The 72,089-nt window shown below is 43.9% G+C and overlaps 3 protein-coding genes across 3 annotated transcripts; 1 reads left to right on the top strand and 2 right to left on the bottom strand.

The window, feature by feature from the left end:
- Nucleotides 1-6,006: 6,006 nt before the first annotated feature.
- LOC132882794 (C-X-C motif chemokine 2-like) lies at nucleotides 6,007-7,449 on the bottom strand. The gene is made up of 4 exons (XM_060915907.1): nucleotides 6,793-7,449; nucleotides 6,450-6,567; nucleotides 6,274-6,360; nucleotides 6,007-6,176 (listed from the first exon to the last, which is right to left on the bottom strand). Exons 1-4 carry the CDS (start codon nucleotides 6,848-6,850, stop codon nucleotides 6,164-6,166), a joined length of 276 nt encoding a protein of 91 aa, XP_060771890.1. The 5' UTR covers nucleotides 6,851-7,449; the 3' UTR covers nucleotides 6,007-6,163.
- A 121-nt stretch (nucleotides 7,450-7,570) lies between these two features.
- LOC132882793 (zinc finger protein 445-like) lies at nucleotides 7,571-15,132 on the bottom strand. The gene is made up of 3 exons (XM_060915906.1): nucleotides 15,075-15,132; nucleotides 10,699-11,997; nucleotides 7,571-7,894 (listed from the first exon to the last, which is right to left on the bottom strand). Exon 2 carries the CDS (start codon nucleotides 11,751-11,753, stop codon nucleotides 10,869-10,871), a length of 885 nt encoding a protein of 294 aa, XP_060771889.1. The 5' UTR covers nucleotides 11,754-11,997; nucleotides 15,075-15,132; the 3' UTR covers nucleotides 7,571-7,894; nucleotides 10,699-10,868.
- Nucleotides 15,133-35,816: 20,684 nt separating this feature from the next.
- On the top strand, nucleotides 35,817-57,963 carry LOC132883339 (histone PARylation factor 1). Its single transcript, XM_060916823.1, has 8 exons — nucleotides 35,817-35,908; nucleotides 39,714-39,903; nucleotides 42,070-42,253; nucleotides 44,097-44,195; nucleotides 55,911-56,058; nucleotides 56,322-56,409; nucleotides 56,665-56,837; nucleotides 57,667-57,963. The coding sequence occupies exons 1-8, from the start codon at nucleotides 35,867-35,869 to the stop codon at nucleotides 57,799-57,801; spliced, it is 1,059 nt and encodes a 352-aa protein (XP_060772806.1). The 5' UTR covers nucleotides 35,817-35,866; the 3' UTR covers nucleotides 57,802-57,963.
- The last annotated feature ends 14,126 nt before the right edge of the window (nucleotides 57,964-72,089 follow it).

Raw genomic sequence — 72,089 nt, 5'->3', positions numbered from 1 at the left:
TTTATGAGCCCTGACTCGTTACAAGTTTGCATAGGTGGGCCTCAAAGCAGAAAAGGTTGAGAACCCCTAGTCTATCAGATATATTCCATTCAGCTATCATGATATTGAACAAGGCGAAGACGAGTTTGATAGCATGCTAGCTGAATGGAATATATCTGATAGACCACGAAAAAAAGCCAGCCAATATCTCATCTCCTCTCATTATCTCTAGCCGCTTTATCCTGTTCTACAGGGTCGCAGGCAAGCTGGAGCCTATCCCAGCTGACTACGGGCGAAAGGCGGGGTACACCCTGGACAAGTCGCCAGGTCATCACAGGGCTGACACATAGACACAGACAACCATTCACACTCACATTCACACCTACGGTCAATTTAGAGTCACCAGTTAACCTAACCTGCATGTCTTTGGACTGTGGGGGAAACCGGAGCACCCGGAGGAAACCCACGCGGACACGGGGAGAACATGCAAAGCCAGCCAATATGATTATTATTATTATTTATACACACTCTCCATATCAGCATTCTCAAAGGCCAACACTAGCTTACCTGCAACTCGGTGCTGTTAGCGTGGCAGTGCAGTTACCTTCCAGCTGGTGTGGATTTAAGAGAGGGGCAAACCCCCCCAAAAAACTTTTAGTATTGCAGATACCAAGATGTGGCCGCTCATCTCATCTCATTATCTGTAGCCGCTTTATCCTGTTCTACAGGGTCGCAGGCAAGCTGGAGCCTATCCCAGCTGACTATGGGCGAAAGGCGGGGTACACCCTGGACAAGTCGCCAGGTCATCACAGGGCTGACACATAGACACAGACAACCATTCACACTCACATCTACGGTCAATTTAGAGTCACCAGTTAACCTAACCTGCATGTCTTTGGACTGTGGGGGAAACCGGAGCACCCGGAGGAAACCCACGCGGACACGGGGAGAACATGCAAACTCCACACAGAAAGGCCCTCGCCGGCCACGGGGCTCGAACCCAGGACCTTCTTACTGTGAGGCGACAGCGCTAACCACTACACCACCGTGCCGAGATGTGGCCGCTGTTTATTGAATTAATAAGGTTAAAAACTACATAAACAAAATAAATTATGTTGGATTGAGCTGAAGAGTTTATGGTATAAATTTATATTTAATAGTAGGTCTGAGCTTAGGTTCATGGCAGCTGTCCAGCTACTACTCGTGTTCATTAATAGGGTATCCCTGTACTCACTATACGCTGTGTATGTACATGGCACATGCGCCGTTTTGGAGGTGAGCCTCACTTTGATTTTTACAACAGCGGCTGGATAGGTCTGTGAGAGATGTTGATTTTTGTAATGGCTCTGAAGAAAATCTGCTTGAAATCCATTGATGTCAGGTATGTGAGAGTGACAGATGTAAGCGCAGATATATTCACTAACCATAAACAGTGATATGCAGAGCGATGTAAATTAAATTGCATGGAACACACAACAGGCAAACAGTCCGAAGGAGCAGGCGAGGTTGTGATCGAGAAAACAGGCAGGAGGGCAAAACAAGATGCGGACAGAATATCAGGTGCAAAACAATGACAAGGTCAGGATACAAGAAACAAGAATCAAAAACCAGGAAGTCAACCAGAACTAGGAACAAGGAAACAAGGCTTAGTACACAGCAAAATCCCCAGTGTTGAATTAACACCCAGAGTGTTTATATAGGTCCAACTGGACACAAATGAACTCTGAAAGTGATCATTCAACACTGAGGAATTTGCTGTGTAGGCAAGGTCGAGAAAACAGGCAGGAGGTCAAAACAAGGTGTGGACAGAATATCAGAGGCAAAACAATGACAAGATCAGGATAGAAACTAGAATAAAAAAACAGTAAGTCAACCAGAACAAGGAAACAAGGCTTCGTATGCACACAAAACATGGCATAATACTTCGCGTCATCCTCTCCTTGGCGCAGTCCTTAAATAGTCCAAACATAGTTCATTGATTACTGACAGATGCGCCTTGTTGACGGTGCGCGTGCTGTAGCCCACTCGACATGCGCGCATCCTGAGGTGCGCCTTAAAGTGCATGTGCCAAGGCCACAGAACTGACAGCTGAGTCTTGGGAACTAAGGACTTGTTCACATGCAACTCACACAATCATTGTATAGTTATCTCAGTCTATTAGACTCAGGAGCTCAAATTGCAGTTACTGGCTTTGTATTATAGACATGCAACTCTTGCAGTCTTTGTTTATAGTTATCTCAGTATTCAGCTCTCTCTTAAGTGGCCACTTACATTCCCTCAGTTTATCTGGATATGTTCACTGTCGGGCGGCATGGTGGTGTAGTGGTTAGCGCTGTCGCCTCACAGCAAGAAGGTCCGGGTTCGAGCCCCGTGGCCGGCGAGGGCTTTTCTGTGCGGAGTTTGCATGTTCTGTCCGCGTGGGTTTCCTCCGGGTGCTCCGGTTTCCCCCACAGTCCAAAGACATGCAGGTTAGGTTAACTGGTGACTCTAAATTGACCGTAGGTGTGAATGGTTGTCTGTGTCTATGTGTCAGCCCTGAGATGACCTGGCAACTTGTCCAGAGTGTACCCTGCCTTTTGCCTATAGTCAGCTGGAATAGGCTCCAGCTTGCCTGCGACCCTGTAGAACAGGATAAAGCGGCTAGAGATAATGAGATGAGATGAGATATTCACTGTCTTATATGTACATTGAATGTCCTGAGCAGGAGCTCAGATTGCAGTTGCTAAAATGGTAATAATTTATTGATATAAGGTGTTTTGTGGTCAGTGTACTACACTGTAGTGTGTCATGTGGTAATGCATTATATGACAATGCAACTTTCATAAATATTGCTATATATCTGTTGTAATTATGTTCTACGCATATACCTGCAACTCTGACAATATCATTTTCAGTAACTAATAAAATTATTTTGAAAATTCCTATTTTTAAAATATATTTTTGATATGGTAATTTTCTTTAAGACATTTCATTTACAACATGTCTATGACAGCTCAAAATGCATCTCCAGGCATTTAAAAACTGAAGAGCTTCTGGGGGCCTCTGGCAGCCCCTGGATCCCTGGCCTTACTGGGTTCACCCTCCCCCCAATTTTCCTGGATTTGCCCCTGCATGTTCACGAAGGCCAATGCCAGTGCAGTCAAGCCGAATATTTTTTTTTAATGTGTAATTTACTTAGTTACTTTTAAAATCAACATCGACAACTACACACAACAGAGCGACCTAGCAGGCAAAATTCTCTCAAAATCTTCTGCTTTTTAATGAAGCAAACCTCGTGGCCATGTTTGTTTACAAATTGTCACAGTCACTTGCTAGCGTGGAAGTTTTACATGTCTGACACGTCTCTTTTCCAGTTTTTTGATGTCCGTTGCTATGTTTTTTTCTTGTAAATATGTGTGAAGACTATATAACAAAGGGCAGCACAGTGGTGTAGTGGTTAGCACTGTCGCCTCACAGCAAGAAGGTCTGGGTTCGAGCCTCGTGGCCGGCGAGGGCCTTTCTGTGCGGAGTTTGCATGTTCTGTCCGCGTCGGTTTCCTCCGGGTGCTCCGGTTTCCCCCAAAGACATGCAGGTTAGGTTAACTGGTGACTCTAAATTGACCGTAGGTGTGAATGTGAGTGTGAGCGGTTGTCTGTGTCTATGTGTCAGCCCTGTGATGACCTGGCGACTTGTCCAGGGTGTACCCCGCCTTTCGCCCATAGTCAGCTGGGATAGGCTCCAGCTTGCCTGCGACCCTGTAGAACAGGATAAAGTGGCTAGAGATGATGAGAATATATAATAAAGTTTTGGTAGCCTTTCGGGTGTTCAGCACGTCTTTGGTTTCAGTTTTTAGTTTATTTATTTAGTGCTTTATTATAGCATAGCTAATCCTAGCAGAAGCACTGGATTAGCCTTGTCTTCTCTCTTTCTCAGCAGACAAAGAAATTATTCTGTACACGTGCAGCAGAAATGTTTTGTCACTGGATATTAGCATGAGCTCTGACGTGTGATGTCATGTTGTCTTGACAATATGCAATATTGTAACAATATTGCATGCTCATTCTCCATTGGGGAGAGTGGTGTAATACATGGAGGATAAGCGATATGATAACAATATTGCATGCTATCAATAAACCCACTAGAAGGGAATAGAAAACGTAATTTTATTCCATGGAAAAAGTGGCCCGTATGTATAATTATCCCATGTGAAAAATGCTGTGGTGGGTGTGTGTGAAAGAAGAGTCTTGGGACAGAAATATTAGTTTCTTTGTCGTTAGCCTATGCTACTGATGAACACTACAGTGGCTGGAAGTTGAATTCACTGCCATGCTAACAGCACCAACTTGCGGGTAAGCTAGCATTGGCCTTTGAGAATGCTGACATGCTGATATGAAGTGTGTATGTATAATAATAATAATAATATTGGCTGGCTTCATATTATATCAGATATATTCCATTCACCTAGCATGCTATCGAACTCATCTTCAACTCGTTCAGTATCATGCTAACTGAATGGAATATACAGTATCCGATAGACCACTCAAAGCCAGCCAATATTATTTAATTATTATACAAACAAGACACTTTTTTGATGGAATAAAAACATGTATTCTATTCCCTTCTTGCAGGTTTCATTCATTTGGTTTGATAGCATACAATATTATTAGCATATCGCTTACCCTACGTGTATTACATCACTCTACCCAATGGAGAATAAGCATTGAATATGGTTTACGATATTGCATGGTTGTCAAGACAACATGATGTCACACATCAAAGATGTAAAACTTCTGTGCTAGTGAGCGACTGTGACAATTTGTAAACAAACATGGCCACCAGGTTTGCTTCGTTAAATACGGAAGATTTTGAGAGAATTTTGAAAGAAAAAGTTACGTTGAACACCTGAAAGTAATGTGTATGTATAATAATAATAATAATAATAATAATAATAATAATAATAATGGCTTTTTTGTGGTATATAAGATATATTCCATTCAGCTAGCATGATACTGAACGAGTCGAAGACTCGTTCAATATCATGCTAGCTGAATGGAATATATCCTATATACCATGCTAGCTGAATGGAATATATCCTATATACCATTCAATCCCAGCCAATATTATTTAAATATTGAAATAATAGATGTTTTCATTGAAATGTTTTTCTTTTTAAAAATCTAAATTTGCATAGCCAAAAAGTTAACCCATGCAGGAGTTTTTTATTCGGTAAAGGAATAGATCTGAAGGGTCCTCAGGTATAGAGTGTTTTGGTAAACTGGGATGTATGGATGCTGTCATGCCCCGCCCCACCCCACGTTCACTCGGGTTTGTTGACGGTGTAGTGGCTGGCTGCTTTATATCTCAGGGCTCCCTCATGTCTGCATTGCCTTCTGGCTCTGCCTTTTAGTTATTCTGTCATAGTTAGTCTTGCCGGAGTCCCTGCTTGCACTCAGTGCACACTCTATAATTTCTTTAACCATTATATTAAAATGGGATACCTAATGGGGGGAAGCCATGGCCTAATGGTTAAAGAAGCAGCATTGGGAACAAAAGGTCACTGGTTCAATCCCTTGGACTAGCAAGAATTGCTGAATTGCCGTTGAACAAAGCACCTAACCCCCAACTGCTCCCCAGGCTGCTCTGGGTTTGTTGTATGTCATTCTGGATAAGAACATCTGCTAAATTCCTGTAATGTTCTGTTTTCACCCCTAAGATACGTACACATTATTCCTGCTACCTGATGAGAATCAGTGAACCTGAAATTTTCATCATTTTACCATACAGTCCTGGAACTGAAGAAAGTGGTGTTACAACTGATCATAATGTCATTATAATAATGACAAATTGCTTACATATTGGATCATTATTCTATATTTTTTTAATTATTTTCTAGACTGTGGGATCATTGCAATGTGAAATGGCAGAAGATTCCGTATTTGGACTTTAGAATTATCTGCTATTTTATTTCAAACAGTTAAGATAATTAACTTGGACTCACATCACATTATTGCCCCTAGGAGATGCGAAAGAGTCATCAGACACAGAATGTATTTATTGTTCATTTTTATTAAAAAAAAGAAAGAAATAGAAAAATGACATAAATATTTAAATACATAAATAAATAGCGCAGATGAAGTCAGACACTTAAACATATATGCACACACAAATACACACAGACACTCTCAACATAGTGCAGGTTACATCTTCAGGGTGAACGGCTGCAAAAGAGAAAGCACACAGAAATTAACACAGTCCCTCAAATACCAACTGAAATGCTGGTGTAAATGAAAGTATGTGTCTGTGTGTATAACTTACTTTGCCATGATCTTCTCAATCACCTTCTTTACCCATTGTGCTTTAGTGTCTAGACAGATCTGCTGACGGCTGCCCTTCAACGTGGCTCTGATACACAGAGAGCGAGAGAGAGAGAGACAGAGATTAATGTTTATACTCAGTCATTAAGTTAGTAACGCATAGGTGAGGAGACTCACATGATTTCAGTGTGTGTGCAGTGTGGGTTCGGAGGGAAAAGTTCAACGTGCTCAATCAGTTTCCCAATACGGCGACTCTCAACTCCACTACAGCGACACCGTGGCTCAACACTCACTCCTGTAACACACACACACACCTCAGTAGCATCATAAACACTATCACAGTGTAAGCAATTCCAGACCACATCCCAAACCACCAAAGTGTGCATTAACTCCAGTGATATAGATATTGACGCTGCGAAGTAACAGAGTTTGAATGTAAGAATGTGTATGAATATAGACAGGTGTGTGTGTGTGTGTGTGTGTGTGTGTGTGTGTGTGTGTGTGTGTGTATTAGCCTTACCTACTGTCAGGGTGATGAAGACCAGGAGCATAAAAACAGACACCATCTTGCAGTTCATCCTTAAAAGCTCAACAATTTTATTGCTAATACTAATTCTAACACTTATGCTAAAACGTAGGCTTGTCCTCTGCGTTCTGTATCAGGTATGTGCAAGAGAATGTGTGAGAGTGTGTAAGGCTGGCGCGCAATTTTAAAGCCCTGTGTATATATGAGTCATTGTATGTTGCGCAACTCTGTGGTGGGGAAAGTTTGAGCTGACACAATGTTTTGTGGTCAGAGCAATGAAATAATCAACAGGAAATGTGATCTTATGCAAAGCGGAAAGTCAAGTCAGTTTATCGGTATCGCGCTTTTATCAACATTGTTGTAAAGCAGTGTAGCGCAGATAATGTGTGGGTGGAGCACAGAGGATGACAGGACAACGTTTAGATGCAGAGACGGCTTATTTATTTTCCCAAACTTTTCAGTCTAGCGGCGTAAGCCAAAACACACACACATAAACACACTCTGCATCCGCTCCCGGGTTGCGCTCCTTCCGCTCTCTCTCAGCCTCCTTAAATAGGGAGCGGTTTACTGGGAAAACACACACAAAACACAGGTTAATTATCGTCAGGTGTAGCGATTCTGCCACTCACCTTCCCTGGCTCCACCCTCCTGTCACAGACCGGCGCTTGACCACGCCCCCGCTGCCACATACCCCCACCGCCCGACTCAGGCCAGGCTCCCGTCCGGCCCGCAGCCGACTCCCCCACCCTTGACGGGAGAGGAAGTCCGCCACGACCATCTGCACCCCCGGCCTGTGGACCACCTTGAAGTTGAAGGGTTGGAGTGCCAGATACCAACGGGTGATCCGCGCGTTGGCATCCTTCATGCAGTGGAGCCACTGGAGGGGCGCGTGGTCCGAACAGAGGGTGAAAGAGCACCCCAGCAGGTAGTAACGGAGGGCGAGGACCGCCCACTTGATCGCCAGGCACTCTTTTTCAATTGTGCTGTAGTGCCCCTCACGCACTGACAGCTTCCGGCTGATGTATAGGACCGGGCGGTCCTCCCCCTCCACCCGCTGGGACAAAACGGCCCCCAGCTCTCTGTGCGACGCATCCGTCTGTAACAAAAAAGGGAGAGAGAAGTCAGGGGAGTGTAAAAGTGGCCCCCACACAGTGCAGCCTTTACCTCAGAGAAAGCCCGCTGGCACTGCTCCGTCCACTGGACCGGATCTGGCGCCCCCTTTTTAGTGAGGTCAGTCAGCAGGCTGGTGACGTCCGAATAATTAGGTATAAACCTACGATAGTAGCCAGCCAGCCCCAGGAACTGTCTCACCCCCTTTTTGGTCTTGGGCCTCGGGCAGGCCACAATCGCTGCTGTCTTATTAATTTGGGGACGCACCTGCCCGTTGCCCAAGTGGAAGCCCAGATACCGTACTTCCACCCGCCCAATCGCACACTTCTTCGGGTTGGCAGTGAGTCCCGCCCGCCTCAGCGACCTAAGGACGGCCCTCAGGTGTTGCAGGTGCCACTGCCAGTCATTACTATAAATGATGATGTCGTCTAGGTAAGCGGCCGCATAGGTGGTGTGCAGCCGGAGGACCCGGTCCATCAGCTGCTGAAACGTAGCGGGCGCCCCAAACAGCCCAAACGGAAGTGTGATGAACTGGTGTAAGCCGAACGGTGTGGAAAAGGTCGTTTTCTCTCGGGATAATGGAGTCAAGGGGATCTGCCAATATCCCTTCGTCAAATCCAGTGTCAAGTAAAAGCGAGCCGCGCCTAGTCAATCGAGCAGCTCATCAATACGAAGCATTGGGTACGCGTCGAATTTAGACACCGTGTTGACTTTTCTATAGTCCACACAGAACCGGACCGAGCCGTCGGCCTTGGGAACCAAGACCACCGGGCTGCTCCAGTCACTGTGGGACTCCTCGACGATGCCCATTTCGAGCATGGCCTGAAGTTCTTCCTGAACCACCTTTTTTTTGTGTTTGGGTAATCTATAAGGACGGCTATGCACTACCACCCCCAGGGGCGTCTCTATGTGGTGTTCTATGAGGTTAGTGTGACCGGGCAGGGGCGAGAACACATCCGAAAACTCGGCCTGCAACTGGGCGACCTCCGTGAGTTGGGTCAGGGAGAGGTGGTCTCCACAGGGGACCGGAGAGGTACGTGATGCCAATGACCCTTTTTGGACCTCCGGCCCCAGCTCCGCCTTCTCCAGAACTACCGACACCAATGCCACGGGGACCCCCTCATTCCAGAGTTTCAGCAGATTGAGGTGGTAGATCTGTAGTGCCCCCTCCCTGTCCGTTCGCCTAACCTCATAGTCGACGTCCCCGACTCGCCGTGTGACCTCAAAGGGTCCTTGCCACTTGGCGATTAATTTGGAGCTCGATGTGGGCAACAGGACGAGTACCTTATCTCCCGGAGTGAACTCTCTAAGGCGCGTGCCCTTGTTGTACAGGTGGGCTTGCCGTTCCTGGGCCTGCTGCAAATTCTCCTGAGTTAGGTGGGTGAGCGTGTGGAGTTTTGCGCGCAGATCCATAATGTACTGAATTTCGTTTTTGCTCTGTGAAGGTCCCTCCTCCCAATTTTCCCGCAGTACATCTAAGATGCCGCGCGGCTTACGCCCATATAATAATTCAAATGGGGAGAACCCCGTGGAGGCTTGGGGGACCTCTCGCACTGCAAACAACAAGGGTTTGAGCCACTTATCCCAGTTACGTGCATCCTCACTTACGAATTTTTTGATAATATTCTTGAGGGTGTGATTGAACCGTTCAACTAAATCATCCGTCTGTGGGTGATAAACGCTGGTGCGGATCTGCTTAATACCCAGTAGCCCATACAGTTCGCTCAGTGTTCGTGACATAAACGAGGTGCCTTGGTCAGTCAGAATCTCTTTCGGGATTCCAACCCAGGAGATGACGTGGAAGAGGGCCTCTGCAATACTGCGTGCTGAGATATTGCGAAGAGGCACCGCTTCCGGGTATCGCGTTGCATAGTCCACCAGAACCAATATAAAGCGGTACCCTCGTGTTGACCGATCTAATGGCCTGACGAGATCCATCCCAATTCTTTCGAACGGGGTCTCGATTAATGGTAGGGGGCGCAAGGGCACTTTTGGAATGGCCGCTGGATTTACTAACTGGCATTCGCGGCACGCCGTACACCACTTACGGACGTCACCGCGAATCCCCGGCCAATAGAATCGGGCCATTATCTGGGCAAGTGTCTTATCCTGCCTGAGGTGTCCAGCCATGGGATTAAAGTGAGCCGCCTGGAATACCAATTCCCGGCGGCTCTTTGGAATTAACAACTGGGTGACTCACTCTATCGTCTGAGTGTCCTGCGTCACTCGGTATAACCTATCCTTCAAAATGGAAAAATAGGGGAAGGACGGGGTGGCGTTCGGCTGGAGCGTTTGACCATCGATTACTCTCACTTGGTCAAACGCGTGTCGCAGAGTCTCGTCTCGCGATTGTTCCAGTGGGACATCTGCGAGGGATTCCCCAATAGAAAGAGGAGGGGCCGGCGGCTCCTCACTCTGTCGCGGAGATGACGTAGACGGCTCTGCGACTGCAGCTCCAGCCAAAGCGACACCGGGACCTTCCCCTGTCAACCGGCAGGACCCACTCTTTACTAGGCGTGCCATTAAACCCCGAAATCCCGGCCAATCAGTCCCCAAGATCAAAGAGTGGGTAAGGCGAGGATTAACTGCCGCCTTCACTATCGATTTTTCCCCTCTGAAATATATGTGGGCCGACACCAATGGGTAGCTGTGAATATCCCCATGCACACACAACACCTTCACCCCTTGTGCTCCCCCCAATGCCTCGTCTTGCACCAGGCTTTGGCGGATCGAGGTCTGATTGCAACCTGAATCCACCAACACCTGATATGTAGCCCCTTGTACACTTACCGGTATGCGATACGCTCCGGCCCGATCGAGGGCAGCCTCTGGCGCGTTGGGGATCCGCACCACTGCCCCCACCTCCATCGCTGCACACTGTTGCTGCAGGTGGCCCGGTTCCCCGCAGCGCCAGCAAACCGGCCCGGGCCTTCCCTCTGCAGCTGTGTTCTGGGGCTCACTCACCTGAGGGGGGGGAGAGACAGACACAGAAGGGAGAAATGGGAGGGCACCACGGGTGCAGCGGGCCGGCTGGGGTGGAGCCGGCCCCCGCCTCCGTGGTGGGGGAATGGGGCGAGGACGGGACAAGGGAGGAGGGGGGGAGAAAGAGAGAGAGAAGAGGAGAGAGAAGACGATGTCATCAGTTGTCCTGCCGCCGGAACAGCCGCCAAATGATCCTCCGCCAGTCCTACGGCCTGATCCAGCGACGCCGGGCGGTGGCACTGGACCCACTCCGCGGTTCCGGCTGGTAAGCGGGCGATGAACTGTTCCAGCGCCACCTGGTCGATGATTCCCTCGGCGTCGCGATCTTCGGCCCTCAGCCACCGCCAGCAGGCGTCCCAGAGCTGCTGGCCAAACGTGAATGGGCTGCCGACTTCCTCCATCCGCAGCGCACGGAAGCGCTGGCACTGCTGCTCCAGCGTGCGCCCCACGCGCTGGAGGACGGCCCAGCGAAGGTCGGCGTAGGCCAGCCGAAGGTCAGCGGGGAGCTGTAGTGCGGCCAGCTGCGCCTCTCCCATCAGGAGGGGGAGGAGGCGCGCCGCGTGCTGCTCCATCGGCCACCCCGAGGCTTCGGCGACCTGCTCAAACAAGGTGATGAAAGCCTCGGGGTCGTCCTGCGGGCCCATCTTGGTCAAGGTGAGGGGAGACCGGCCCGCGGCCGGGGCGCTGGTGGACCCCGCCGACGCGAGGAGATGCCGGAATGCCTCTCGATCTTCCTGCTGGGCCAGCACCAGGGCTTCGAAGCGGCGCTCCTGCTCCTTTTGGAGCATGACGAGTGCCTGGTGCTGGCTCTGCTGAGCCGTGGCGAGGGCGTGGACCAAGTCCGCGAACGGGGAGGATTCCATGGGGCTGCAGGACTGGTGCTCCACCTTTCCCGGGTTTCGGCACCACTGTAGTGCAGATAATGTGTGGGTGGAGCACAGAGGACGACAGGACAACGTTTAGATGCAGAGACGGCTTATTTATTTTCCCAAACTTTTCAGTCTAGCGGCGTAAGCCAAAACACACACACATAAACACACTCTGCATCCGCTCCCGGGTTGCGCTCCTTCCGCTCTCTGTCAGCCTCCTTAAATAGGGAGCGGTTTACTGGGAAAACACACACAAAACACAGGTTAATTACCGTCAGGTGTAGTGATTCTGCCACTCACCTTCCCTGGCTCCACCCTCCTGTCACAGACCGGCGCTTGACCACGCCCCCGCTGCCACAAGCAGGTTTAAAGAAAAATAAAAACTGTTCCTGACAACTGCAGTCCTAAAGTTATCATGGTGATTGTTGTCCTAAACCATTGTAGCAAAACTGTAATATGGGGCTGTCCTCCATAGGAACGATGTGATGAGAACCTCAGCCAGAAGTAGGGTACATCAGGATGGATCAGGCAGGTCGGGAGAGCTAGAGAGGTCAGCATCACTGGTGTCTCAGGATCAAAATGTAACTCGGGGGGACGACACAGGTTTTTAGGTCTGCTTGTTGTCACATAATGGTTATGAAGAGTGTACTTGTGTGCTGAGTGCAAGCAGGGACTCCAGCAAGACAAACTATAACAGCATAACTAAAAGGGAGAGCCAGAAGGCAACATGGCCATGAGGGAGCCCTGGGACATAAAACAGCAGCCATTCCACCATCAACAAACCCGAGTGAATGTGTGAGAACTGGGAGGCACAGCATCCAAACATCCCAGTTTACCAAAACACTCCATGCCTGAGGACCCTCCAGATCTACTCCTTTACCTAATAAAAACTATTAACAAAAAGCTTGGCTAAACAGATATGTTTTCAGCCTAGACTTAAACACTGAGACTGTGTCTGAGTCCCAAACACTACTTGGAAGGCTGTTCCATAACTATGGGGCTTTGTAAGAAAAGACTCTGCCCCCTGATGTAGTCTTCACTTTAACAAATACTCTGCACCTTTTAATCTAAGTAATAATGGTACTTAAAATTTTGTGAACCCTTTAGAATTTTCTATATTTCTGCATAAATATGACCTAAAGCATCATCAGATTTTCACACAAGTCCTAAAAGTAGATAAAGAGAACCCAGTTAAACAAATGAGACACAAATATTATACTTGGTAATTTAATTATTGAGGAAAATCATCCAATATTACATATCTGTGAGTGGCAAAAGTATGTGAACCTCTAGGATCAGCAGTTAATTTGAAGGTGAAATTAGAGTCAAGTGTTTTCAATCAGTGGGTTGACAATCAGGTGTGAGTGGGCACCCTGTTTTATTTAAAGAACAGGGATCTATCAAAGTCTGATCTTCACAACACATGTTTGTGGAAGTGTATCATGGCATGAACAAAAGAGATTTCTGAGGACCTCAGAAAAAGCATTGTTGATGCTCATCAGGCTGGAAAAGGCTACAAAACCATCTCTAAAGAGTTTGGACTCCACCAATCCACAGTCAGACAAATTGTGTACAAATGGAGGAAATTCAAGGCCATTGTTACCCTCCCCAGGAGTGGTCGACCAACAAAGATCACTCCAAGAGCAAGGCATGTAATAGTTGGCGAGATCACAAAGGACCCCAGGGTAATTTCTAAGCAACTGAAGGTCTCTCTCACATTGGCTAATGTTAATGTTCATGTCCACCATCAGGAGAACACTGAACAACAGTGGTGTGCATGGCAGGGTTGCAAGGAGAAAGCCACTGCTCTCCAAAAAGAACATTGCTGCTCATCTGCAGTTTGCTAAAGATCACGTGGACAAGCCAGAAGGCTATTGGAAAAATGTTTTGTGGATGGATGAGACCAAAATAGAACTTTTTGGTTTAAATGAGAAGCATTATGTTTGGAGAAAGGAAAACACTGCATTCTAGCATAAGAACCGTATCCCATCTGTGAAACATGGTGGTGGAAGTATCATGGTTGGGCCTGTTTTGCTGCATCTGGGCCAGGACGACTTGCCATCATTGAGGGAACAATGAATTCTGAATTATACCAGCGAATTCTAAAGGAAAATGTCAGGACATCTGTCCATGAACTGAATCTCAAGAGAAGGTGAGTCATGCAGCAAGACAATGACCCTAAGCATGCAAGTCGTTCTACCAAAGAATGGTTAAAGAAGAATAAAGGTAATGTTTTGGAATGGCCAAGTCAAAGTCCTGACCTTAATCCAATCGAAATGTTGTGGAAGGACCTGAAGCGAGCAGTTCATGTGAGGACACCCACCAACATCCCAGAGTTGAAGCTGTTCTGCACAGAGGAATGGGCTAAAATTCCTCCAAGCCGGTGTGCAGGACTGATCAACAGTTACCGGAAACATTTAGTTGCAGTTATTGCTGCACAAGGGGGTCACACCAGATACTGAAATCAAAGGTTCACATACTTTTGCCACTCACAAATATGCAATATTGGATCATTTTCTTCAATAAATAAATGACCAAGTATAATATTTTTGTCTCATTTGTTTAACTGGGTTCTCTTTATCTACTTTTAGGACTTGTGTGAAAATCTGATGATGTTTTAGGTCATATATATGGAATATATATAGAAAATTCTAAAGGGTTCACAAACTTTCAAGCACCACTGTAGGTGTGACGGGTCATAAAGGTCCAGAAATTTGCTCAGGTACTGTGACCTGAGACCATTCAGCACTTTAAAGGTCAATAGTGGTATTTTATAATGAATGGGAAATTTGATTGGGAGCTAATGCAGTGTGGATAAGAGAGGGGTGATGTGGTCATTTCTTCTACTTCTAGTAAGGACTCTTGCTGCTGCATTTTGGACTAACTGGAGCTTGTTTATGCATTAAGGCATTACAATAATCCAACCTAGAGGTAACAAAGGCACAAACTAGATTTTCTGCATCATGTAGTGACATTATATTTCTTATCTTCGCAATATTTCTGAGCTGAAAGAACGCTATACTTGTAATGTTATCGATACGAGTTTCAAATGAAAGGCTGAAGTCAATGATCACCTTTTACTGCTGCACATGAAGAAACAGAAAGGCCATCCAGAGTTACTGTGTGATCAGATAACCTACTTCTAGCTGCTTTATGGTCATTCCTTTGTTTTGATATTTAACCTTAGTTTTTTTCCAAGTTTCAACTCACTTCCTAAACACTCATACTTAATCACTCACATTACACAACGTCACTCTGTGTGTGTGTGTGTGTGTGTGTGTGTGTGTGTGTGTGTGTGTGTGTGTGTGTGACTACCTCATGAAGCTGCAGAAGATAATGCCAATAGTGTGCAAAGCTGTCATTAAGGTAAACCATGGCTACTTTAAAGAAAATAAGAAACATATTTTGTTTTTTAATACTTTTTTGTTTATCACATAATTCCATCTGTGTTCTTTCATAATTTTGATGGTTTTCAATATTGTTCTACAGTGTAGGAAATAGTCAAAATACAGAAAAACCGAACAGGTGTGCCCAAACTTTTGACTGTTACTGTATTTCCTCACCACACCCTGAAATTCCAGTCATGGGAAAAAGAAAGTACACCCTCTTCCAGTTACGTGGTTTTACCAATCAAGACATAACAAAAAAATCATCTGATCCTTATCACGTCCTAAAATTATGCAAATCTAACCTCAGGTGTAAAGCAACACACAACAGATTCCAATGTGTCATTATTTATTTAACAAAAACTAAGTGAAAATGCAGAATCCATGTGTGAAAAAGTAAGTACACCCCATGATTCAATAGCTTGTAGAGCCACCTTTTGCAGCAATAACTTGAAGCAATCGTTTTCTGTATGATTTTATCAGTCTCTCACATCAATGTGGAGGAATTTTGGCCCACACTTCTTTACAACATTGCTTCAGTTCATTCATGTTTGAGGGCATTTCTTTATGCACAGCTCTCTTAAGGTCCCGACACAGCATTTCAATTGGGTTGAGGTCTGGACTTTGACTTGGCCATTCCAACACTTTGATTCTTTTCTTTTTCAGCCATCCTGCTGTAGATTTGTTGGTGCGCTTGGGATCATTGTCCTGTTGCATGACCCAATTGCAGCGAAGCTTTAGCTGTTGGACAGATGGCCTCATATTTGCCTCTAGAATACTTTGGTATACAGAGGAGTTCATTGTTGACTCAGTGATTGCAAGGTGCTCAGGCCCTGTGGCTGCAAAACAAGCCCAAATCATCACCCCTCCACCACCGTGCTTGATGGTTGATATGAGGTGTTTGTGCTGATAATGCTGTGTTTGGTTTTCGTCAAGCATGGCGCTGTGCATTATGGCCAAACATTTCCACTTTGGTCTCATCTGTCCAAAGGACATTGTTCCAGAAGGCTTGTGGCTTGTTCAGATGCATCTTTGCAAACCTAAGCTGTGCTGCCATGTTCTTTTTAGATAGAAGAGGTTTTCTTCTGGCAACCCTTCCAAACAAGCCATACTTGTGCAGTCTTTTTCTAATTGCAATGTCATGAACTTTAACATTTAACATGCTAATTGTGGCCTGTAGAGTCCTAGATGTAGTTCTTGGGTTTTTTGCTATTTCTCTGAGCATTGCACGGTCTGACCTTGGAGTAAATTTGCTGGGATGTCCACTCCTGGGAAGATTGGCAACTGTCTTGAATGTTTTCCACTTCTGAATAATCTTTCTCACAGTAGAATGATGGATTTCAAATTGTTTGGAAATGGCCTTATAACCCTTCCCAGACTGATGTGCAGCAACAATTGCTTCTCGAAGATCATTCCTGATGTCTTTTCTCCTTGGCATTGTGTTAACATACACCTAAGGCTACATCCACACGACAACGGCAACGAGATTTTTTTTTTAAATATCGCGTCCACATGGGCAACGGATCAGTAAAATATCAGGTTATGGCAACGCAACGCTTGCTGAAAATGATGCAATACACATGCCACACCTCTACGTGTGCTGTAAGATGGTCCCATCGGAGACACCAGAACAATAGAAGAAGTAGACGCATGCACATAAACCCCTTCTTCTGTAGCATTAGCCACATAAAGTTTTGATTATTAGTCAGTAGCATAAAATAGTATCTATTGTCTAAGACACTTATTTATATTTCATATTAAAACGTCTATGTAAATTAATACATAGAAAGCCTGGCCAGGCGCTGAACGTTCTTCTGCCTTCACTTTAAGAGAAATTCAGGGCGAGCATGAGCCTAGGTTCTTCCCTGTCACTGTCACACGTGCACACCTTCTCACTCCCTGTCCTATGGCTATAGTCCCTTTAAATCACGTGCTCGTTTTTTGAATGGAGACACGGAAAGAGGAATGAACGGAGGTAGATGGAGAGAGAGAGGAATGAATGGGGGTAGATGGAAGCTGGTACGCCAACATTCTGAGATCCTCCAGAATTCTTTAATGGTCCGGAATAAATTGAATGCTACACGTTGATGGATTACTTTGTTCTTCTACACCCTTTTTGAGGAATGTATTGTTGGACTTAAACCAACATCTGAAGAGGTGAGATCGCTCCTTTTTTTCCCTATTTTTGCTGGCGGGATTGTCATGTAGTTGTGACGTCATCATAAACAAATCCGTTCTACTCATCCAGACGACTTCACAACGGCGCCGTTGCCAGATTTTTCCACTCTGGAACCCGTTCTCAAAAGATTTTGTTTTGGGGCACCCAAAACACCGGTGCCGTGTGGACGCCAGGCTGAAACGATAAACAATTTTATCAGATTCACCTGAATCCGTTGCCGTGTGGACAGGGCCTAAGTGCTCCAGACCAGCAAACTGCCAAAACTTCTGCTTTTTAAGAGGTGGACACACTTGCTGATGATCAATTAATCAAATTCATTTGATCAGTAACACCTGGCTGCTAATTGCTTTCATAATTTCTTTGGAAATAGTAAGGATGTACTTAATTTTTCACACACTGCTACTGCATTTTTGACTTACTTTGTGTTAAATAAATAATGACAGGGTGAATATGTCATGTGTTATTGGTCATCTGAGGTTGTATTTGCCTAATTTTAAGTCCTGGTAAGGACCAGATGATTTTTTTATTATGTCCTGACACTTAAAACCTAGACTTGAAAGAGGGTGTACTTTCTTTTTCACATGACTGTAAATCCTATTTATGCCACTGCAGGAGTACAGCATGCATGACACTCACCATGTGCGCGCACGCGCGCACACACACACACACACACACACACACACACACACACACACACACACACACACAGGAGTGTACATAAATGCTTGTGCAAACACAGAATTTACACACATCAGTAATACTGTATAAACACATGCACACACTATGCTTATATATGACTGTTACATGCCTGTTCTTGCATCTGTTCCAGTCTGAATATGACTAGTGTGCACTCCATGCAGGAAGTGCATAACACACACACGCACGCACACATACACGTTATGTAATGTGAGTGATTAAGTATGAGTGTTTAGCAAGTGAGTTGGAACTTGGAAAAAAACTAAGGTCAAATATCAAAACAAAGGAATGAAATTCCCATAGTGCAGTTACATATCTGAGATTCACATACACCCAACTATGTGTGTGTGTGTGTGTGTGTGTGTGTGTGTGTGTGTGTGTGTGCGCATTTCAGCCAAACCACAAACATGCCCAAAATCCAAATGTTGCAACACAACACACACACACACTGTATTCACAGACATGTCTATATTCATACACATGACTCAGCTTATGAGAGACAGGTGAGAGACACAGGTAAAAGATACAGGTGTACAAGACAGGTGAAAGACACAGGTATGAGACACAGGCGAGAGATGCAGGTGAGAGACCTAAAATCTTGCATTGAGAAATGTTCTTTTTGAATTAACTAACAATTCTCTCACGAATTTTGGCACAAAGTTATGAGCCACACCCCATCCTTACTTACAAAGACTGAACTTTTGGTGTTGCTCATTTTATACCCAATCATTTCACTAGTTAACCTGCTTATTGTGGAATCTTCCAAATTGGTGTTACTTGAATATCCTATAAACTTTTCAGTCTGATTTTGCCTCTGTCTCAACTTTTTTTGAGTGTTGCAGGCATCAAATACTAACTTTTTTTTATATATACAAAATACAATTAAGTTGGTCAGTAAAACTATTGAAAATATTTTCTTTGTACTTTTCTCAGTTAAATAAGAATTCACATGGATTAACAAATCACATATTTTTGTTTTTATTGCATTTTGGAAAATATCCCAACTTTTCTGGAAATGGGGTTGTAAAAACTGTCCAACAGTGGCAGTATTGAAAGGAAGATAAATAAATAAATAAATAAATGAAAACAAGTAAACTCTAAAGGTGCAAAGTGACAGGAGGACCAGGGTTATAAACAGAACTATACAGTAGAAAGTTCAGAGTTCTTGCTATCAGTAATGTGCAATAATAATAAAAAAAAATAAAATTAAGATGAATCAAATGGGCGGCACGGTGGTGTAGTGGTTTGCACTGTCGCCTCACAGCAAGAAGGTCCTGGGTTCGAGCCCCGGGGCCGGCGAGGGCCTTTCTGTGTGGAGTTTGCATGTTCTCCCCGTGTCCGCATGGGTTTCCTCCGGGTGCTCCGGTTTCCCCCACAGTCCAAAGACATGCAGGTTAGGTTAACTGGTGACTCTAAATTGACCGTAGGTGTGAATGTGAGTGTGAATGGTTGTCTGTGTCTATGTGTCAGCCCTGTGATGACCTGGCGACTTGTCCAGGGTGTACCCCGCCTTTCGCCCGTAGTCAGCTGGGATAGGCTCCAGCTTGCCTGCGACCCTGTAGAAGGATAAAGCGGCTAGAGATAATGAGATGAGATGAATCAATATAAAATTGTACAAAATATGACAGTAAACAAAATAAGCTCTGACAGCACCTCCACCATAGCCTCAAAAGTGTCCTGTTTGTAGCCAATTATGGAGCCAGCCTTCTTAATCAGTTTTTTGAGTCTGTTGGTGTCACTGGCTCCAATGCTGCTCCCCCAAGAAACCACAGTAAAAAAAAAAAAAAAATCACACGGGCCACGACAGATTTATAAAAGATCTCCAACATCTTGCTGCACGCATTGAAGGATCTCAGCTTCCTCAGAAGGTAGAGCCTGCTCATCCCCTTCTTGTATACAGCTTCAGTGTTGGATTTCCGGTCTAGTCTGTTGTTTATGGTAACAGTCAGGTACTTGTAGTCCTCCACCACCTCCATATCCTCTCCCAGAATGCACAGTGGTTGTGAAGCCATCCTCTTCTTCCTGAAGTCAATCACCATCTCTCTGGTCTTGTTGACATTCAGCTGCAGGTGATTCTGTCCAGCCCACTCCACAAAGTTGTCTACCAGAGCTCTGTCCTCCCCCTCCTGTTCCTCACTTATACATCCAACAACAGCCGAGTCTTCAGAAAATTTCTGCTGATGGCATGACCCAGATTTGTACTGAAAGTCAGCGATATACAAGGTGAAAAGGAAAGGAGACAGCACGCTCCCCTGTGGAGCTCCTATAAAACTAACCACCACGTCAGACAGAACACTACCCAGATGGACAAACTGTGGCCTGCCTGTCAGATAATCAGTAATCCAGGAGACAAGGGAGGTGTCGACACTCATCACCCACAGCTTCTCCCCCAGTAGCAGTGGCTGAATGTATCATCAGCTGATGGAGGAATGTAAACAGTGATGACAATGGTGGATGTGAATTCCCAAAGCAGATAAGGATGCATCCCCACAGCAAGTAGTTCAGTGTCTGGGTTACAGAGACATTCCTTCACATGCACATGTCTGGGATTGCACCACCTCTCACTCACATACAGTGCAATCCCTCCTCCTTTCTTCTTACCACTGCTAGTTAATGTCCCTGTCTGCCCAAACAGTCCTGAAGCCAAGTACCACCACACTGTGGTCTAGGATATGCGTGTGCAGCCATGTCTCAGTGAAACACTGCACTCATGGTATTCCCACTGGGTCTTAATCAGCGCTGTAAACTTGTCCATCTTATTCCTGAGAGACCTCATATTCTCCGTGATAATCATTGGAACAGCAGGTCTGTATCTCCTTTTCTTCACTTTCAGCTGAGCTCCAGCTCTGCAACCCTGGTGTCTCCTCCACAGGTCCCCTGGGACCTCAGGCCTTGCTCCAGGTAGCAGCACAGGTTTACCCAGCACAATCAGCTGGTCGCATGTGTAAACAATGCCCTCACCATTGTGTCTGTGACCCTTTGTCACCAGGAGCAACAAAAATACCACAAAAACTGAGACAAAAATTCTAAAACAGAAAGTAGCCATTGTCTCACAGTATCTGTGATAAGTGGCTGTAAGGATCAGACACAAATACAGACAGAAGTAAAGAAAAAACAACTAAAAAAAAACCACGCACGAGAGCTGCTGTAACAGGCTGCCACCTACAGTGGGGCAAAAAAGTATTTAGTCAGTCACCTATAGATAGTTTTCACATGACGTCACAGAGTCGGGGATTCCCTGGTGGCGGCCATCTTGTAGGGCAAGCTTACCGTACGGGTCACTGAGCACACATTGTAACACGCGAGTTACATTTATTTATATATTATTTACATTTATAGTTACATTATTAGGCGGCACGGTGGTGTAGTGGTTAGCGCTGTCGCCTCACAGCAAGAAGGTCCGGGTTCGAGCCCTGTGGCCGGCGAGGGTCTTTCTGTGCGGAGTTTGCCTGTTCTCCCCGTGTCCGTGTGGGTTTCCTCCGGGTGCTCCGGTTTCCCCCACAGTCCAAAGACATGCAGGTTAGGTTAACTGGTGACTCTAAATTGACCGTAGGTGTGAATGTGAGTGTGAATGGTTGTCTGTGTCTATGTGTCAGCCCTGTGATGACCTGGCGACTTGTCCAGGGTGTACCCCGCCTTTCGCCCGTAGTCAGCTGGGATAGGCTCCAGCTTGCCTGCGACCCTGTAGAACAGGATAAAGCGGCTAGAGATAATGAGATGAGTTACATTATTACTATTTAAAGCTAGCAATGGTGCACACCTGTTGTATTCACGGCTGTCGTAATAGGTCAGATGATGACGTCAAGTGGAGCTTTTATGGAATTCCCACTGTACGGGAGCACGAAGGCGAGCAAACAAAGAAACTAAGCATACACAGGAGAAATCTATGGCTTGCAAGAATCAACCACAAGGATTATCAGCCTTCCAAACACAGCAAAGTCTGCTCCGATCATTTTATAAGTGGTAAGTTGTTTAAATAAACAATCAATTGTGTAACAAGCCTACATACCAGTTAATTATATTACAAAGTTTATACTGACATGGTACTGTAATACCACTAATGGATGTAAAATTTGTCTTAAATCAACTCGATATTATACACACATATATTTATATGCAGTGTTGAGAGCTCTAAAACTCCAATGTGTACATACCTTGGCTGTAATTAGGACATGGCTCTCACTTGTTTTTGGTGGACTTCACGGACTTCACGGAGTGGTTAGCGCTGTCACCTCACAGCAAGAAGGTCCGGGTTCGAGCCCCGTGGCTGGCGAGGGCCTTTCTATGCAGAGTTTGCATGTTCACTCCATGTCCGCGTGGGTTTCCTCCGGGTGCTCCGGTTTCCCCCACAGTCCAAAGACATGCAGGTTAGGTTAACTGGTGACTCTAAATTGACCGTAGGTGTGAATGTGAGTGTGAATGGTTGTCTGCGTCTATGTGTCAGCCCTGTGATGACCTGGCGACTTGTCCAGGGTGTACCCCGCCTTTCGCCTGTAGTCAGCTGGGATAGGCTCCAGCTTGCCTGCGACCCTGTAGAAGGATAAAGCGGCTAGAGATAATGAGATGATCTTTATTTTAGAAAACTGACTATATAACTTAATAAATTCGTCCGAGATAACGTAGCCGGTAGTGGCGATGGTCCGTTTTGTTTGCCCTGCAAGATGGCGGCTGGGGGGGGCGTGCCCCGGAATGCCGTGACGTCAGTGAAAACTATCTATTGTGCAAGTTCTCCCATTTAAAAAGATGAGAGAGGCCTGTAATTTTCACAGGGATGAGAATGGAAAATATTTAAAAAGTCTGAAAAAACCAGGGCGGGGCCCATGGCCCAGGGGGGCGGGGCCCATGGCCCGGGGGGCGGGGCCCAGGGGTTCCAGGCGCTAATGATTTTTGGCTATTTTTTATTTATTTTTTTTTTTAACCCAAAACCATTAATTTTATCAGCAAAAAGTTGCAATGTATTTAGAAATAAATTCCCCTTCTTGGTGGACTCCCAGGTGAAAATGATTAATATGGTACAAGAGACTTGTTTTTAATCAATTCACATTTGATGATTTCAAAAAATCAATGCACCTTTTAATATAAACGAGCTCTACAGTATTATATTTCTGCATTTTTGCTATTCATGTCTTTGAATACTCTAATCCTTTAAAATGAAGTACAAACCAGAAAAAAGTTCTGTCATATAATTCTCTTAAGCTTTCTTCTGATGTTATCATGGTAGCAGGAGGTCTTGCATATTAAGCAGGCAATATTCAACATCACTTATCACTTCCCTTTCAACTGTTGTGTGTACTAACGAGGTTTTATCTGGACAGGATGTTGTGTAATGTAATGCATATACCATATGGTCAATTTGAAGATCGAGATGGTGATTTTGAGTTAAAGAACAGGCATATACAATGGGCATTACAAATTGGAAAAAAATTTTTAAATCAAAAACTATAAGTTCATCTCGGCCTAAAAAAATGTGGGCAGATGCTCCCACGCGGCACATGCCAGCAATTCCCCCCCCCCCCATGAAATGAGCAATAAGTAGGAGAGTTATACATGGTATCATACCTAAAATTTTATCAGAAATATAGATATGATACTATGATTCTCCCCAACATGCTACATTAGACAAGCTAACTTCATTTATAAAAAGATACACACTTATATATGACGTGTATTTGATATACATGATGTATATTCATACATTGTTACTTTACGGAAATCTTCAATAAGTTTGGTCTTTTCATGACAGCCTGTTGTTGACCTAAATATAATGCACATGAAATGACACTCCTCACGTCAACATGTCCTTTACAATCATTTAAGCCACCATGGGCAATGCTGAAACCACTGCTGCAAACAGTACATCACGCGAAACTGTCATTATTTTCTACCCTTATTAGACAGGGAGATTCTTTTGTGTAATCTGAGGTGAAGTGGGGTTTGTACTTTGGTTTTTGGGGGCGCGCGCTCTCTCTCTCCTATGCCGGTCCTGTTGGCTGCACTTGACTCAACTAAAAACTTCGGTCCTCGAGAAAAGGGATAAAAGCCCGCCCACACTGAAAGCTGATTGGCTTATTTTGCTGAGTAACCCAATCAGGATGCTCTTTGTCTGGCATGCGCTACATGAACAGGCACACAGGCAGTGTTGCCACATTGGGTGGTTTTAAATGCATTTTGGCGGGTTTTGAACATATTTTGGGATGGAAAACGTCAGCAATATCTGGCAACACTGCACACAGTCTCCCTTGCGCGCGCACATTCTAAGATGCGTGATGCAGACCTTAATGTTGCGCGCGCACGCTCTTGCTTGTTTCTATCAATATGCAGGAGACTCCTGGAAGTTCTGGGAGACTTGGGATGTCTGCGTTATAAGGTGACCACAGATCATTAATCATCCCCCCCGAAAATTTCTCAACAGATTTACATCGATCTCAAAAACGATCATTTTGGTCTGAAAAAGTCGGAAATCCGCCGATCGGCGAAAAATTCTCATCCCTGTTTTCATCATAGGTATACCTCAACTATGAGAGACAAAATGAGAAAAAAAAATCCAGAAAATCACATTGTCTGATTTTTAAAGAATTTATTTGCATATTATGGTGGAAAATAAGTATTTGGTCAATAACAAAAGTTCATCTCGATACTTTTGTTATATACCCTTTGTTGGCAATGACAGAGGTCAAATGTTTTCTGTAAGCCTTCACAAGGTTTTCACACACTGTTGCTGGTATTTTGGCCCATTCCTCCATGCAGATCTCCTCTAGAGCAGTGATGTTTTGGGGCTGTTGCTGGGCAACACAGACTTTCAACTCCCTCCAAAGATTTTCTCTGGGGTTGAGATCTGGGGACTGGCTAGCCCACTCCAGGACCTTGAAATGCTTCTTACGAAGTCACTCCTTCATTGCCCGGGTGGTGTGTTTGGGATCATTGTCATGCTGAAAGACCCAGCCACATTTCATCTTCAATGCCCTTGCTGATGGAAGGAGGTTTTCACTCAAAATCTCACGATACATGGCCCCATTCGTTCTTTCCTTTACACGGATCCGTCGTCCTGGTCCCTTTGCAGAAAAACAGCCCCAAAGCATGATGTTTCCACCCCCATGCTTCACAGTAGGTATGGTGTTCTTTGGATGCAACTCAGCATTCTTTCTCCTCCAAACACGACAAGTTGAGTTTTTACCAAAAAGTTCTATTTTGGTTTCATCTGACCATATGACATTCTCCCAGTCCTCTTCTGGATCATCCAAATGCTCTCTAGCAAGCTTCAGATGGGCCTGGACATGTACTGGCTTAAGCAGGGGGACACATCTGGCACTGCGGAATTTGAGTCCCTGGCGGCGTAGTGTGTTACTGATGGTAGCCTTTGTTACTTTGGTCCCAGCTCTCTGTAGGTCATTCACTAGGTCCCCCCATGTGGTTCTGGGATTTTTGCTCACCATTCTTGTGATCATTTTGACCCCACGGGGTGAGATCTTGCGTGGAGCCCCAGATCAAGGGAGATCATCAGTGGTCTTGTATGTCTTCCATTTTCTAATAATTGCTCCCACAGTTGATTTCTTCACACCAAGCTGCTTACCTATTGCAGATTCAGTCTTCCCAGCCTGGTGCAGGTCTACAAATTTTGTTTCTGGTGTCTTTTGACAGCTCTTTGGTCTTGGCCATAGTGGAGTTTGGAGTGTGACTGTTTGAGGTTGTGGACAGGTGTCTTTTATACTGATAACGAGTTCAAACAGGTGCCATTAATACAGGTAACGAGTGGAGGACAGAGGAGCCTCTTAAAGAAGTTGTTACAGGTATGTGAGAGCCAGAAATCTTGCTTGTTTGTAGGTGACCAAATACTTATTTTACTGAGGAATTTACCAATTAATTCATTAAAAATCCTACAATGTGATTTCCTGGATTATTTGCCCCCCATTCTGTCTCTCATAGTTGAAGTGTACCTATGATGAAAATTACAGGCCTCTCTCATCTTTTTAAGTGGGAGAACTTGCACAATTGGTGGCTGACTAAATACTTTTTTGCCCCACTGTAGCATGGTGCCATTTTAGATGTGAAATGTAACTAAATATTTACTCACTACACTGGTGTAGTGGTTAACACCGCCGCCTCACAGCAAGAAGGTCCTGGGTTCGAGCCCAGCGGCCGGTGAGGGCCTTTCTGTGTGGAGTTTGCATGTTCTCCCTGTGTCTGCGTGGGTTTCTTCCGGGTGCTCTGGTTTCCCCCACAGTCCAAAGACATGCAGGTTAGGTTAATTGGTGGCTCTAAATTGACCGTGAGTGTGAATGGTTGTTTGTCTCTATGTGTCAGCCCTGCAATAATCTGGCGACTTGTCCAGGGTATACCCTGCCTCTCACCCATAGTTAGCTAGGATAGGCTCCAGCTTGCCTGTGACCCTGTAGAACAGGATAAGCGGCTACAGATCATGGACGGATGGGTTCCCACAGGACAGTGACACTACAAACATATGATTTTCTTATAGAAAAATATGCATTACTGTAGATTAAACTACACAACAGTATATAAAGTAGTGAAAATGAGCTCAACCTTAAACATCTACAGCAATAAAATGTAGCATACACATTAATACAGCACTAATATTAATCCAAAAACATCATATATAATAATAAAACATTTTTCTGTAGAATGAATATTTCTACTGTTGATACTGTAAGTACATTTTGCTGATTAAAAATTACATACGTTTACTTAAATAAGGTTTTGTAAAAGTCTTTAAGTAAGACTTTTACTTGTGTATTTTCACAGTGTGATATGAGTATTTTTACTTAAGTAAAGGATCTGAATACTTCTTCCACCAGTGCCTCTAAATGACTTTTCAGAGAGAATTGCTGAAATGATCCAGATGATGTATTGATTCTCTCATTATCTTCCATTGTTCTGTCGAATATCTGTTTGTGAACAGCAGGACTTTTTTGGTCTGAAAGACCATTCACCAAAAACAGTTCAGGTCTAACTCTAAGTGATGTTTGAGTGTTTAATCTTACTTGGATTCAGTAGAATTGTGTTTAAAAGCTGTTGCAATCATAAAGACTGCCCTGTTGCTCATCCCAGGACTCTTATTCCATAAATCTCTATAAATCCTGAACATCCTGTAAACACACTCAGTACTGTGTGTTTTTACACGTCTACGCCTGTTGCTGTAATGATTTATAATCACAGTATCACCCAGAAGAGGATGGGTTCCCTTTTCAGCCTGGTTCCTCTCAAGGTTTCTTCCCCATTCTGTTTCATGATGTTTCGCTTTGACACTGCACCTCTGGCTTGTTCATTAGGATCTAAATATAAATCCAGATTTCTGTAAAGCAGCACTGTGACAATTTCCATAAAACAATACACACAAAGAATAGATCAGATCTTTGCAGTGTATGTGATGGTGGCATTGTTGAGATTAAATGGCTGAATGGAAAAGCTCTCCGTTTCTTCTTCTTTTGGCTGCTCCCATTACGGGTCGCCACAGTGGATCATCATCTCATCTCATTATCTCTAGCCGCTTTATCCTGTTCTACAGGGTCGCAGGCAAGCTGGAGCCTATCCCAGCTGACTACGGGCGAAAGGCAGGGTACACCCTGGACAAGTCGCCAGGTCATCACAGGGCTGACACCTAGACACAGACAACCACTCACACTCACATTCACACCTACGGTCAATTTAGAGTCACCAGTTAACCTAACCTGCATGTCTTTGGACTGTGGGGGAAACCGGAGCGCCCGGAGGAGACCCATGCGGGCACGGGGAGAACATGCAAACTCCACACAGAAAGGCCCTCGCCGGCCACGGGGCTCGAACCCGGACCTTCTTGCTGTGAGGCGACAGCGCTAACCACTACACCACCGTGCCACCGTGGATCATCATGATCTGCATATTTGATTCGGCGTAGGTTTTACACTGGATGCCCTTCCTGACACAACCATCCCCAATCTATCTAGGCTTGGGACCGGCACTAAGTATGCACTGGCTTGTGCAACCCCAGTGGCTGGGTATATTACCTAATCCGCATGTCTTTGGACTGTGGGAAGAAGCCAGAGCACCTGGAGGAAACCCACACAGACACTTCACACAGAAAGACCCCTGCTGGCTGTGAGGGCCGAACCCAGAACCTTCTCGTGTGAAATGACAGTGACAACCACTGCATCACCATGCTGCCCAGAAAAGTACTCTGTTTAACACAGACAATTTCTTACTGTTGAAAAAAAAGAAAAAAAAGGAACAGAATTTTAAAAGGAAAACCCATCAATATCATTTCCATAAATGCAAGCATTCGACACAACCAGTGTGTCATGTGTTTTACATGCGCGTGCACACACACACACACACACACACACACACACACACACACACACACACACATATATGATATACTTATTAGTAATCAGTGTGGAATTTAACATTTATGTCACATTATGACGGAAATTAGGGAGCAGGAATTTCCCCAAACCCCAAACTGAGGATTGCATTAATCACAAGACTGATGTGTTCATAATCATGCCAGTATTATGACATCTTCAAAGATTCAAAGATTTTTTATTGTCAATTCACTATACAGTGCTCAGCATAAATGAGTGCACCCCCTTTGAAAAGTAATATTTTAAACAATATCTCAATGAACACAATTTCCAAAATGTTGACAAGACAAAGTTTAATATAACATCTGTTTAACTTATAACGTGAAAGTAAGGTTAATAATATAACTTAGATTACACATTTTTCAGTTTTACTCAAATTAGGGTGGTGCAAAAATGAGTACACCCCACTGAAAGTCTCTGGAGCAAAGCTAAATTGTAGACTACAAATGTCTAATTTAACAAGAATACAATCACAGGTGAGTCTAATTAGTCATTACACAGGTGTCCAGCAGACAGTTGACTATAAAAGGGTGTTACTTAATGAAAACCCCTTCCCATTTCATGCTGTCAGCAATGGCACCACATGGAAGAGAAATGACACAAGACCTGAGAAAGAAAATAATTTCTTTACACCACAAAGGTGAAGGCTACAAGAAGATCAGCAAAGCTTTACTTATCAGTCAGAATACTGTAGCAAAAGTGGTACAAAAATTTAAGAAAGATGGAACTGCAACCATCTCACAGAGACGTCCAGGTCGTCCACGGAAGTTAGCACCTCGACAGGAGCGTCTTCTGATGAGAAGAAAATCGGCATGCAAGTTCACTGCAGTTATCTAAAGAAGTAGAAAGCCAAACTGGGGTGACTATTTCCTGTGACACAATACAGCGTACACTGCAGAGGAATGGCATGCATGGATGCCGTCCACAAAAGAAGCCTCTCCTAAAGCCCAGGCACAAAAAAGCCCGCCTAGAGTTTGCCAGGACCCATGTTCACAAAGATGAAGACTACTGGGACTCTATACTCTGGAGTGATGAGACCAAGATAAATGTTTTTGGAACTGATGGCTTCAAAACTGTATGGCATCGCAAAGGTGAGGAATACAAAGAAAAATGCATGGTGCCTACAGTGAAACATGGTGGTGGCAGTGTCCTTATGTGGGGCTGCATGAGTGCTGCTGGTGTCGGGGAGCTGCATTTCATTGATGGCATCATGAATTCACAGATGTATTGCTCTATACTGAAAGAGAAGATGCTACCATCACTCCATGCCCTTGGCCGTCCTGCACTTTTCCAACATGACAATGATCCTAAACACACATCTAAGGCCACTGCTGGATTTCTGAAGAAGAACAGGGTGAAAGTGATTCAGTGGCCAAGTATGTCTCCTGATCTGAACCCAATCGAACACCTATGGGGAATTCTGAAGGGACAAGTTGAGCATCACTCTCCATCCAGCATCCAGTCACTAAAAGAGGTCATTGTTGAAGAATGGAAAAAGATTGATGTTGCAAAATCGCCAACTTGTTCATTCCATGCCTAGAAGACTTGGTGCTGTCATTAAAAATCATGGAGGCCATACGAAGTACTAGATGTAGTAGTTTTTGTTGTGGGGTGTACTCATTTTTGCACCACCCTAATTTGAGTAAAACTGAAAAATGTGTAATCTAAGTTATATTATTAACCTTACTTTCACATTATAAGTTAAACAGATGTTATATTCAACTTTGTCTCATCAACATTTTGGAAATTGTGTTCGTTGAGCTATTGTTTAAAATGTTACTTTTCAAAGGGGGTGCACTCATTTACGCTGAGCACTGTATATCCAGGACATATAGGAGAATCGAAATGCCGTTTCTCTCTCACCTTACTTGTAAAAACAGATAAAGATTACAAAAAAATTATATTAAGAAAAACAATATATATAAATATTTATAAATATAGATAATATAGATAAAAATGCACTCTAAAATAAAACTATGTACAAAATAGCAGTGGTGTAAACACACTATCAAAAAACATAATAAAAACAAATGTTAAATTTTCTAAAACAATCAACTGACATTTAAAGGAAACTATTAATTTACTTTATTAATCTACCAATTTATCTCAATCTTCCCCAACCAATCAGTCTATGAGGAAACATACTGAATAAAACCCTGATTATTTTCATGATCTATACAATTAAATTGAAATTGTTTTAGTTGGATGGCACACAAATTTGTTATTTAATCATTCAATGCACGATCAAGCATCAACTGATCATATTAATACCATTGCCATAAATATCTTTATGACAGTTCCACTGAAAATGATTAAAATAACATGATAACTAAAAACAGATTTACTCTTCTTTTCTAAAGATGCAGGAATGGTGATGATGCCATTTATGAAATTTATTTTTAGAACAATTACTGAACAATGTTATTTGACATGAATCAGCTGTACTGTATGTGTGTTATGATAATGACTAATGACTGAAATGCCGCTCTCCCAGCTGATGCCTCTGGGTGCAAGCCTTTAGTGTTTCAGTAATTGATTCCAAATCCCAAAATATATCAATCACTATAGAGATCTGTAAATATGTTTAAAAAAAAAAGAAAAGCTGATGGTGCTCAAAGACAAAGGAGATGGAAACATGCCTCTGTCCTTAGCAGAGATCTCATCTCATTATCTCTAGCTGCTTTATCCTGTTCTACAGGGTCGCAGGAGCCTATCCCAGCTGACTACGGGCGAAAGGCGGGGTACACCCTGGACAAGTCTCCAGGTCATCACAGGGCTGACACATAGACACAGACAACCATTCACACTCACATTCACACCTACGGTCAATTTAGAGTCACCAGTTAACCTAACCTGCATGTCTTTGGACTGTGGGGGAAACCGGAGCACCCGGAGGAAACCCACGCGCACACGGGGAGAACATGCAAACTCTGCACAGAAAGGCCCTCGCCAGCCATGGGGCTCGAACCCGGACCTTCTTGCTGTGAGGCGACAGCGCTAACCACTACACCACCACGCCACCCTTAGCAGAGATAATTCTGTGAAAGTTTTATTTAAATCTCTGAATTGTTCGTGTTAGTCCTTCTTTTTTCCTATTGATAGAAATAATAATCTGTCAAAATGAACGGTCTTCAATTATGACCTTCAAAGGCTCACAAAAATGTTGATGCATCCCAGCCAGAATTTCACACACTCACGATGGGCGGGTATCAATACTTCCAATCCTGATGTTTCACTTTTGTGAATCTATCCACATGTTTAAAAAAAATCAATAACAGGCACTCATTATTTTCTTGGATTTTTCCAAATTTTTCTTCCTAATTTAGATATGGCCAATTCCCATGCACCAGACAGGTCAGGGTTAGGTTTCTCCTGTCACAAGACAGCGACTAATCAGGGAAGGCAAAGGTCATCACATACTTCCTCTGAGGCACGTGTGCCGGCTGACCACATCTTTACAAACTGCTGCTCATGCAATATTAGAGGGTGGCGTAACACACTCGGGGGGACGACACACTATTTGCCCATTTGTGTTTGCATGAGGAGGCGGCACAGTGCTGTAGTGGTTAGCATTGTCACCTCACAGCAAGAAGGTTCTGGGTTTGAGCCCAGTGGTTGACGACGGCCTTTCTGTGTGGAGTTTGCATGTTCTCCCTGTCTGCGTGGGTTTCCTCCGGGTGCTCCGGTTTCCCCCACAGTCCAAAGACATGCAGTTAGGCTAATCGGTGGCTCTAAATTGACCGTAGGTGTGAATGTGAGTGTGAATGGTTGTCTGTGTCTATGTGTCAGCCCTGTGATGACCTGGCGACTTGTCCAGGGTGTACCCCGCCTTTCGCCCATAGTCAGCTGGGATAGGCTCCAGCTTGCCCAGGACCCTGCACAGGATAAGTGGTTATGGATAATGTATGTATGGATGTTTGCAAGAGCTCAAACTCTGTTGTGCCACTCGGGAGCCCCAGGCACACAAAGGAAGCAGATTCTGCCAGTTAGTCAGCCGCACAATGCCAGAAAGGAAATCCTTGTCATTGAATATTCTTGAACCTGTATATAGCTCCAAACAGTTGACTGTAAATAAACATTTGTGAGACATTACTGAACCTGTTTTATAATCACTGTTATTAAAAATTAAAACAAAATAGAGAAGTCTGATCTTTTATAATTTTTCTTATGAATGCCAAAGCTTTGAAGTACAACTTTTGATGTCTGTATTTACCAGTTTTCACTGTAGGAATCACAAAGATTTCCTGTTTTTGTGCAAATAAGAAGACTTAACGTCTCAGTGTCTCATCATCGGGATACTAGCCTGAGTATCACTGGATGTCAGATTGAAAAGACACTCAGGGGTATCACCCACCCGAGCTGCCACCATGTGGTAACACCAGAGAACTGAACTGCATTCTGGTCCCATTTCCGGTGTGTTTCCAGTGCTCTGTTGTATGAGAGGGAAAATCCCATGATTCCTGTTTAGCGTGTATTATTATTACTGTTTTGTTTTAGTATTTAGCAAAAATAAGCCTTGGCTTCAGCCTATTCCTTTTTCGGTTACAGAGTTTGTTAAATTTTTTTGTGTGAAAATGTTTAGTGCAAGCATGTATAATAATTCTTTGTCAGCTGAGTGCACAAAATGTAAGTTTTGTACTGTAGATTGTAACCGAAATAAACCATTCATTCATTCATTCATTCATTTAAACTTCTAAATACTTTTCAGACAAAAACATAAAAGAATAGACATGATTTTATGAAACACGCACACAAATTAAAAAAAAAAAAAAAAAAATAAAAATATATATATATATATATATATATATATATATATATATATATGTTATTTACCAGCTGGGAGGTCTGTATGGTGAAATACCGTGACCGAGGTCTTGAAAGTACTGAGCGAGGCCCTCTGGGTCGAGGTCAGTATTTAAGGCCGAGGTCACGGTATTTCACCATACGGACCGACCTTAAGCTGGTAAATAATATATTTATTTTTTTCTTTACCAAATTCTAACAGAAAACGAGAGCGCCCGAAAGGGAAAACCGAGCCGAGCCGCCGTTTTGAATCCTCATTCACGGCCGTAATGCAAATGGCTTCCTCCTCGGTATACAAGTGCACTTCCATGGGAGCGCAGGTGGCCAAGTGGTTAGAGCGCTTGACCGCTAAGCGAACGGTCCCTGGTTCGAGCCTCGGCTCGACGGGGATCTGGGGCTCGCTCCCTGTCCACCCAGCAGTGAATGGGGACCTGGTGGAAACACTGGGGAAGTTAAAGGCGGCGAGGAAAGGAACTGGCCACCCTACCTCACTATGCCGATGGCCCAGGACAAGTGCGCTCTCTAACAGGCACTCCCCCAATGTACGAATCGTATATGGGACTCCCCTTTGCTGCACTTCCATGGCAGGAAAAAAAAAAAAAACTACATTTTGCTGCCTATGTAGTCCCCTATTTATACAAATAGGAGTCATTCAGGATTCAGCCATGTTTTTGCTCAGCGTTAGCAAATTACAGGTTTTTAGCTTTCTCCTGAAATGTTTTCTTTTATTTCTTCTTCCTCAGGGTAGTAAAACTCACTTTCGCTGTGAACACTGTCGTTATCGCTATCCATGCTGTAAAATTAATGCTATTCTCCTGAGAAATGCTGGCAAAAATTTACAAGATTTTTGATAATCTTATAAATAAATCTTATAAAAAAAGATAAATGTTGACAAAAAATGCTACTATGTTTGCTGTTGTGAACGAGCAAATCGCCAGAGGTCCATAACCGGGGTCCGTACCGTAAGATATGGACCCGCTCGCCAGCCAATCAGAGCGCAGGATTTGGACCGTAAAAAAAAAAATGTTATTTACCAGCTGGGAGGTCCGTATGGTGAAATACCGTGACTGAGGTCTTGAAAGTACTGAGCGAGGCCCTCTGGGTCGAGGTCAGTATTCAAGGCCGAGGTCACGGTATTTCACCATACGGACCGACCTTAAGCTGGTAAATAATATATTTATTTTTTCTTTACCAAATTCTAACAGAAAACGAGAGCGCCCAAAAGGGAAAACCGAGCCGAGCCACCATTTTGAATCCTCATTCACAGCTGTAATGCAAATGGCTTCCTCCTTGGTATACAAGTTCACTTCCATGGCAGGAAAAAAAAAAACTACATTTTGCCGCCTATGTAGTCCCCTATTTATACAAATAGGAGTCATTCAGGATTCAGCCATGTTTTTGCTCAGCGTTAGCAAATTACAGGTTTTTAGCTTTCTCCTGAAATGTTTTCTTTTATTTCTTTTTCCTCAGGGTAGTAAAACTCGCTTTCGCTGTGAACACTGTCGTTATCGCTATCCATGCTGTAAAATTAATGCTATTCTCCTGAGAAATGCTGGCAAAAATTTATAAGATTTTTGATAATATTATAAATCTTATAAAAAAAGATAAATGTTGACAAAAAATGCTACTATGTTTGTTGTTGTGAACGAGCGAATCGCTAGAGGTCCATAACCGGGGTCCGTACCGTAGGATATGGACCCGCTCGCCAGCCAATCAGAGCGCAGGATTTGGACCGTAAAAAAAAAAAAATGTTATTTACCAGCTGGGAGGTCCGTATGGTGAAATACCATGCCCGAGGCCTTGAAAGTACTGAGCGAGGCCCTCTGGGTCGAGGTCAGTATTTAAGGCCGAGGTCACGGTATTTCACCATACGGACCGACCTTAAGCTGGTAAATAATATATTTATTTTTTTCTTTACCAAATTCTAACAGAAAACGAGAGCGCTCGAAAGGGAAAACCGAGCTGAGCCGCCATTTTGAATCCTCATTCACAGCTGTAATGCAAATGGCTTCCTCCTCGGTATACAAGTGCCCTTCCATGGCAGGAAAAAAAAAAACTACATTTTGCCGCCAATGTAGTCCCCTATTTATACAAATAGGAGTCATTCAGGATTCAGTCATGTTTTTGCTCAGCGTTAGCAAGTTACAGGTTTTCAGCTTTCTCCTGAAATGTTTTCTTTTATTTCTTCTTCCTCAGGGTAGTAAAACTCGCTTTCGCTGTGAACACTGTCGTTATCGCTATCCATGCTGTAAAATTAATGCTATTCTCCTGAGAAATGCTGGCAAAAATTTACAAGATTTTTGATAATATTATAAATCTTATAAAAAAAGATAAATGTTGACAAAAAATGCTACTATGTTTGTTGTTGTTGTGAACGAGCGAATCGCCAGAGGTCTGTAACCGGGGTCTGTCCGGATATGGACCCGCTCGCCAGCCAATCAGAGCGCAGGATTTGGACAGCGAAAAAAATAAAGAAATATATTTTAAAGGAAGATAAAACAATAAACTGTATTTTGAAACTAAATGTTTATCATGGCTGTATTATTTTTCATTGCTCCATATTTTTTAAGTCATCATGCCGAACTAAACGGAACCGGAAATAGATCTGATCTGCACTCTGCTATTGGCTGATAGCACTGTTTACGTCATGACGTCAGTCAAGGCTGTGTAGAGAGAAAGACCAGAAACATGGCGGGACGCGGGAAAAGAAAATCCAAATCTGCAGCACAGGTGAATAAAAAGCATAGAGTTTCTGCATATTAATGACTTTTACCAGTTTAATGAAAAAAAAAAACCACAAGTATGAGTTTCCGGTAAAGAATAGCGTATTAGCTAAGTTACTGTTCTCCACTTCCGGTTTGTTAATAACGATATAATCGTTTCTCTGATTAACTCTCAGCCTAAACACATTTAATTGCTGTTTTTATGGAAATATTTATTCAGCACTTATTCCAGTAACGATTTGTGAACCGTTGATTTTTGAGAAACGGCAATTTTAATGAATTGGTTCAATAATATGAATGAATGGAGTTTCAATGTCTCCTAAAGAGACTTTGTGACTCTTTGACACTCGAGCTGAAGAGTTCATGAATATTAATAGATTTTTGCATTTATAATGAAGGTAAAGTTATAGATAATTGTTCCAGCGACACGCTGAGGACTTTGATGAGACAGTCAGAGAGTTGTAATGATCCTGGGTCAGGTCTGTGTGATGTCACACATTTCACAATTAAAGAGGAACTGAAGGCCAATTTTTTATCATCAAAATTCTATTTATCTCATTTTATTAAATATAGGAATGCATTTCTGACAGCTATTTTGTCATTGCTATAGCAAGTTACGAGGGTTTGAAACATGCTCTGTACAGTGCTCAGCGTAAATGAGTACAGCCCCTTTGAAAAGTAACATCTCATCTCATTATCTCTAGCCGCTTTATCCTGTTCTACAGGGTCGCAGGCAAGCTGGAGCCTATCCCAGCTGACTACGGGCGAAAGGCGGGGTACACCCTGGACAAGTCGCCAGGTCATCACAGGGCTGACACATAGACACAGACAACCATTCACACTCACATTCACACCTATGGTCAATTTAGAGCCACCAGTTAACCTAACCTGCATGTCTTTGGACTGTGGGGGAAACCGGAGCACCCGGAGGAAACCCACGTGGACACGGGGAAAACATGCAAACTCCACACAGAAAGGCCCTCGCCGGCCACGGGGCTCGAACCTGGACCTTCTTGCTGTGAGGCGACAGCGCTAACCACTACACCACTGTGCCGTCCCTGAAAAGTAACATTTTAAACAATGAACACACACAATTTCCAAAATGTTTAATATAACATCTGTTTAACTTATAACGTGAAAGTAAGGTTAATAATATAACTTGGATTACACATTTTTCAGTTTTACTCAAATTAGGGTGGTGCAAAAATGAGTACACCCCACAACAAAAACTACTACATCTAGTACTTTGTATGGCCGCCATGATTTTTAATGACAGCACCAAGTCTTCTAGGCATGGAATGAACAAGCTGGCGACATTTTGCAATATCAATCTTTTTCCATTCTTTAACAATGACCTCTTTTAGTGACTGGACACTGGATGGAGAGTGATGCTCAACTTGTCTCTTCAGAATTCCCCAAAGAAAATAATTTCTTTACACCACAAAGGTGAAGGCTACAAGAAGATCAGCAAAGCTTTACTTATCAGTCAGAATACTGTAGCAAAAGTGGTACAAAAATTTAAGAAAGATGGAACTGCAACCATCTCACAGAGACGTCCAGGTCGTCCACGGAAGTTAGCACCTCGACAGGAGCGTCTTCTGATGAGAAGAAAATCGGCATGCAAGTTCACTGCAGTTATCTAAAGAAGTAGAAAGCCAAACTGGGGTGACTATTTCCCGTGAAACAATACGGCGTACACTGCAGAGGAATGGCATGCATGGATGCCGTCCACAAAAGAAGCCTCTCCTAAAGCCCAGGCACAAAAAAGCCCGCCTAGAGTTTGCCAGGGCCCATGCTGACAAAGATGAAGACTACTGGGACTCTATACTCTGGAGTGATGAGACCAAGATGAATGTTTTTGGAACTGATGGCTTCAAAACTGTATGGCATCGCAAAGGTGAGGAATACAAAGAAAAATGCATGGTGCCTACAGTGAAACATGGTGGTGGCAGTGTCCTTATGTGGGGCTGCATGAGTGCTGCTGGTGTCGGGGAGCTGCATTTCATTGATGGCATCATGAATTCACAGACGTATTGCTCTGTACTGACAGAGAAGATACTACCATCGCTCCGTGCCCTTGGTTGTCCTGCACTTTTCCAACATGACAATGATCCTAAACACACATCTAAGGCCACTGTTGGATTTCTGAAGAAGAACAGGGTGAAAGTGATTCAGTGGCCAAGTATGTCTCCTGATCTGAACCCAATTGAACACCTATGGGGAATTCTGAAGAGACAAGTTGAGCATCACTCTCCATCCAGCATCCAGTCACTAAAAGAGGTCGTTGTTGAAGAATGGAAAAAGATTGATGTTGCAAAATGTCACCAACTTGTTCATTCCATGCCTAGAAGACTTGGTGCTGTCATTAAAAATCATGGAGGCCATACAAAGTACTAGATGTAGTAGTTTTTGTTGTGGGGTGCACTCATTTTTGCACCACCCTAATTTGAGTAAAACTGAAAAATGTGTAATCTAAGTTATATTATTAACCTTACTTTTTCCTGTTATAAGTTAAACACGTTATGTTAAACTTTGTCTTTTCAACATTTTGGAAATTGTGTTCATTGAGATATTGTTTAAAGTTTTACTTTTCAAAGGGGGTGTACTCATTTACGCTGAGCACTGTAATATTTCAGTCCATATGTCAAAGCAATGGCTGTAAACGAGATTTGCTGAGACCTGTGCGAGACTTCATAGGACAGAAGTAAAACGTACAGCGGAACTCAAAGTGACCAACATCTGCCAACGTTGTCAAAAGACGCATGCGCCCTCCTTCGAATGCTGACTTAATCAAGCCGAAAGATTTCCCTGTGTCCGAAATCGCTCCCTACTCACTGTATAGTGAGGACGCCATTTTGTAGTGCTGTCCGAAACCTTAGTGAGGATTATTTCCACCCTTTATAGTGCACTCAGAGTATCTCGCAATGCATCACGAAAAGTAGTGTACAACCGATGGTCACTAACCAAAGCAATATATCCTATCACGCTTTGCGGTCGCGCTGAAAGAAATCAAATTAAAAGTCTCAAATTTGATTTAATAAAAGGCAGCGGCAAAGAAGAAAGTATTCAGCCTTGATTTTAAAAAAAAACTGAAATATGCAGGTACTTTGTATTGATTAATGTGGGAAATGTGCTCAGTATAATATGTATATATCACAAAAATACATGCATGTATTTTATTATTTTGAAAACCCATCAGCCACCTGATCTGGCACAGTTTAATTGTGCGACAGTAATGACGTAAATACCAGCGTGATGGGCTAGTGTCCGAAAGCGTGGGGTTTTTTTTTGTTTTTTTTTTTCATTTAACCAGTGGTTCGAAGTCATATGGAATAATCTCCATCACTGATGAAGCTGGCAAATCTCGAATTTAATCTAAATTGGAACGATATGGCGATCTGGCCGCTGTGTAAACAGTTTTCAAAGTGGCTGCGCTGACGCTTCACGTTTGAAGTCTCGCAAAGATCGTGCGGATAAGCGACGCCTGTCGTGGACCATACGAACTACATTCAACATGGCTAAAGGCCGATAAGTGTAATATAATATGCCAATACGAGTCATGATAAAACTGAAAACATGATTGAATAACGTTAATTAAGAAATAAAGCAAGTTTAAAAATGACTTCAGTTCCCCTTTAAAAACATGGTTAATGTCCTGATTCAAGTGGCATCGAAAAACATCTCTGAACAAGGAGTGTGTTAAATCCTGTAGTATGCATTCAGTGCTCCGTTCAGGAGGACGATCCTTAAGTAGGAAGCATGCACGGTGATGTATTTAATCTTCATATGCACACTTGTCACTGTTGAACCAGGAGAGCAGACAGAACAAACGGGCGCGGCCTGAGGAGGTGGAGCCAGAGGTGGGGTCTAATCAGAAGGTGGAACCATCAGTATCTGAACAGGTGAGAGAGGAGGTGGAATATTTGTACAGTCTGCGTATGCCACTCGACTTCTACCACTTCTGGGATTTCTGCAGCCGACTGCACCCGGAAAACCCACAAGGTAAAGCACGCGTGCAGGGGAGGGGTATGCAGTGAGGGGGCAGTGAGATTTGAATAATGGTAGAAATTACAACTCGCAGACACTGCAGCATCACTAACTTCACAAATAATTCATGAAAAAAATCCATATTTAAACTTTCACTCATTTCCCACTGAGGCCACCCATTTTTTATCTTTAGGTTCACCGATTTTTTCAACATTTTTGATGTCGGTAAAAATAAAAATGTGTCCTTGTCCAATTTTTTTTTTTTTTTGCATGGCAAAATTTCAATGTCGGATTAAGATGATAAAATAATTTAAATTCAAGAGACACACTTTACATACATACATACATACACACACACACACACACACACATTATATGTATTTATATATATATATATATATATATATATATATATATATATATATATATATATATATATATATAAAATACATATATATGTGTGGGTGTATTAATTAATTAATTAATTAATTAATTAATTATTTATTTATATATATATATATATATATATATATATATATATATATAAGTGTGTGTGTGTTCTTGTGTACAAGTTTATAACACGGACCAGCATTCCAGTACTTACTTCTCTGAAGGTACACTACCGTTCAAAAGTTTGGGGTCACTTTGAAATGTCCTTATTTTTGAAAGAAAAGCACTGTTCTTTTCAATGAAGATCACTTTAAACTAATTAGAAATGCACTCTATACATTGCTAATGTGGTAAATGACTATTCTAGCTGCAAATGTCTGGTTTTTGGTGCAATATCTCCATAGGTGTATAGAGGCCCATTTCCAGCAACTCTCACTCCAGTGTTCTAATGGTACAATGTGTTTGCTCATTGCCTCAGAAGGCTAATGGATGATTAGAAAACCCTTGTACAATCATGTTAGCACAGCTGAAAACAGTTGAGCTCTTTAGAGAAGCTATAAAACTGACCTTCCTTTGAGCAGATTGAGTTTCTGGAGCATCACATTTGTGGGGTCGAATAAATGCTCAAAATGGCCAGAAAAATGTCTTGACTATATTTTCTATTCGTTTTACAACTTATGGTGGGAAATAAAAGTGTGACTTTTCATGGAAAACACAAAATTGTCTGGGTGACCCCAAACTTTTGAACGGTAGTGTATGTGGTCATATGACCGTTGAGCTCTCATGAGCACATCGAAGGCTGATACGTTCGTGCTACTTGATTCGATAGGACTCTCTGCGGCACCATCCTCTTCTAATTCCACAATCAGATACTTTCAGCCAAAATCGCGAACTAACGTTATGGCAGGCATATTCGGCATCGCGCTCGTTACATCACCACCTCCTTTCTGAGAACCAAAGATCGTTTTGATCTTTTCATTGTTTACTTTCAGCGCTCGAGAGACGAAATTGCCCACATTTTGGTTAGCGAGACAGTGAAAAGACTTTTCTTCACCACACTTTATGCTTGCGTACAGTTGAGGCGATAGCTCAGAATCCATGCTGACAGCGTCAGCCACGGTCAGCACGAGGTTGACACTGTCGTAAAGCGGCCGTAAATACCATAAAAACATTCAAGTGAATACTCAATGTCGTAAATAGTTTAGTTTTCGGACTCGGCTGAAGTAGATATGTATGACACACATTGTCGTTTGTATTTGTGATTCTAATACTTTTTACTTAAAGAAATATGACCTAGTACCAGGGATACAGTGCTGTTACAAGAAAAATGTGTGACTTTTTTTTTTTTACATTTCTTTTTGTACGTTTTGGCGGTTAAAATAAAAATACGCACAGACTTTTTTTTATTTTTCTAGTGGTAGTATTTAACTGCCGTCGGCGGATCCGTGATCCGAAAAATCTAAAATGAGTCGCCTGATGTGCTTGAGAGAAAGAAAGTGGCTTTGTGCTGTTTGCTAGGATGAGGGTGAGCATTTTAAGAGGCAGCACATACATATGTAGCCAGCATTTCACAAAAACTGATTAGTCGGAAACACCTGGAACATGGCGCTTTTCACTCTGACTGTGAAAGGACACATCAGCCTTCTGTTGTCTGGGGAAATGTTTTGACAATCTCAGAAAAGCTCGCAATGTGTATGGGACAAAGTCAGAGAAGCCAGCTAGTTTCTTTATTCTAACACAAACATGTGAAACATGTTTTAGCTCTCTGTGTGTGTGTGTCTGTGTGTGTAGATGCCCTGCAGGACTCTGTAGGTGTGCGGTTAGTCGGGCCGTTTGATATTGTGTGTGGCAAACACACTCAAGTGTCCTCAACACCCAGCTTCCACCTGCACTGGAGACATTACTATGACCCACCTGAGTTTCAGACCGTCCTCCAGGGGGACACACACACTCACCTGCACCTGGGATACTACAGGTATGCACAAACACGCACCTGGGATACTACAGGTACACTCGCGCACATTCCTGCACGTCTGTCTTTGTGGGGACTCTTGTTATATAATACATTCCCTTGCCCCAACCTTAAAGCAGATACGCAGAGCCATGGCCTCACTTTTCGTTTATAAAATGCCTTGAGACCTCAAGAATGGCACAGGAATAGTTTTAAGCGTTAACAATAAATCTGATATAGTAATTTTTACGATTAAAGTGATTTCATATAGGTAGCGGTCTGAGTGAATGACCTTGACGTCCGTGACATCACCGCAGGAAGGCTATCGGTCTCATCGCCATTTCCGCTATACTAAAACACAGAGCTGAATGCAACGCCGATCCTCCATTTTGAGCTCATTTATCACCATGCCACGTAGATGTGTTGCTGCACCCGCCAGCAACACGGCAGAAGGTGGATTTACGTTGCATTCATGGCCCAAGAATGTTCAAACTGCAAAGCTTTGGACGCATTTTGCGAGAAGTTCACAGGCACATTGGGCGCCAACGAAATGGTCCCTCCTCTGCACATTTTACTGAAGACTCGTACGAGACCTCTGACCTGTTGAGGAACGTTGGCGAAAAGTCCGTATTGAAAGAGGGTGCAGTACCAACAATTAAATAAAACTACAAGAAAAGGAAAGTAAGTTCAGTTGCACCAGTTCTCCCAGAGTGTGAGCCGAGGATTGTTGCTAAAACCTGGGACGGAACGGGACGTGACATGATCGCTCGAGCAGTGACCTCCCTGCGGTTGTTGCTAAAACCAGTGATGTCCCATCCCAGGTTTTAGTAATTGCCTGAGCCGAGCAGTAATGGCGGAGTACTCAGTATGGAGAAAATGGAGAATGAGTGGACCATTCGTCTGATTTCTCCGCTGAATATGCTTGCCTCAGCAGCAGTATCTCGCCCTTACATGGAAGAAGCGAATGAATGGAGAACTGAACGAACAACCGAAAGTCAGATTGTTTCAAAACAGTCGGCCACAAGGTCGGCCTTCAAGAAGCGAGAACACAGACGAGTAAGCTCCAACTCTCATTTGGATATAAAACAACAAAAACAACACATTGTTTACCTGCATTTAGATTAATACATGTAACTTGTATTGTGTATATAAGTTACCGGTATAAGATTATTTAATTTGCTTCAGAATGTGATTTTATTTAATTAGCCTTTTACGTTTTATCAGTGAAAATGCATGCATGTACATGTATGTTGCATAAGTTATAACACCTATCCTGTTTTAATGAGAGTCAACCCACAATCAATGAAGTCAAATCAGTCTTAGTTGAGCAAGTCGGTAACGCTATTTCTTACTTTCACCATAAATTTTTATTTATATGACTTTGGTCTATAGCTGTCAAAGGCCTCGGCCTTAAAACCGGTTACCGTTGTGACGTCACGCACTCAGGGCTGGCTGGCTCAGCGTGGCAGCTCGAATGCCAACTTTGCAGTCAATTTTAACTCTCAAAAAAATATATATATTCCCATTTATGCAGCATACAAGAGTCAAGGATGGAGATACTATCCACTCAGAAATTTACTTAAAAATAAAGGTTCTGCGTATCTGCTTTAACCATCATAACTAAATGCCTAACTCCACCCCTTATCCTAACCTGAACCCTCAAACAGTCCTCTGAAGAAGTGAGGACCAGACTAAATGTCCTCACTTCCCAAAAATATCCTCTTAAAAGCGTGTTCTGATCCTCAATATGTAGCAAGTACAAGTGTACACACATATATACACACACACACACCTGAATAACTGTGAAAAAGCTGATTCTGTTAGGAAGTCTGCATAACTCTCTCTCTTTTTGTGTGTGTGTTTATAGAGACAGCCCTGATGCCCTGCCAGTGTTTGTGGGCGAGAATGAGGCGAAGAAGGGGTGTACGATTACACAGATGGGGGAGAACCTCTTTGCTGCATTGCTGTAAGTGCTTGTGGGTGTGTCATACAAAGTCAAAGGTTGAGTATAAACACACACACACCCTTATACACACACAGTCCATTAATGTGCTGCACTGCTCTGGAGAACCCCATCCTGCACAGGGTCTCTCTCTCTCAAATTCTAATGTGTTTTTATTGTCATGATGGTTTCATTACCGTGTTGCGAAAGCAAACATATTTTAAACACAATATCTTTAAATATAGTATTTGTAAATGAATGAGGAAAGAATAATAATATTGTAGTAATTTCCCTGTGGGTGGGTGGAGCACAGAGGACGGCAGGACAGAGATCAGGTGTAAACAAGGCTTTTATTGCCACACTTTTCAGTCTAACAATATATATCGGACGCACAGAGACACACACATCAGCGTCTCGTCCAGGGATGAGCTCCTTCCGCTCTTGCGCTCCCTCTTGATATAGGGCGCGGTCACTGGGAAGACACACAAACACAGGTTAATTGCTCTCAGGTGTAGTGATTCTGCTACTGACCTTCCCTGACTCCGCCCTCCTGTCACAGACCGGCGCTTGACCACGCCCCCGCTGCCACATACCCCCACCGCCCGACTCAGGCCGGGCGGCCGTCCGGCCTGCAGCCGACTCACCCCCCCCCCCCCCCCCCCCCGATGGGAGAGGAAGTCCGCCACGACCATCTGTGCCCCCGGCCTGTGGACCACCTTGAAATTAAAGGGTTGGAGCGCCAGATACCAACGGGTGATCCGCGCGTTGGCATCTTTCATGCGGTGGAGCCACTGGAGGGGTGCGTGGTCCGAACAGAGGGTGAAAGGGCGCCCCAGCAGGTAGTACCGGAGGGCGAGAACCGCCCACTTGATGGCCAAACACTCTTTCTCTATGGCGCCCCTCACGCACCGACAGCTTCCTGCTGATATACAGGACAGGGCGGTCCTCCACCTCCTGGGACAAAACCGCCCCCAGCCCTCTGTCCGACGCATCGGTCTGCAACATAAAGGGGAGAGAAAAGTCAGGGGAGTGTAGAAGTGGCCCCCCACACAGTGCAGCCTTTATCTCTGAGAAAGCCCGCTGGCACTGCTCCGTCCACTGGACCGGATCTGGTGCCCCCTTTTTAGTGAGATCAGTCAGCGGGCTGGTGACGTCCGAATAATTAGGTATAAACCTGCGATAATAGCCAGCCAGCGCCAGGAACTGTCTCACCCCCTTTTTGGTCTTGGGCCTCGGGCAGGCCGCAATTGCTGCCGTCTTATTAATTTGGGGACGCACCTGCCCGTTGCCCAAGTGGAAGCCCAGATACCGTACTTCCACCCGCCCAATCGCACACTTCTTTGGGTTGGCTGTGAGCCCCGCTCGCCTCAGCGACCTAAGGACGGCCCTCAGATGTTCGAGGTGCCGCTGCCAGTCATTGCTATAGATGATGATGTCATCTAAATACGCTGCCGCATAAGTGGTGTGAGGGCGGAGGACTCTGTCCATCAGCCGCTGAAACGTCGTGGGCGCCCCAAACAGCCCAAACGGAAGGGTGATGAATTGGTGTAAACCAAACGGTGTGGAAAAGGCTGTTTTTTCTTGGGATAGTGGAGTCAAGGGGATCTGCCAATATCCCTTTGTCAAATCCAGCGTCGAATAAAAGCGAGCAGTGCCGAGTCGATCGAGCAACTCATCAATACGAGGCATTGGGTACTCGTCGAATTTAGACACCGCGTTGACTTTTCTATAGTCCACACAGAACCGGACCGACCCGTCGGCCTTGGGTACCAAGACCACCGGGCTGCTCCAGTCACTGTGGGACTCCTCGACGATGCCCATTTCGAGCATGGTCTGAAGTTCTTCCCGAACCACCTTTTTTTGGTGTTCGGGTAGCCTGTAAGGGCGGCTACGCACTACCACCCCCGGGGGCGTCTCTATGTGATGCTCTATGAGGTTAGTGCCACCGGGCAGGGGCGAGAACACATCCGAAAACTTGATCTGCAACTGGGCGACCTCCGTGAGTTGGGTCGGGGAGAGGTGGTCTCCACAGGGGACCGGAGAGGTACGTGATGCCAATGTCCCTTTTTGAACCTACGGCCCCAGCTCCGCCTTCTCCGGAACCACCGACACCAACGCCACAGGGACCTCCTCGTTCCAGAGTTTAAGCAGATTGAGGTGGTAAATCTGTAGCGCCCCACCCCTGTCCGTTCACCTCACCTCATAGTTGACGTCCCCGACTCGCCGTGTGTCCTCAAAGGGTCCTTGCCACTTGGCGATCAATTTGGAGCTCGACGTGGGCAACAGTACGAGTACCTTATCTCCCGGTGTGAACTCTCTAAGGCGCATACCCTTGTTGTACAGGTGGGCTTGCTGTTCCTGGGCCTGCCGCAAATTCTCCTGAGTTAGGTGGGTGAGCGTGTGGAGTTTTGCGCGCAGGTCCATAACGTACTGAATTTCGTTCTTACTTTGTGAAGGTCCCTCCTCCCAATTTTCCCGCAGCACGTCCAGGATGCCGCGCGGCTTACGCCCATATAATAATTCGAATGGGGAGAACCCCGTGGAGGCTTGGGGGACCTCTCGCACTGAGAACACCAAGGGTTCGAGCCACTTATCCCAATTATGTGCGTCCTCACTTACGAATTTCTTAATATTTTTGAGGGTGCGGTTGAATCGTTCCACTAAACCGTCCATTTGTGGGTGATACACGCTGGTGCGGATCGGCTTAATCCCCAATAACCCATACAGTTCGCGCAGTGTTCGTGACATAAACGTAGTGCCTTGATCAGTCAGAATCTCTTTCGGGATTCCAACTCGGGAGATGACGCGGAAGAGTGCCTCTGCAATACTGCGTGCTGAGATATTGCGCAGAGGCACTGCTTCCGGGTATCGCGTTGCATAGTCCACCAGAACTAATATAAAGCGGTACCCTCGTGCTGACCGATCTAATGGCCCGACGAGATCCATCCCAATTCTCTCAAACGGGGTCTCGATTAACGGTAGAGGGCGCAAAGGCGCTTTTGGAATGGCCGCTGGGTTTACTAACTGGCATTCGCGGCATGCCGTACACCACCTACGGACATTGCCGCGAATCCCCGGCCAATAGAATCGGGCCATTATTCGGGCTAGTGTTTTATCCTGCCCCGAGTGTCCAGCCATGGGATTAAAGTGAGCCGCCAGGAATACCAATTCCCGGCGGCTCTTCGGAATTAAAAGCTGCGTGACTCGCTCTTTAGTTTGAGTGTCCTGCGTCACTCGGTATAATCCATCCTTCATAATCGCGAAGTAGGGGAAGGACGGGGTGGCGTTCGGCTGGAGCGTTTGACCATCGATTACTCTCACTTGGTCAAACGCATGCCGCAGAGTCTCGTCTCGTGACTGCTCTAATGGGAAATCCGCGAGGGATTCCCCAATAGAGAGAGGAGGAGCCGGCGGCTCCTCACTCTGACGCGGAGATGACGTAGACGGCTCTGTGACAGCTGCTCCCGCCAAAGCGACACCGGGACCTCCCCCTGTCAAATGGCAGGACCCACTCTCTACTAGGCGTGTCATTAAACCCCGAAATCCCGGCCAATCGGTCCCCAACATTAAAGAGTGGGTAAGGCGAGGATTAACCGCTGCCTTCACTAGAAATTTTTCCCCTCTGAAAATAATGTGGACCGACACCAAAGGGTAGCGGTGAACATCCCCGTGCACACACAACACCTTCACCCCTTGTGCTCCCCCCAATGCCTCATTTTGAACCAGGCTTTGGCGAATTGAGGTCTGATTACAACCAGAATCCACCAACGCCTGATATGTAGCCCCTTGGATACTCACCGGTATGCGATACGCTCCGGCCCGATCGAGGGCGGCCTCTGGCGCGTCAGGGATCCGAACCACCGCGCCCACTTCCATTGCTGTGCACTGCTGTTGAAGGTGGCCCGGCTCCCCGCAGCGCCAGCAAACCGGCCCGGGCTTTCCCTCTGCACCGGTGATCTGGGGCTCACTCACCTGAGGTGGGGGAGAGACAGACACAGAAGGGAGAAACGGGAGGGTGCGGCGGGCCGGCTGGGGTGGTGCCGTCCCCCGCCTCCGCGGTGGGGGAATAGGGCGAGGACGGGACACAGGAGGAGGGGGAGAGAGAGAGAAGATGCCATCTGCTGTCCTGCCACCGGGACAGCCGCCAGATGATCCTCCGCCAGCTTGACTGCCTGATCCAGCGACGCCGGGCGGTGGCACTGGACCCACTCCGTGGTTCCGGCTGGTAAGCGGGCGATGAACTGTTCCAGTACCACCTGGTCAACGATTCCCTCGGCGTCGCGATTGTTGGCCCTCAACCACCGCCAGCAGGCGTCCCGGAGCTGCTGGCCGAACGCGAACGGCCGGCCGACTTCCTCCAATCGCAGCACGCGGAAACGCTGGCGCTGTTGTTCCGGTGTGCACCCCACGCGCTGGAGGACGGCCCGGCGGAGGTCCGCGTAGGCCAGCCGGCGGTCGGCGGGGAGCTGTAGCGCGGCCAGCTGTGCCTCTCCCGTTAGCAGGGGGAGGAGGCTCGCCGCGCGTTGCTCCATCGGCCACCCCGAGGCTTCGGCGACCTGTTCAAACAATGTGATGAACGCCTCGGGGTCGTCCTGCGGGCCCATCTTGGTGACAGTGAGGGGAGACGGGCCCGCGGCCGGAGCGCTGGTGGGCCCCGCCGACGCGAGGAGATGCCGGAACGCCTCGCGATCTTCCTGCTGGGCCAGCACCAGGGCTTCGAAGCGCCGCTCTTGTTCCTTTCGGAATGTGACGAGCGCCTGGTGCTGGCTTTGCTGAGCCGTGGCGAGGGCGTGGACCAGGTCGGCGAACGGGGAGGATTCCATGGGGCTGCTACACTGTTCCGGGTTTCAGCACCACTGTAGTAATTTCCCTGTGGGTGGGTGGAGCACAGAGGACGGCAGGACAGAGATCAGGTGTAAACAAGGCTTTTATTGCCACACTTTTCAGTCTAACAATATATATCGGACGCACAGAGACACACACATCAGCGTCTCGTCCAGGGATGAGCTCCTTCCACTCTCGCTCTCCCTCCTGATATAGGGCGCGGTCACTGGGAAGACACACAAACACAGGTTAATTGCTCTCAGGTGTAGTGATTCTGCCACTTACCTTCCCTGACTCCGCCCTCCTGTCACAGACCGGCGCTTGACCACACCCCCGCTGCCACAAATATACAGCATAAATATGTTGTACTAATTGAGATAATAATGAGTGAAAGTAAAGAAAGTGCGCTACAGATTGAAGGCTCTCTCACTTCCTCAGTGTGTGACATGACCACAGATTCTGTGCAGCTGAGCACAGCTTTTGTCTCCCAATAAATATGGAGTTTGTCGTCTTCTAATAGCCAGAACCTGGGTATAATCTGTCTGAATTTTTTTGGAAATCTATGTTTCTAATTGAGGTGTAGGTATTACACGCAATGAGGACAAGTCTCTCGTCCTCTACCTCCCCTTCAGTGCACTGTAAGCACAGTGTGTCCTCCTCAGGAAACCAGGTTTGTCTGTGTCCCCTCCTCTCTATGGCCAGTGTGTGTTCATTCAGCCTGGATCAGCTTCATCATTTCCTTTGGCAGTCTTTCATTTCTGTCAGAGATGGTGCCCGTTCTTATTTAGCTTTTATTTTCTGACAAGTTTAATGAGGGCTGAACGATATGGATGGAATTTCGTATCTCGATATTCATGCCAGATATATCGATACGATATGACTACGGGTTCGGTGAAAACCAAGCATTTTTCAGAAAAATAAAAGCATCATAATACAAAAAAATGTTGAAAGTGCAGTTTTATTTTTAAGAACTCACTGCCAGTCATCAACATGAACATAAATTACGAATAAATAAATTACAAATCAAACATTTTACTGCAGCTCTGCTTTAACAATAAATAACAAATGCAGCAGCTGGTGGAACATTGAAAGTGCACTGAAGTGCAACATCTTATATTCTTCAAAAGATCACATGACTGTATGCAGAAAATGCATTTGCTACTAATGCCTCTTTTCCACCAAATCAGTTCCAGGGCTGGTTCGGAGCCAGTGCTGGTGCTGGTTCACAACTCGTTCAACTTGCGAGCCAGCTGAGAACCAGTTTGCTTTTCCATAGCTCGCGGTGCTAAGAGAAGACATGTCATTACGTCGCTGTATACATCAGTTACGTCGCTACGTTTGCATAAACCTTAGCGCGAATATCGAAGCAAAAACAACACGGAAGAAGCAGCAGCAACAACAACAATAATAATAATAATGGATGACTTCACGTTTGTACAGCTGCTGCTTCTCGTCGCTTAAAAATGGCGATCTTTCGTGGTCTTGTTATTGTTGTTGGTCTTAACAACTCCGCCCCCCCCGCTGACGTAAGCGGTTCTTTCCTCTGGCCCAACAGAGAGTTGTTGCTAGCCTGGAACTGGTTTTTCTGGCCCCAGAGCCAGTTCTTTGTCAATGGAAACAGAAAACCCGGTTCCAAACTAAGCACTGGCCCCGAACCAGCCCTGGAACTGCTTTGGTGGAAAAGGGGCATAACAGAACAGGTACCATGTCTTTTGCAATGTGGTATGTTATAACGTCTGTAATTTCTTTGTCTGGTGGACGTCGACTCGTACGGTGTAACGCTACTGAACGCATCAGCAGTCAAACTTTGCTTTGGCTTATTTTGGGCTGACTGAGAAGTCCCCGGTGTTTCTCTCATTGTCATACGCTCTTCGTGCAGCACGCGATGGTGTTATTTCAGGTGGTGAAACATGTTTGTTGTGCTACCTTGCTTTGTCACAGTTTTTGCTAAGCATGACCTGCACAACACCTCACTCTGGTTAACATCGTCCTTTTCGAATCCAAAATACCTCCAAATAATGGAGGATGATTTATGTTTTGGTACCAAGTCAGATTCTGCACCGCCACCGGCCGCATTATCTTCCGCACTCATTTTCTTTCTTTCTTTTTAATTTCCCCGCTGTGTCTGTAGTGTGTGCGCGCGCATCGGTCTCCGTCTCCCTAACTCCTGCCCTCATATGTTTGTCATTGGTTGGCTTCAGCTGTCGATCCACAGCAAGCATGAAATAAGGTTTGTGGTTGGCTGGCCTTAGCAGTGCATTCAAGGGCAATCGTAAAAATGATGTTTGTTGTGACTGCCAGAGCTGTACATGCAGGGCGAGCGCGGGGAGGGGAAATCTATATCGTTGCTTTTTCGATATTAATATCTTGAATGTTCATATCTAGATATAGATACGATAACGATATATCGTTCAGCCCTAAGTTTAATTTGTTTAGCCAGAAGCGATGATATTCATTTTGTGTTGTTTTCTCAGTTTGTTTGAGTTTTGCCTGATTCATGTCCAAGGGGCTTAGATTATAGTTTTTGGTCAGATATTCAAAAGGATCTCTCTCTCTCTCTCTCTCTCTCTCTCTCTCTCTGGGTGTTTCTTTCTTTGTAAAAGGGCACGGTAATGGTGTTCATCTGGGTTTGACAATAGTAAGAGATACCAAACTGTAGATGTTTTTTCTGCGTTTCTGTGACGAGAGGGAATCTCCTGAGTTCTGCTCTGTGAGCTCGATTACATGCCTTCTTGTGTATTCCCAGAACGCTATAATAAAACTCAACATGGAATGCCTCTATTGGACTTGTGGACCCATAAGTCATCATTTATTTCTGGACTTGGAGCTCCAGATTTCACTCCCATATAACAGGAAGGACTTAATGACAGAAGATTTTCAGCCACAGTCTAATTGGAGGGTTAAATTTATGCTGTATTTTTATTTTCTAATTGTGGAATATGTTTTTCATATCTTGTCAGATTTAATCTTTTAATTTAAACCGGCCTGTTGATGAAACTATCAGGCCCAGGTAATTCTAATTTGTCACCTGACAAAATTTATCTTTTGAAATGGTTTAATTTCTGAAAGATGATGACCTTGGACTTTCGGATATTTACTGGGAGGTTCCAGGTTTTGCAATAATTCCCAAGGATCAAAAGACTTTCGTGTAATCCCTCCTCACTTGGGGACAATAATAACCGATCATCAGCATATAGGACACATTTAATTTCCTTCCCCTCGAGTGTGAATCCTGAAGATTTAGACTTTTTTAAATGGTCACTGCCAGTTGGTTTACAGTATATATTAGTTAAATAGCATTGGACTTACGCTACGTTCACACTGCAAGGCTTAATGCTCAATTCCGATTTTTTTGTGAAATCCGATTTTTTTGTGAGGTCGTTCACATTAACAAATATATGCGACTTGTATGTGATCCTCAGTATGAACGAAAAGCGACCTAAAAGTGTTCCGCATGCGCACTGCAGGATACGACGACGTCACACGCAGTGAGCATGGCCAGTGTTTACGGAAGTAAAACCGCCCGGTTGCGGTATGACTCATCCAATCTAGCTTGAATAGCTGCATCCCCCCAAATGGAAATCAGCTCCCTAACCTCTGCGTCCTTCCACTGAGAAGATTCAGAACCTTCACAGCCCGAAGCGTCCCTCGCATTGATGTCATGCGCAGGGGCGCAGATACGTTTTTTGAACTGGGGGGGCCAAAAAACTGGGGGGGGACAAAGCTGCCAGCAAACCAACCCCAACCCCGATATACCTGTCAAACTTGTTGTTAGTAACCATAGCAACCAAGCTCGAGCTCGCAACCTGTGCAGTCTGCGCAGCTCAACCAACCGAATATCAGTCTTTGTTTTGTTTTATGTGAGTTGTTGCAACTATGTATACACTGCTGTGCACCTCAATAAACCGAATGGTAATTAGTCTTTTGATTTTTCCGTGAGGTTTGCCTTATGCAAAGAAAGACAGCATAGACGTTTTTTCCTCCCTATAAGTGGGGGGGACCGAACGAGGTGAATTTAAATATGACTCGTCCCACCCTCTATCTGCGCCCGTGATTATGCGCCATGTTGTTGTAACTTTTTTGAGAGACCCGCCGCCTACTTCAGCGCAGAATAGTGACGTTTGTGGCTTGTTGATGACGTGTAAGTCGGATGAATGCGACCTGGCGGTTCAGACTGAAGTCGCATATGAAAAGAGCGGATAGGAATCGGAATTAGCACCACATATCCAAACGGCCTGGGTCGGATTTGAAAAAATCGGATCTGTGTTGTTCATATTGTCAATAAAAGATCGGATACAGGTCACATATGGGCGAAAAGATCGGATTTGAGTCACTTCAGCCTGCAGTGTGAACGTAGCCTTAGACTACATTCTTGTCACTCATTTGGCCTGTGTGAAGTAACATGTTCTTTTGCTTTTTATTTTTACACAGCACCTATTGTTTTTGTCTTTTCGTGATGTCATACGTTTTCCCTCCAGTTCCACTCTAAGTTTTAGAAAAAGTCCATCATGCCAAACTGAATCGAAGGCCTTTCTACAATCAATGAAGCAACCACATATTTCCCCGTTGTTGTTGTGTACATGCTTATCTACAAATGTTTGTAGTGTATAAAGATGACCAGTGGTTCTGTGTTTGGGTATAAAACCAATATGATGACTACTGAGGACCTTATTTTCCAGCGATAGGGAAGACATGACCTAATGGTTAGAGAAATAGCTTTAGGACCAAAAGGTTGCTGGTTCGATTCCCTGGACCAGCAGGACTGGCTTAAGTGCCCTTGAGCAAGGCGCCTAACCCCCAACTGCTCCTGCAAGAGTGGTGGCGTACAACCCCGATTCCAAAAAAGTTGGGACAAAGTACAAATTGTAAATAAAAACAGAATGCAATGATGTGGAAGTTTCAAAATTCCATATTTTATTCAGAATAGAACATAGATTACATATCAAATGTTTAAACTGAGAAAATGTATCATTTAAATAGAGAAATTAGGTGATTTTAAATATCATGACAACACCGCATCTCAAAAAAGTTGGGACAAGGCCATGTTTACCACTGTGAGACATCCCCTTTTCTCTTTACAACAGTCTGTAAACGTCTGGGGACTGAGGAGACAAGTTGCTCAAGTTTAAGGATAGGAATGTTAACCCATTCTTGTCTAATGTAGGATTCTAGTTTCTCAACTGTCTTAGGTCTTTTTTTGTCGTATCTTCTGTTTTATGATGCACCAAATGTTTTCTATGGGTGAAAGATCTGGACTGCAGGCTGGCCAGTTCAGTACCCGGACCCTTCTTCTATGCAGCCATGATGCTGTAATTGATGCAGTATGTGGTTTGGCATTGTCATGTTGGAAAATGCAAGGTCTTCCCTGAAAGAGACGTCGTCTGGATGGGAGCATATGTTGCTCTAGAGCCTGGATATACTTTTCAGCATTGATGGTGTCTTTCCAGATGTGTAAGCTGCCCATGCCACACGCACTAATGCAACCCCCTACCATCAGAGATGCAGGCTTCTGAACTGAGCGCTGATAACAACTTGGGTCGTCCTTCTCCTCTTTAGTCCGAATGACACGGCGTCCCTGATTTCCATCAAGAACTTCAAATTTTGATTCGTCTGACCACAGAACAGTTTTCCACTTTGCCACAGTCCATTTTAAATGAGCCTTGGCCCAGAGAAGATGTCTGCGCTTCTGGATCATGTTTAGATATGGCTTCTTCTTTGAACTATAGAGTTTTAGCTGGCAACGGCGGATGGCACGGTGAATTGTATTCACAGATAATGTTCTCTGGAAATATTCCTGAGCCCATTATGTGACTTCCAATGCAGAAGCATGCCTGTATGTGATGCAGTGCTGTTTAAGGGCCCGAAGATCACGGGCACCCAGTATGGTTTTCCGGCCTTGACCCTTACACACAGAGATTCTTCCAGATTCTCTGAATCTTTTGATGATATTATGCACTGTAGATGATGATATGTTCAAACTCTTTGCAATTTTACACTGTCGAACTCCTTTCTGATATTGCTCCACTATTTGTCGGCGCAGAATTGGGGGGATTGGTGATCCTCTTCCCATCTTTACTTCTGAGAGCCGCTGCCACTCCAAGATGCTCTTTTTATACCCAGTCATGTTAATGACCTATTGCCAATTGACCTAATGAGTTGCAATTTGGTCCTCCAGCTGTTCCTTTTTTGTACCTTTAACTTTTCCAGCCTCTTATTGCCCCTGTCCCAACTTTTTTGAGATATGTGTTGCTGTCATGAAATTTCAAATGAGCCAATATTTGGCATGAAATTTCAAAATGTCTCGCTTTGTGAATACAATATCAGTTTTTGAGATTTGTAAATTATTGCATTCCGTTTTTATTTACAATTTGTACTTTGTCCCAACTTTTTTGGAATCGGGGTTGTACTTTGTCTGATTAGTCAATGAAAAACTAATGATGTGATTATCAGTTCAGGCATTGAACCGGACTGACTGCTCTTCCAGCAGAAATTTAATAGTTCTCTTATTAATAATATTGCAGAACATTAAATTGCTGTACCTCTATTTGGGGTGTATTTGTTGCCGGCTTTGTACCAATTTTCAATTTGATGATCTTTCTAGATTTCTGGAAAAAGCCCAAAGTTAAGTCATAAATTGAAAAGTTTATGGGTGGCATGTCTCAGTATTGGACTGCTGTGCTTTAGCATTTCGTTATATATCCCATCAGAGCCCCTTTTTATTTTCAGGTGCTTTTTATTTTTCCAGTTAGTTCATCTAAGGATTTTGGAGTGTCAAAGTTATTAAATTTGTATTTTGTATCTGATTTTTAATTTTGTGTAATTTGTCAGTTATTTTTAAACAGGATTTAATTCATTTTTCCTGTTGAGGTTTTAGGAAATTCTCTCTCTCTGCCTGTCTTTCTGTCTGTCTCTCAGGCTATTAATAGGCAGGAAGAAGCGTGAGCGAGGTGGGCGGGGCAGTGAAGCTCTCGAGAAGTTGGAGGTGGAGTTAAAGAAGGAGGCGGAGCATCTGGGTTTACCACTAGAGCAGAAAACCAAAGCCATGAAGCAGAGAGACAGGAAGGTGTATATATATACACACACACACACACACACACAAAGAGAGAGATGTATATATTATTTTAATATAATTACAGTATAAAAACATGAAAATGCAAATCACTTTAAAATAAATGCACAGAATAGTGAAGGTGAGATTCTGTAGTGTTATGACTTGTAAATCCAGCAGTGGGCGCTCACTCCACTTTCCTGTTTCCACACAGTCACCATTACACTGTTGGATAACAGGGTGTGGTTCTGATTTTTGTGTGTGTGTGCACGCGCCAGGTGGTCAGTAAGACGTTTCATGGTGCTGGCATTGTGGTGCCTGTTGATAAAAATGACGTGGGATATCGAGAACTGCCTGAGACTGATGGTATTGATCTATCTTTATCTCCCTTTTCCCCATACTTCGTTTCCCCTGTTTCCTGTACACCATAATCCCTGTTCCCTCTTTTTCCCTATATCCTACACTTTTTCTATTCCCTATACCTCCTGTTCCCTATTCCATACACACCCTATTTAATATTCCTTATGCTTCCTCTGCCATATTCCCTATGCCCCATGTTCCTTATTTCTTATACAGTTCTCTCTCTCTCTCTCCCCCCTCCCCCTCTGTGTGTGTGTGTAGCTGGACTGAAGAGGATCTGTAAGGCGATAGTGGAGGCTGAGAATGATGATGAGCGGATGAAAGCTTTTGCCCCTCTACAGGAAATGATGACGTTCGTGCAGTTTGCGAATGATGAGTGTGATTATGGCATGGGCTTCGAACTCGGCATTGACCTGTTCTGTTATGGCTCACATGTGAGGAACAACCGTATAATACACAGTACACACTCCTAATACACACAAGCACAATACTCACCCATAACACAAGCTTGCACACAGTACATACTCATAGCACATTCCCTCACTTATTAAATACAACCCAATTTCCAAAAATGTTGGGACGCTGTGTGAACTGTAAATAAAAACCGAATGCGGTGAGTTGCAAATCATGGAAACCCTATAGTTCATTGAAAATAGTACAAAGACCACATACAGAATTTTTTATTGTTTTATGAAAAATATATTCTCATTTGGAATTTAGTCCAGAAAAGTTTTCAGGAGCAACAAAAACCAGGAAAGCTTGGTAATGTTAAAAACACCTGGTGGAACATCTCACAATTAACAAGATTGTGTATATTATCAAACAAGAACAGGACATTTTCACTTCAAAACTACAGCAGCTGGTCTCCACAGTTCCCAAACGTTTACAAAATGCTGTTAAAAGTAGAGGTGATGCAACACTGGTAAACATGCCCCTGTCCCAACTTTTCAGAAATGTGTTGCTGACATCAAATTCAAAATGAGTTTATGTTTAAAAGTAATCATTTCTGTTTCAACATTTATGCTGTTTTTGTACTATTTTCAGTGAAATACAGGGCTTCCATGATTTGCCAATCTTGACTTTCTGTTTTTATGTATATTTTACACAGCATCCCAACTTTTTTGGAAACTGGATGGTATAATTGCTGCATCATTCCTCTGTCTCTCCTTCTGTTTATCTTCCTCTCAGTTGTTTTTTCTGTGTCTGATTATCTGCACACACCTGATTTTACACCTGTGTGTGTGTGTGTGTGTACACCTGCAGTATTTTTCGAAGGTGATTGGCCAGCTGCTGCCCATGGCGTACACGCTGCTTCAGAGAGGCGTGTTTGCTGACATCATAAAGGCTCATCTCACGAACCGTTCCCATGACAACCTTGATCAGCTGGTGGCTGTATGAGGGGTTGGAGTCATGTCTATGTATGTGTTTATTTTGAGGCAGAGCCACATTGGAGTTGAGTTCATCTGACACACGAACATGGTACTCATTTCCTCGTCTAGGAGTGTGAGTGAGTGGTGTTTTATTATCTTTAAATACTTAATAAAGTTTACTTCACTGTGACCTTCATTGTGGTCTTCATTGCATCAGTGTATGTGTAACGTGCGTCTCATACACACACACTACTGGAAAAGCACACACGATCAACCATATTCAATTGTAAAAACTGGTTGATTGATTGATTGAGAGTGCGTCAACTGAAAGCTTGGGTATGGTATGTGTGCTGTGGTCCTATCCAGTGTGTTGCTGTCTCACACAGTGTTCCTTGGAATTGACTCTGGACCCACGTTCACCCTGACCGAGAGAGAGATGATACAACCCCGATTCCAAAAAAGTTGGGACAAAGTACAAATTGTAAATAAAAACGGAATGCAATAATTTACAAATCTCAAAAACTGATATTGTATTCACAATAGAACATAGACAACATATCAAATGTCGAAAGCGAGACATTTTGAAATTTCATGCCAAATATTGGCTCATTTGAAATTTCATGACAGCAACACATCTCAAAAAAGTTGGGACAGGGGCAATAAGAGGCTGGAAAAGTTAAAGGTACAAAAAAGGAACAGCTGGAGGACTAAATTGCAACTCATTAGGTCAATTGGCAATAGGTCATTAACATGACTGGGTATAAAAAGAGCATCTTGGAGTGGCAGCGGCTCTCAGAAGTAAAGATGGGAAGAGGATCACCAATCCCCCTAATTCTGCGCCGACGAATAGTGGAGCAATATCAGAAAGGAGTTTGACAGTGTAAAATTGCAAAGAGTTTGAACATATCATCTACAGTGCATAATATCATCAAAAGATTCAGAGAATAAGGAAGAATCTCTGTGCGTAAGGGTCAAGGCCAGAAAACCATACTGGGTGCCCGTGATCTTCGGGCCCTTAGGCGGCACTGCATCACATACAGGCATGCTTCTGTATTGGAAATCACAAAATGGGCTCAGGAATATTTCCAGAGAACATTATCTGTGAACACGATTCACCGTGCCATCCGCTGTTACCAGCTAAAACTCTATAGTTCAAAGAAGAAGCCGTATCTAAACATGATCCAGAAGCGCAGACGTCTTCTCGACCAAGGCTCATTTAAAATGGACTGTGGCAAAGTGGAAAACTGTTCTGTGGTCAGACGAATCAAAATTTGAAGTTCTTGATGGAAATCAGGGACGCCGTGTCATTCGGACTAAAGAGGAGAAGGACGACCCAAGTTGTTATCAGTGCTCAGTTCAGAAGCCTGCATCTCTGATGGTATGGGGTTGCATTAGTGCGTGTGGCATGGGCAGCTTACACATCTGGAAAGACACCATCAATGCTGAAAGGTATTTCCAGGTTCTAGAGCAACATATGCTCCCATCCAGATGATGTCTCTTTCAGGGAAGACCTTGCATTTTCCAACATGACAATGTCAAATCACATACTGCATCAATTACAGCATCATGGTTGCGTAGAAGAAGGGTCCGGGTACTGAACTGGCCAGGCTGCAGTCCAGATCTTTCACCCATAGAAAACATTTGGCACATCATAAAACGGAAGATACGACAAAAAAGACCTAAGACGGTTGAGCAACTAGAATCCTACATTAGACAAGAATGGGTTAACATTCCTATCCCTAAACTTGAGCAACTTGTCTCCTCAGTCCCCAGACATTTACAGACTGTTGTAAAGAGAAAAGGGGATGTCTCACAGTGGTAAACATGGCCTTGTCCCGACTTTTTTGAGATGTGTTGCTGTCATGAAATTTAAAATCACCTAATTTTTCTCTTTAAATGATACATTTTCTCAGTTTAAACATTTGATATGTCATCTATGTTCTACTCTGAATAAAATATGGGTTGTTTTACATTCAGGGTACAAAGTTTGTCTCACAGGGGTCCAAAATTCAAATTGATTCAAACTGGTTCTTGTACCAGTTTTTAAGTGAAGGACAAGTTCAAGAACAGATTTCAGGTAATTTTTTGACATGTGTATGGTAGTTTTGTGTAATCTGCTATAAGATGGGAGAAACAAATGAAGTGATTCACGGAGAGGACATTTTTTTTGACAATTCAGAATCCACTACTTCCATAGTGCTTTTAAATATAAGGCTGTAAGCTTTGTGTTAGTTGTCTCTAATATTTATGTCCCAATATCTTGACCACATTTTAGGATGAAAATAATCATTTTAGATATGTTATTTTATATTGAAAAATTAGCTGTCTCGGAGAGGACATTTTTTTTGACACAATTACATACTAATTTGATCAAAATAGTCTGAAAACTTGCTGGCATTCAACATTAAAACTTAACTATGTTTCCAATGATATGGAACCAAATATTTGTTTTATGGTATAAAGAATGATTTAAGTGCATCCCTTTTGGAGCTACCTGTGGTCAAAAAAAGTACTTTTTCTAAATGACACGAGTAATTTTGCTAAATATGACACACATTGCCATACATTCACCAAAAATAACGTTATCACCAAATTTTTTTTTTTTTTGCATGGTAAATAGAGCTATCACAGGGCTACAATAAACAATCAGACCCTCCAGGATTTCGCGATGTTGCGACTTGCAACTTCAACGCAAATTCAACCAATCCCCGCGAATTCAGGGCGGTGTTGCAATTATATCCAATCACCGCAACTTTCCCGCAAATTTGACCAATCGTTGGCGTCGTCTTGCGGTGACGTCGACAAACTACCTTCCACCTTACTTCAGTGTATACGTTCAAGAGAAGCAGCATGTGCGCAGTGTTGCCAGATTGGGCGAGTTTAAGTGCATTTTGGCGGGTTTTGAACAGATTTTGGGCTGGAAAACGTCAGCAGTATCTGGCAACACTGCATGTGCGAGTCAGTGTTTATGTAGGCTTAAATTCTGACTGAAAGTGTGTTATGTTTACAGTGAAGGACTGTGTGCACTTTTTTTTTTTTAACTTAATACAATAAATTAATGGATGCCAACATTTTTGCCAAAATGGTATTTTATTTTCCATTGTTTAGGCAGCTTCAGCATCATACTGTGAGATTGTGTTCAAATTGTTTTTTTTTTTTCTTCTATGAAGCCTGAGCCATTTATTTTATTAGTTTATAATTATTGTTTAATTTAGTCTTCAGGAGAGACTGCCTGCACACAGTACTAGTATTAATAGTTTTTTTTTTCTTAGATGAAAGCTGAGGCATTTATATTATATTTTAAGGTAACTTCATGTTGTGCTGTGAGGTTCTCTGCACTTTAACTTTTGAACCAACAGGTGCATTTGGATAAGTAAAGCCTATTTTTCTGCATTTTTGTAGTCCTGGTAATCTTTTATATTGGTAAAGTTGTTTATAGGACCATTTCTCTTTGTTTTTTTAATCAATAGTTTTTCAGTAATAACTTAATCACTCAATTTTAATCACAAAAAGAGAAAATCGCAACAATTTCTCGCAACTTTCACTTCCTCCCATAATGTAATCGCAACAAAAACCTAAAAAACACCGCAACTTTCATCGCAATTTTTTGGAAAACCCCCGCAACATCAGACATTTTAGCCGCAACAATCACAAAAAAGGCCCGCGAAATCCTGGGGGGACTGAAAAACCAAGTTTATTTAGTCAAGCCTTTTGACAGTGGCGTGCACAGATAGACACGAGGTGGTGCTCAAGCACCTGCCCCTCTGTCCAAAAAAGTGCCCTTTTGAATTTTTTTTTTTTTTTTTACAGTTTACTGAGGCCAATGTCGACATGATCTTTTAGAAAAGCCGCGGCATTAAAAGCGTGTGTGAAAATAATGTCCCGATGTGTGCCCCCTCCGCACACACACCGGACCTCTGTCTCTCTTGCTCCGTCACGTGAACAAGCGTGCAGTGCATTCAATGTGAGGTTGCAGCAGCATAGCGTCCTGGAAGCCACGGCCTTGCCGTAGCACAGACAACACATCGGGCAGTCAGTCAGCTCTTCCCCTGCCCCACCAGCCAGGTAACACATGAATCGAGTGAAAATGTATTGTTTGCCCTCTAAGCCCAAGCTGTAATTATTTTGTCGTGAAGTAGCCCGTCACATACAGAAACAACTGCACATAAGTATTATATTTTTTGCTAGACCATTTTCAGATTTAGGAAAACAAAAATGTCTTTTTCTATTTTGTTCAACTAGAGATTCCTGGCAAAGTCAAAAAGCCTTGATGTAATAAATTAACATTAAGTGGTTGTTTTACACCTTTAAAAACTAAAACGGGTCAGTGGCGACCTGAACACAAGAGGAGGGTTAAATCTCAGACTTTTATAATAAGGTGTTCCACATGCGCAAAAAAGTGCCCTTTTTTCCCCCCAGAGCACTTGCCCCCCAAAATGTCTGTGCACGCCACTGCCTTTTGATATTGAAGATAATAAGTGTTAAATGTGATTTTTAGCTTGCGTACCCTGATTCACGGGTGCAGTTAGAGGGGGGGACGGGGGGGGGATTCGTCCCACCCAGATTTAAATTCACCTTGTTCGGTCCCCCCCCACTTATAGGGAGGAAAAAACGTCTATGCTGTCTTTCTTTGCATAAGGCAAACCTCACGGAAAAATCTAAAGACTAATTACCATTCAGTTTATTGAGGTGCACAGCAGTACATACATAGTTGCAACTGCGCAGACTGCACAGGTTGCGAGCTCGAGCTTGGTTGCTATGGTTACCCACAACAAGTTTGACAGGCATATCGGGGACAGCTCCTCCTAGTTCAGGACCCCAACACGGCATGATGAAGGGTGCCAAAAGGCAGAAAACGATTGCATCGTTTTTTCAAAAAAAAAAAAGACTGTAAGTAAACTGTGCCTTACTTTATCATATCACCTTGCAATTTTTTGATAGTCTGTTCAAAGTAATGGCGTAGTGAAAGTAAAATCATACGAGTAGAGAAGCCTTTCTGGTAGCCTCCTTCTTTCGGTGGTAGCCTGTAGATACAGTGCTCAGAAGGCAGTTTTAATGTTTAATCTGGCGTTCCCTGCCATAATTTCAGCGAGCATATTGTTTCATAAGGAAACTTTGCGAAGAGTTGTTGACTGACTGCCGCTCACGCAACACACAGGCATAGTTAGAAAGTCAGGATGCACTGGTTTACACTTTACACACACACACACGTAGCCCAGCCTCTCGCTATGTTTAACAGTTGGAACTTAGCGGTTTTAAAACTAGTTTTGCAGTTTTGCAATTTCTGTGCGTGATGATAATGTGTAAACTTTGGATTTCCATAGGCTATGTTAAAATGTTATCATTGTCCTGGCCTGCAGGTAGTTCCTCGTGATGGCAGCGAGGGAGGTGAAATAACATGTATACACACTACCGTTCAAAAGTTTGGGGTCACCCAGGCAATTTTGTGTTTTCCATGAAAAGTCACACTTTTATTTACCACCATAAGTTGTAAAACGAATAGAAAATATAGTCAAGACATTTTTCTGGCCATTTTGAGCATTTAATCGACCCCACAAATGTGATGCTCCAGAAACTCAATCTGCTCAAAGGAAGGTCAGTTTTATAGCTTCTCTAAAGAGCTCAACTGTTTTCAGCTGTGCTAACATGATTGTACAAGGGTTTTCTAATCATCCATTAGCCTTCTGAGGCAATGAGCAAACACATTGTACCATTAGAACACTGGAGTGAGAGTTGCTGGAAATGGGCCTCTATACACCTACGGAGATATTGCACCAAAAACCAGACATTTGCAGCTAGAATAGTCATTTACCACATTAGCAATGTATAGAGTGGATTTCTGATTAGTTTAAAGTGATCTTCATTGAAAAGAACAGTGCTTTTCTTTCAAAAATAAGGACATTTCAAAGTGACCCCAAACTTTTGAATGGTAGTGTGTGTGTCTATATATATATAGACACACACACACAAAATGGAATCATTTGCTGACAGCTCAGTCCCCCCCAGTTCAAAAATCCTATCTGCGCCCCTGGGCGAAAGGCGGGGTACACCCTGGACAAGTCGCCAGGTCATCGCAGGGCTGACACATAGAGACAAACAACCATTCACACTCACATTCACACCTACGGTCAATTTAGAGCCACCAATTAGCCTAGCCTGCATGTCTTTGGACTGTGGGGGAAACCGGAGCACCCAGAGGAAACCCTCGCAGTGCTTTTCTTTTAAAAATAAGGACATTTCAAAGTGACCCCAAACTTTTGAACGGTAGTGTGTATATATATATATATATATAAATAACACACACACACACACACACATATATATATCTCATCTCATCATCTCTAGCCGCTTTATCCTTCTACAGGGTCGCAGGCAAGCTGGATCCTATCCCAGCTGACTACGGGCGAAAGGCGGGGTACACCCTGGACAAGTCGCCAGGTCATCACAGGGCTGACACATAGACACAGACAACCATTCACACTCACATTCACACCTACGGTCAATTTAGAGTCACCAGTTAACCTAACCTGCATGTCTTTGGACTGTGGGGGAAACCGGAGCACCCGGAGGAAACCCACGCGGACACGGGGAGAGCATGCAAACTCCGCACAGAAAGGCCCTCGCCGGCCCCGGGGCTCGAACCCAGGACCTTCTTGCTGTGAGGCGACAGCGCTAACCACTACACCACCGTGCCGCCACACATATATATATATATATATATATATATATAACACACAAAATGGAATCATTTGCTGACAGCTCAGTCCCCCCCCCCCCCAGTTCAAAAATCCTATCTGCGCCCCTGCCCTGATTGTAAAACAACCCTTATGGAATTTTGAAACTTCCACATTCCGTTTTTATTTACAATTTGTACTTTGTCCCAACTTTTTTGGAATCGGGGTTGTACAAGTATTATTTTGGTTGTCACACTTTTACTTCATCAATTATGGATTGCATTACTGTCTCAAACTCCACCATTACCCCCCTCCTCCTCCTCCTCCTGCCCACCCGAGATGAGATGAGATGAGATGAGATGAGAGGGTGGAGGTGGAGCAGGTTGTTTGCGGGATTTTATTCTCTTTCTCCGGAAGTCTCAGCCCTCAGTTGATGTTTGTGTGTTCTGCTGAGTGAACACATTTCTCCATCATCAGCTCTCAACCTCCCCCCCCCCCCCCGCCCCCCCCCTCTTAAAAGCTTTGCTTATCGATCTGTGCGCGCGCGTCTGTGTGTGTGTGCGCGCGCATGTGTGCAGCTTTATTCCCGGACGAGAGACAGAAGGAAGACACTGCACGCGCGCCGCGTTTCCGGCCGGTCTCAGCTCTTCATCATCATCATCATCATCATCATCATCACTGCTGCTTTCCTTTTTCTTCATCAGTTAATTATAATCCATTTCTCTCTCGCGCGCGCGCGCGCTTTCATTATGCAGCACTGAAGGAAGAGCGCGTGCTGCAGAGATCTCAGTTCGCTCGCGCGCGCGCTCACGGTGACAGCGGCTCGCGAGCTGCTCTGTCGGACCAGAAGACGCGAGAATGAGAAGAACGAGCCCGAGTCACGCGCTCATCTGAAGTCAGAATGCACCGGAGCTGAGGACGCTCCCACCGGCCGCGCGCGCCGTTTTACTCTCCTCCTCCTCTTTTATTATTTATTTTTATTTATTATTATTATTATTATTATTATTATTAGTGTGAGTGAGAGAGAATATGGCCTCCTCGTGCAGCAGTTCGCCGGAGGGAGGATCCCCGCCGTATCAGGGCCGCGTGCGCCAGGTCAGTGCGGGGGAATGCGTGCGCGAGGATGGTTGATGAGAGGCGTTGCCCTGGTGATTGATGCTCGCGCTCATATCTGTTTGATCATGCGTGTCAGCCGTGTGTGTGTGTGTGTGTGTGTGTGTGTGTGTGCACGTGCTGTCTGTCTGTATCAGAGGATTTGACTTCAAACACACACTTTCCAGTTCTCTATCCATCTCAGCATCACATCCAGTGTAGCAGTAAGCTGCCTACTGATTAGTGTACAATACCAAGGTCATTGTGTGTGTGTGTGTTGTACACAGTCAGAAACGTGTAACCGAATCCTACACTTTATTGCTTTGCGATGATGTCATACGTCAGAAACCGTGTGAGAGAGAGAGAGAGAGAGAGATGCAGCTTCCTGGTGGAGAGGTCGGTTTCAGATTTAATCAGATTTCAGTAATGGACTGTGGCCTGAGACATACTCGTATATCAGAGCATCATCTCATCTGCACACAGACATACAAAATACAATTACATTCTCTATTTCCACTCCACTGCCACTCCCTGTGTGTGTAATTGAATATGTGTATGCTGTGTCGTGACTTAATTGTGTGTCAGCTTTATATACACACACACACACACACACACCTTTATGTTCCTGTTGGTATTTCTAGCAGCAGGGGCATGTGTGTAGTCTCTCTGACACTCAGTCTGGCGTTCACGTTAGATTGTGCGTATTGTGTATTGGAGTGAGTCCGACTTCCCTTGGAAGTCGGAGTTGGGAATGATGTGACACCCGAGTTGATCACATTCCAGTCAAGTCAAAGTACTTTCCGCACCATTCATGGCGCATTTGGCGGCGCCGATCTCCGTTTAGTAGCCCTCAGCCTCTAGGGTTACAGTGGGGGCCTAGTCCTCTGGTAACCATGAGAGTTTGACTCGCCACTGTATTACAGTGTGCGATGGCAGTAGGCACCATTTTTATGCTAGTCTTTGGTATGACCCGACCATGAGTAGAACTCATGATCTCCCGATCGAGAGGCGGACATGCTAACCACCAGGCCACTCACCGGTTTCCAGTACAAGTCGCAGTACCAGTTGATAAAACACATTACGTAGTGTTTTGCGCATACACAAACTGTAGCAATGTCCACAGATAGAAATCGGACAGTACTGCGTGTATGACTGATTTTAATGAGAGACAAATACGACAGAAGTGTTAATAAACAGTTCATTACTACAGCTTTCACTACTGTTGATGTGTGGAGCAGCCATCTTGGATTTTGAAGTTGGGGTTGGTGAGGTTCCTCTGACTTTTTGACTTAGAAATCTGACTTCAGGGGACGTTCCAGGTGACGTTTCTGACAGGGAACTCGGAAATCCCGACTTCCCAGTACAAATGGAACATAGTATACCTATTAGGCATGGTAACATGGTCACTTGCTCACCTCTGACATATTTAAACTGCAGCACAGTTTACTGTCAGAGGAAGGAAAACAAAAAACAAAAAAAAGACTAAACCTGGTTGAAGTAGTATGTTTGTTTTTCAGGTTTTGCGTCAGGTTTTTTTGTTCTTTAAGTCCTTAATATGTTTGTTCTTTAGCATCATTCTCCTCTGTGTGTGTGTGTGTGTGTGTGTGTGTGTGTGTGTGTGTGTGTGTGTGTTTTAATGACACTAATGTGGGAAGAGTTTCAGGAGGTAAATGTGTGATATAAGTGATTGGATTTAAATCTGTTTCAAAAGTGTGTTGGAGTCTTGCAGTGCATTATGGGTCGTACAAGATTTGTAAGTATGAATGAATCATCTGCACACTAGAACCCAACCCTAAAAGGTAAAGTCTGAGAATGTGTTACATAAGATCTTCCTCATGAACACTGTTCTACTTAGAACAAACTCCATTAAAATGATCAGCGGCTAATGCTAACGCTAATAGTAATGGAGAATATGTAAGCTGTGAGACTGGAGCTGTTCAGTGCTGAATCAAATGAACCAAACTGGCAATTCAAACAAATCAAATCACTAAAGTGAGCTGTGATGAACATTGCTAATTCCAGGAAATGGCATTTATGCCCCACCCTCTCTTTAGTCTTGGCTAGGTTAAAGATGTATGACTCAGCAGTCAGTCTCTCTCTCTCTCTCTCTCTCTCTCTCTCTCTCTCCCTCTCTCTCTCTGTCTCTGTTACTGACTATTTCACTTGTCTTTTTATTTATTCATGTGCATTTAAAGCTTCTGAATTTTATTGATGCTAATGCAGATGACCTCTATAATATCATTTTTGTTAATGTCGCAGCCATCCTTATCCACAACTTACAGAAGTGCTTCATAGTTTCCATCACAATCATCTCCTCAGAGTACTCATGCAGTGAGGTCAAGTAGTTAGACATCATTCTTTACCATTTCTGTTGACTTTACATATAAGCATGAACAAGAAAAAGTGTGAATTTGTAAGCCTAAACAAGATATGTTTAAAAGACAACATTAATAGGGAAAAACACATTTGAACACCACAAATTACCAACATTAGTTTTATTACAAACTCATTTTCCAGAAAAGTTGAGATCTTTTCCAAAATGCAATAAAAACAAAAATCTGTGATTTGTTAATTCATGTGAATGTTGATTTAACTGACAGAAGTACAAAGAAAAGATTTTCAAGTTTTAGTGACCAACTTAATTGTACTTTGTAAATATAAATGAAGTTAGAATTTGATGCCTGCAATGCACACAAAAAAGCTGGGACAGAGGCATTGTTACCATTGTATTACATCTCCTTTCCTTTGATACATTTTAATTGTATGGGATCTGAGGATACTAATTGTTGCAGTTTTGCAATTGGAATTTTTGTCCATTCTTGCATGATACAAGACTTCAGCTGCTCAGCAGTCCGTGGTCACTGTTGTCTGATTCTCCTCTTCATGATGCGCCATACATTCTCAGTAGGAGACAGATCTGGACTGGCAGCAGGCCAGTCAAGCACACGCACTCTGTGTCTGCAATGCCACGCTGTTGTCACCCATGCAGAATGAGGCCTGCCATTGTCCATCAGTATGGACTTCCCAGGAAGAGACGTCGCCTTGATGGCAATTTGTGTCTAAAATCCCAATATATGCCTCCATGTCAGTGGTACTTTCAAACACATGCAACTCAACCATGCAGTGGGCACTGATGCCCTCATACCATCACAGATGCTGGCTTTTGCACCTTTCTCTGATAACAAACCGGATGGTCGTGTTCCCCTTTGGCACTGAGAACTCGATGTCCGGTTTTCCCGAAAACAAGCTGAAATGTGGACTCATCTGACCACAGCACACATTTCCAGTGTCTTTTGGTCCATCTGACATGAGTTTGGGCCCAGAGAAACTGGTGGTGTTTCTGCATAGAATTGATGAATGGCTTCCTCCTTGCGTAATACAGTTTCAGGTTGCATTTCTGGATGCCGCGGCAGACTGAGGTAAGTGACAACAGTTTTCCAAAGTACTCACGAGCCCATATGGCTATATTTGTCACATTAGCATGATGGTTTCTCAGGCAGTGCCGCCTGAGGGTTCGAAGGTCACCCCCATTCAACAGTGGTTTCCGACCTTGCACTTTACGCACTGAAATGTCTCAGAATTCCCTGAATCTTTTCACAATATTATGTTTTGTAGATTTTGAAAGACCTAAATTCTCTGCAGTCTTGTTGCAAAATGTTCTTTTTGAATTGACTAGCAATTCTCTCATGAATTTTGGCACAAAGGGGTGAGCCACGCCCCATCCTTGCTTGCAAAGACTGAGCCTTTGGTGCATGCTCCTTTTATACTCAATCATGTTACCAATTAACCTGCTTATTGTGGAATCTTCCGAAATGGTGTTACTTGAATATCCAATAAACTTTTCAGTCTTATTTTGCTTCTGTCTCAACTTTTTTTTGAGTGTGTTGCGGGCATCAAATTCTGTTAGTTTATATTTATAAAATACAATTAATTTGGTCAGTAAAACTATTGAAAATATTTTCTTTGTACTTTTGCTAGTTAAGTAAAGGTTCTCATGAATTAACAAGTCACACAGATGTTTGTTTTTACTGCATTTTGGAAAATAGCCCAACTTTTCTGGCAATGGGATTTGTAGTAGCTATTGTTTAGCTAGTACAGTTTCAAGATGTCTATATAAGATGGCGTAAGACATCATCTCCAATTCAAGTTTTGTAGTACTTTTAACGATGGACATTGTCACTAAGCAGCTTTTAAAAATCTGGAACTGATTTAGACTTGGATCACAAATAAGCAAGCCAGAGGTGATGTTAGCAGGGAAAAACTCCATGAGATGACATGGGGAAGAAACCTTGAGAGGACTCAGACTCCTAAGGGAACCCGCCCTCATCTAGAAAAACTGAATAGTGCCATCTGTCCATCCATTATCCATAACTGCTTGGACTGTGGGAGAAACCGGAGCACCTGGAGGAAACCCACGCAGACACGGGGAGACCATGCAAACTCCACACAGAAAGCTCCGTCATACAGTTTCTACCCCAGCTCCAGGCACATGCGCAGTCTCTCTCGCGCGCCCTCGTGCACTCCGTCATATAGTTTCCACCCCAGCTCCAGGCACATGCGCAGTTTCTCTCGTGCACTCCGTCATACAGTTTCCGCCCCAGCTCCTGGTTTATGAAACGAGCAAATCCTCCCGCCAGCCCAAGCGCTGCAGCAGCTGATGATGACGTAGACAACCCACAGCCAAGCACCAGTGATGCCGGCGGTCACTAAATTTTGTATTTTGCTGTATTACATTTGTATTTTGGTATGTTTCAAACTAAAATGTTTTCTATTTTTCACACCTGTATTTCATATTTTTTGTTTTGCACATATTAAACGAATTGTACTGTACGCAGTGTAGTATGCAGTGTTTGACTTAAACCGAATAATGAGCCAAGGTAATGAAATAAGAAAATGTTGATCAGATAAGACTCTACGATGATTACAATATCATTACACATCACAATATACTTACGTTCATTTAACATAGGCCGACTTATGACCAGATCGATTTACGACCGGTCAGTCGTAACCAAACGCAGTCGTAAGTCGATGACTACCTGTATCTCATTTTTGCTACACATTCTTATCATGGTTAAAAAAATAAAATTAAAAAAACCCTGTGAAATCCCTAAACAAACTTAAAATATAATAAATTGTAATGTTTTCAAGCTAAACTAAGCTGTTCCTTTTGTATTTAATTGTTTTTCGTTTGAGGAATTTGCAAAAAAAACCTGCAATGCATTATGGGTAGGATCTAAAGGCTGCCTAATGTCCTCATCCATCTGACGACATACAACAAGAGTCTGGCGACTTATTGAGCCCAGAGAGCAGGGACATAACCTTGAAATGCCTCTGCCTAGCCCGCTGGTCCTCCCGTTACGATGTGCTTGTTGCGTTAAAGTACAGATATGGAGATGTCATTAAAGCTCTCGACAAGCTCTCACTTACAAGTGAGAAAACGAATGAAAGAGATGAGGCAGATGCACTTAAAAAGGCCATTACTAAATTTCAGTTCATATTTTTAATCAGCCTTCAGACAAAGATTTTGGAGTGCACTAATGCCATCTCACAGTTACTGCAGGAGAAGACCATTGATCTCCTCAAAGCATCTGCATTATTGCAGAATGCTGTACGAACTCTATCGGAGTACAGGAAGCAGTTTGGTGAGGCAAAGGCTTCCACTCTGAAATGGGGCAGTCAAACGCAATTTGTAGCCACCAGGTTGAAAAAAGTGAAGCGCCATTTTGATCACCTTAGCGAAGACAGTCGGCTTTCCAATGCAGAACATTATTTTCGGGTGAACGTGTTCTATGCATGCCTTGATGTAATCATTCAGCAGCTGTCACAAAGGTTTGTCAGTTTAAATCGGACTGCTCATTTGTTTGAGGCTATTCATCCAAATATGCTCCAGCATGCCAAGGACGAGGAGCTATACGAAGTGGCCCATCGACTGTGTGATCACTATAGTCAGGATATTGACTCCAGCTTTCCTGGTCAACTAGTGTCATTTAGGGCTTGTTTCAAGGAGCAGATAGCGAGACACACATCAGTGCTTAGCCTGGCCAGGTTGCTGGTAGTAGATCATCCAGCAGTAACTTCTACATTTAGTGAGGTGTGCACTGGCCTTCTTGCTTTTTCTCACTCTCCCCGTCTCAGTTGTGACAGCAGAGTGCTCTTTCTCCAAATTAAAATTGATAAAAAATTATCTCAGGAGCGCAGTGGGTCAAGAGAGATTCTGTGGAATGGCCATTTTATCAATTGAGAATGAGCGAGCAAGAGCGCTTAACATCCCTCAAATAGTCAACAACTTTGCAGAGCTCAAGGCACATCGAATGCCTTTTTAATGACGAATGCAGGTTTCCGTGTCGGCTTTGTAGTTGAAGACGTGCTTGCACAATGAGGGTGTATCATTCATGATTGCTGGATTTTTTTTTTTTGTTGTTGTTGTTTAGTGTCTATTTGGAACATAATAAAAAATGAATGGAAAATACAGCCTATGTAGGCCTATAAAAAATTAAAAATAATAATAATAATAATAATAATAAAAAATAAACTTTGAGCAAGTTCT

This window comes from Neoarius graeffei, chromosome 3, assembly GCF_027579695.1.
Source record: "Neoarius graeffei isolate fNeoGra1 chromosome 3, fNeoGra1.pri, whole genome shotgun sequence".
Taxonomy (NCBI): domain Eukaryota; kingdom Metazoa; phylum Chordata; class Actinopteri; order Siluriformes; family Ariidae; genus Neoarius; species Neoarius graeffei.
This window is presented reverse-complemented; position numbering and strand designations above follow the sequence as displayed.

Excerpts from the sequence above, each read along its gene's own strand:
- LOC132882794 (XM_060915907.1), bottom strand. The coding sequence starts at position 6,850 with ATGAACTGCAAGATGGTGTCTGTTTTTATGCTCCTGGTCTTCATCACC. Across the intron at positions 6,568-6,792 it reads CTTCATCACCCTGACAGTAG|GAGTGAGTGTTGAGCCACGG; the intron begins GTAAGGCTAATA and ends TGTGTGTTACAG. Across the intron at positions 6,361-6,449 it reads TGCACACACACTGAAATCAT|AGCCACGTTGAAGGGCAGCC; the intron begins GTGAGTCTCCTC and ends TCTGTGTATCAG.
- LOC132882793 (XM_060915906.1), bottom strand. The coding sequence starts at position 11,753 with ATGGAATCCTCCCCGTTCGCGGACTTGGTCCACGCCCTCGCCACGGCT.
- LOC132883339 (XM_060916823.1), top strand. The coding sequence starts at position 35,867 with ATGGCGGGACGCGGGAAAAGAAAATCCAAATCTGCAGCACAG. Across the intron at positions 35,909-39,713 it reads AATCCAAATCTGCAGCACAG|GAGAGCAGACAGAACAAACG; the intron begins GTGAATAAAAAG and ends CTGTTGAACCAG. Across the intron at positions 56,838-57,666 it reads TGTTCTGTTATGGCTCACAT|TATTTTTCGAAGGTGATTGG; the intron begins GTGAGGAACAAC and ends GTACACCTGCAG.